Below are 72,089 nucleotides of genomic sequence, written 5' to 3' on the forward strand. Positions count from 1 at the left end.
CTCGTGTTGTAAAAAGAGGATACTGGCCACCCATAATAACATCCTCTCCCTGGCTTTCTACGGTACAAGATGAAATGGGCACAGAACTGAAGTGTTATGGATTAATGTGCCACCATCTGTCCTCCAAGTTTGTTTCGATCCGACGATCATCCTTGTTAGAGGTATTGTTGCTACCAGAGGTGATAGCTCTGTATACAAAATGTCGCAGCTCATTATACCCCAAAACTAACTAGGGTCAGGGGTCCTAAAACTGATACAGCTAAGATTTTCAGGAAATGATACACTCGTTCTATTCAGAAGAAAGACATATCTATTACAAATGATCCTACTTATGTTTGTGCTGCCATGTTAGCAACAGTTAGTCATAGCTTCTTTTTCTAAAATAGATGTGCACGTAATTATGGAAACATTTGCCACGTTAATGAAAATATTGACTTCGTGTATACCAGATCTGTGTTATTTACACAGAAAATTGTGCTCTATCTTCTGGACTATTAATTATTCTCACATTTATTAGATAACGGTAATTATTAAACAGTCAGTATAATAGTTACATGTTAAATAATGGTTCAAATGGCTCTGAGCACTATGGGACTTAACATCTGAGGTCATCAGTCCCCTAGAACTTAGAACTACTTCAACCGAACTAACCAAAGGACATCACACACATCCATGCCCGAGGCAGGATACGAACCTGCTACCGTAGCAGTCGCGCGGTTCAGGACTGAAGTGCCTAGAACCGTTCGGCCACCGCTTAAATGTTAAAAGAAAGATAAAACTGATTCTCAGAAATAATACAGTAACTTTTTTTAATCATGCTGTTTTAAACATTAAACTAAGTGTTTATTCCAGCAGTTTTAGTGCTGTACACCGAAGTCATAGCTCATGGAACTCCTACTAATATTTTGTTTGACCGTTTTGCTGGCTTACTGCAGTAACTCAGTGTGGCATGGACTCAATAAGTCGTCGGAAGTCCCCTGCAGGAATAACCAGCCATGCTGCCTCTATAGACGTCCATAATTCCGAAAGTGTAACCAGTGAGGGTTTTGTTAAAGAACTGATCTCTCGATTACGTCGCATAAATGTTTGATGGGATTCATGCTGGCTAACCTGGCAGCCAAATTATACGCTCGAATTGTAGAGAATGTTCTCCAAACCAATAGCGAACAATTATGGCCTGGTGACTTGGAGCATTGTCATTCGTAAAAATACCATCGTTGAATGGCTGCATGTGGCATCCAAGACGCCGTACATAATAGAGTTCAGTGAATGGTCGGTTCAGTTGGGCCGTTCCACGTAAACACAGCCCACACCATTATGGAGCAACCTCCAACTTGCATTGCGCCTCGTTGAAAATCTCGGTCCATAGCTTCGTCGGGTCTGCACCAGACTCGAACCCTATCATCAGCTCTTACCAGCAGTCATCGGTACTCATCTGACCACTCCACGGTTTTCCAGTGGTCCAACCTATATGGTCACGAGCCCAGAAGAGGCGCTGCAGGCGAAGTCGTGCTGTTAGCAAAGGCACTCACCTCGGCCTTTTGTTGCCATGGCCAATTAATGCCAAATTTCGCCTCATTGTCCTAACGGATAGGTTTGTCGCACGTCTCACATAGACTTCTGCATTTATTTCGAGCAATGTTGCTTGTATGTTAGCACTGACAATATGCAAATGCAATTGTTCTCGGTCGTTAGATGAAGGCCTTCGGTCACTACTTTGTCCGTGATGAGAAGTAATGCCTGGAATTTGGTATGCTCGACACACTCTTTATACTGTGGATCTCGGAATATTGAATTCCCTTACGACTTCCTAAATCTAATATTCCATACGTCTAGTTCCAACCACAATTCCGCGTTCAACGCTCGTTAATTCCTGTCGCACGGCCATAATGAAGTTGGGAAAGTTTTCACATGAATACATACAGTATTTATTGTCTGTATGTTGAGAATTTGAGTCTGATGGGAGGCGTGCTAGGGTAGTCCATACAGTTGCAGTGACCGATATGTTCAGGTGGTGCAGTTGTCTTCATCTGCATTCTAAGCAGGGGCTCCAGGTTCGAATCCTGGTCTGGCACAAATTTTCAACTTTCTCCATCGATTTAAATCAGTGCCCACTAGCAGCTAATGTAATTAATTCTTTTTTGTCTCAATTTCTCACGTTATAATAGAAGTGCTAAATATAAAATGAGGAATGAACTGCGTGTTCAAATTTCCTATTGATCATAAAAGAGTGAGACAGTGGTTCTCTTTTGTATGTCTTTTGTTTTTCATTGGTGTCAATATTTGAAAGTACAGTACTTTGTTTTAGTTCACACTGAGGTATGTTTCATGCCATAAATGTCCTAGGTGTATGAACACAGAAAAATTCCACTTATATCTGTTTTAGATCGTTATCTCTTTATTAAAATCCCAACATTTTGTCTTCAGTGCACATAAGAATACCTTATGTGTGATATATTGGACAAGCTGTATCACATTTAAAATTTTCAGTCCAGAAAGTTATATAGTATTTTGAGTGTTTCTGCTCTACATTTGTCACTTTGAAGACATATAGTGTCATTTTAAAGCAGTTTATACCCCCTAACACATAAATTTTAACCTAACAGGTACTCCTTTTCTTTAAAAAATAATAAGTTTTGTGATATTCTAGCACTTTTCTTCGTGCTACACCGTGTATACATCATAAGCACTAGTTACTTAGTTTCGATTTTCCTAGAGTTGCAGTTTTATTGGCCGGTAACGTAGAAAAATCTGTAGTAAATAAAGCGTTTTGTGAAATAGGATCTGTTTATTTGTTGTTGACACGGGAAATTTGAGTATTTTATTGCTGTGTGAGCTAGTAGTGACGTATGTCTGTCGTTAAGATCAGAGTGAAATCGAAACGCGCGAAACATTCTTGCATTGTCAAGTTTCTTCAGTTTTTATTTCAGAATATCGTCGTGGAAACACCAAACTACACAAAGTAATTTTTTTTCTGTGTAGACATCACACAACTCAGTGTTTCGTTATGTTATTTTCAACCTTTTATTTGAACGTGAAGACGATCATAGTTTTCGTCTACTGTGGGCCTCGTTTATGTTTTCTACTGGGCGTCCACGGAAAGAAAGCAGAACGTGCTTCTCATATCTATCGCGACACGTACAAGTTAGAGTAGCAACGAGAAATGAAATGAAATGAAATGATCGCATGGCATTGTTGCCCGGGAGGTCCTTTGGTCGTTGCGGACATCACATGACATCCTTTCAAGTTCGTTGTTGATACTTTCACACAGTTTTTTTATCCATTCGGGGGAGTTCGGCCGCCGTATTAGAAGTCCTTTTTAGGTGGCGCTACGTCGGCGACTTGCGAGTCAATGATGATGAAGGACACGCAATACAGAGTCGCCTGGCGGGACTCGAACCCAGGTCCTCTGCGTGGTAGGCGGCAATGCTAACGCTACCGTTACGCTACGGCAGCGGACAGAGCAACAGTGACAATATAACAGTTTGCACTTCTAAGGAGCGGCCTCACTTTGCTTGCTGCTTTACGCCTGAAGCGCCCGTACTCCAGAAGCCGGTAGCGCTTACGTAGTCTGCAACGTGTTTGACGCTTTGAGAGGTGCGAACTTCTAACAAACAGTTCTTTCCTAAAGGTACACATGTTTTCCAGTGTTTACTCAGTGATTTCATTCCAAAACCTGAAAGTTTGCGTCATGATGCAAAGTTAATCAGTTAGTTAGCAGCAGCTGTTTGAAGGAGTATTTTTGTTGTAGTGTGGTTCCCGGTGCTACACTCAAGTTTCTTGACGATCAGCTTCGAACAATGCCAAATCTAACTCAGCGTGCGGTTGCTGTATCAACTCTGTCTCTACTTTGTTTTACCTACTATTATGGTCATTCAGTTTTACGGCTTTCAGACGAGAGTGAAAGGGGACTTATCAGTTACGCCTGCAGATATTGTTTGAACGGGCTGCCTACTCCATCCTGTGCACATACAGTCTGTACACGGGAAATTACGATTAATGATTTCTTGAAATGATAACAGTCTCTCAATGAAAGATAGTTTACTAACCGAGTCACGAACCGTTTATACAGGATCTCCATAAAAGCATGATCCAGTTGTAAATTTTAATTGTGTCTACTGTTTGTATAGCGGAGTGTTTATTGAAAGTCAGAATTAAAGAGTAACCAAAAAACAGTTTTCGATAAACGCATCTGCAAGAACGGCGTTGCTGTACTTCCGCTTGCAGCGCTACATTTGCACAATGACAACTCCTGAGAGTTAATCGTTTTCTGTTCTGTACTTTATTAAGAATGAATCTATAATTTCAGTTCAGTAGGTGTTTTGTTTAAAGTTTAATTGTGATGTGGAAAAAGCATCGGCCAATGGTACTGTCCATTTGAAACCATCAGATGTGCATGTAAAGGGAAAAACATGGGACTACGTAAAGCGTGTGAAGGCGATGAGTATCTCACCTTCGTGGGCCTAAGATGTTTGTGCAGAAAGCACGTCTTGAAGTGCAGTTGCCAGAGACGATAGTGTGGAAGGTTCAGAGGTTTTGGTCCAGGTATGCTCACATATCCCTATGATATTGCGGCGAGTCATCTTGTGGGTAGTGACACGTGCCATTGCCGTACGTTGGCCGAATGGAAGGGAAAATGTGATCACCAAGCATTGCGAAGTGCTTTCTTCCCGTTACGTTGTCTTCGAAACGAAAATCCTTTATGCTACAAACCACACGACACATTTAATCCAAGAAAATTCACAGACTTACACACAATAATGTGAGGATTATCTTCCGCTAGGTACACACAGTAATACCGATTGACAGTTCAATTATGTTTTGAATTGAGTTTCAACTGAATAAATAATACTACCCATAAATCCTGTTCCACGTGTAACCTTCTCTTAAGCCCATTCAAAAAATATCCTGCAATTTTGGTCTTCGTCGATTAGCTTTTCACCGAGCCGTTGAATGAAATAACGCAACCGGATTTCCTCAGGATGTGTCGGATACTTTTATAAAGTATTCAAATAATTCTCGCTTCATCCTTGCCTTGAAACTTTTTGTATTTAACATCGGGAACTAGCTCAGCACCACCTAGAGGAATTATCACTTATAACACTGTGAGTTCGTCTTGTTCACAGCCGGCCGGAGTGGCCGTGCGGTTCTAGGCACTTGAGTCTGGAACCGCGCGACCGCTACGGTCGCAGGTGCGAATCCTGCCTGGGGAATGGATGTGTGTGATGTCCTTAGGTTAGTTAGGTTTAAGTAGTTCTAAGTTCTAGGGGACTTATGGCCACAGCAGTTGAGTCCCATAGTGCTCAGAGCCATTTGAACCATTTTGATCTTGTTCACAGTTTGTGCACTTCACCTTCAATTTCTCTCGTAGACTTCTAGTGGACCAGTCTGACAGTCACCACACTCAAATGTCTACGGTCACGTAGCGACGTTCTCACACTTTCAGTGATTCTGCCTTTCGAGACCACACGCACATTCTGCTCTTCGAAATCACACATACATTCTACTCTTGTAAACTCTAATGTAAGTCCGCCACCTTGATGTTAGCCTTCTGCCACTGACTACGCTTCGCAGTTAGATCGACGAGTGTAATGCTACTTGTTGATCGGCCCCTTTCAATTTTCAGTTACATTTTCACTATCTTCCACAAATTAGTCTCTGCAGAAGCTATTCAGAGCCGATAGTATACCAGTATCGACAACAGATAGTCATCACCTTTGTAGTAGTCTCTCTGTGAGGCAACGTGTAACTTTTCACATCTCAGATAATAGCTCCTATTTGAAATGTTACATATTCCCATTCTCTGCAAGAGTATTATAGCTAAGTGCAAGGTGAGTTTAGACGCAGATGCTGCTCCGAGATACGCTATACACATTTCTACAGAAATGTATCTATCCAATAGTTCACAACCAGTCACCAACACACTGATTTTTCGCAGTGTTTTTGAACACATCTTCATGAATCATGGGTATTCACACTAAGCCTGCTGTATCTTACCTGTTGCCCAATTATTGTAACTGTGTGTTGCTCAGTTAACTTTAACTTACATCGTTACTTAGATTGCATTTATTAGTGGGTCATTAATGAGCATATTACAAGGCACAAACAACGTCAGGTTTCCTTGGCGTTAGTGAAACCATTTCCTTAAAAGAATACACCGCTTGCAGAATGTACTGCAGCTGTGCTGAGGAAACAAAATGATCGAATATTTCCTACCGATCTTTGAACACTGAAAAAAGGTGAATTCATGTGAATTATGCCACAGTGACAAGCCACGCCCGTGCGTGATGTTCGCTGACGATGCTTGATCATGATTCATGACTCTACCGGAAGCATATTAGGCTGTCTTACTATGGCAGTCGCAGATAGCAACTGTCTTGCTTGACAGACTTGTTGCCATTAGGCTCGCTGTCAAAACCTCGAAACGACTTATCCTGCCATCCTTGATACAGGTTGTTGGCAGGTCTCATCATGGAATGGTTGCATTAAGCCAGACGGGTATTTTTATCGACCTTGTCCGACTTGTAGCTTGCAGCCAGACGTGTAACGGCTCACAGATTGTGTACAAAGACTTGCATGCTCATGCTTTTTTTTTCACATGAAAAATTATCTTGGCATTTGCAGCCCTGTGACAGATCTCAAGGTAGCCTAAGATGATGTGGTTGGAGTAGAGAGACCTTGTTTTATTTTAAAACGTGTTAATGTCATTGGAGGGGAACTTACTTACCGAGGTTCCTGATGCCGCATTACATCAGCAAATAGAGTAAAAAAAACTCTTTAAGTACTTCACAAAGCGTCTAGGCCACTATGGCAGGGTACTATTCTGAATTCAACATACTGTGCAAACATTTACTTCGAAAAATTTGCTAAGCAAGACATGGAGTGTTGCAGAGAATTTACGCACATTATTTTTATCAGAGTCGTCTAGCGGTTAGAGTGTTAGACTCCGGCCCTGGAGGACGTCGGTTCAGTGCCCATTAGGGGCGGCGATTTTTCCTTCGCACTAGTCCCTCCACGTCAACTCGGCTTGCTATAACTGAGTGGTGGGGATGTCTCCCGGCGGTAAAACGCGGTCGGTCCTATGGACGCCCCTCGATCGCTCTGCTAGCAGAGAGGAAGATGGTTCAAATGGCTCTGAGCACTAATGGACTAAACAGCTGAGGTCCTCAGTCACCTAGACCTAGAACTACTTAAACCTAACTAACCTAACACATCCATACCCGAGGCAGGATTGGAACCTGCGAAGAGTAGCAGCAGCGCGGTTCCGGACTGAAGCACCTAGAACCGCTCGGCCACAGCGGCCGGTGGAAAGGAAGACTGGCATATTCGGTCACAGGCTTGCACTGCACACTTACCTTTGTTTTACAGTACCTTATTATCAACTCATCACGAATTTCAGTATGATTTAGCCGATTCACGAAATTATCGATATTCAGTCAAGATATGAGAACGCTATTAAAAAAAACGCAGGTATACAAAGGAGTAACAATTTACAGTTTGAAACTAACTGTTTGGTTACCATCTGTAAGCAATTGTGCTGAGAGTGCTGAGCGGCCATATTGCGCCACAGATTTGTCCCGTATTTCATATTTTGTACACTCCACGTCTTGGCAATACATGGAGGCATTAAATAAACGCGCCAACGGAACTGTATGTTTTGAGCCACAATATGAGCCCGTGGCATGTTTCTGAGCGAATATATCGCCCTTTTTACCTCATGAATGAGCAGCATGAACAGTTAGGCAGTTTCGAAAGTCCTAGTCGTAAACAGTGCTTTGCTGTAAATAACATACAAAAACATCGTAGCCTAACTATATAGAATTAAGAAATGAAAATAGAAGAAACCGTCACTGGAGAGATTCGATATCATGTTAATACGATTTTACGAATGGCAAGCTAGCACCCTATCCATTCCAGTGCTCCCCGTCAATACTGCAGTATGTGACTTTACAAATGTTTACTCAGACAACTGAGGCTCGCGTTGGATGTGCACTATGAGTGAATGTCAGCGATGTGTCAACAAAAAAGGTAATGTAGAAACCTGCCAGGAAGTGGACTCAAGACGAAATTGAGCATTTAATTAGTTTATGGCAGGAAAGGCCAGCGTTATCGAATGTATAGTTACTGGTCTACAGGAACTGAGATAGGAAACAAAGCTTGCTGGCTGAGGTGGCTACAGTTTTTAACATTTCTACAGAAGAAATTTACCAGAATATCCAAAATTCAAGGTCTCGGGCCAAGCAGTTTTACTGCGTACATTAATTAACAAAGAGAAACCATGTTTCAAAGCATCAGTTTTGGAAATTGAAAAATTTGCCATGTAAATTCAAGTAATACAGCTGTATCTATAATTTTATATTGATTGATATTATTATATTGGGTGTTGACGAACATGCCTACAGAAATTTACGAGTGGTTCCTTAAGTCAAAACACATAAAAACACTCAAATAAATGTACGTCCAGAAATGCTTTATTTATCAGACATCCGCCCTGTTAGGCTTTTGAACTTTCGTGGGTATCGAGATGAAACTGGTGTAATGTTAAAATAGTTCAAATGGCACTGAGCACTATGGGACTTAACATCTGAGGACATCAGTCCCTAGACTTAGAACTACTTAAACCTAACTAACCTAAGGACATCACACATCCATGCCGGGGCAGGAATCGAATCTGCGACTGTAGCAGCAGCGCGGTTCCGGACTGAAGCGCCTAGAACCGCTCGGCCCCAGTGGCCGGCGGCGTAATGTTATTTCATCGTAGTTGTTACTTTGTCAAACATTAAAGAGAGTAAAATTAACTGATGCCGGAAACATGTCATCAGTGGTCTATCTTCAGCACTAATGGATTTACTCGTAATATTATGTAGAGTGGCTATTTTGGTTCCAGTTATAAATAGTATTTATTCCGTCTTCACCGTTGTCATTCTGGTGAAATTTTGGTATTGTTGTAGATTTTCCATCACAATTTCCACAATGAGATGCTTGCATGCTCCAGAATCATTCCGCCGCCTGATCCGTTCTCTTGTCCAACACGAACAATGTCGATTAAGTTTTTTTCTTTGCACCACAAGAGTTAAAAGTGCAGCTGCAGCCCTACCTTCTTCCATAGTAACCTCGTCCTTCACCCACAGAAGAACGACAGAAGAATCTTGTGGCTAGTGATTTCTCAAGTGTCACAACACTCTCATTGTGCTGTGTGTAACCACTTCCGACATCTGCAGTCTCAAGATTCGCAGACACTAACGGAAAGTACTCGTAACGAACTATCAGACAGTAACAGCATGAATTCACCCGTGGTGGTTCAAATGGTTCAAATGGCTCTGAGCACTATGGGACTTAAAATCAGTGGTCATCAGTCCCCTAGAACTTAGAACTAATTAAACCTAACTAACCTAAGGACATCACAAACATCCATGCTCGAGGCAGGATTCGAACCTGCGACCGTAGCGCTCACGCGGTTCCAGCCTGACGCGCCTAGAACCGCACAGCCACACCGGCCGACTCGCCCGTAGTGGGAGCAGGTATATTGTCTGAGAGCAAAAATCTCTCACCTGTATCGCACCCTTTATCGGCGGTCAGGGCATAGGAAACTCTGTGAGAGCTACGTTTCCTCAAGAAATGCTATCAAATCTAGGGCCTCGTCGTTGATTTGATCATAAAAGTCGTTCGTGTTGTGTCCATTGCAACGTGAAATGTAACAAATGGGACCGCTGGCATCACCACAGCTATTTGACGTCAGTAGGGTGTTCGTAAGCATGGCTGCAAAGTTTAGTTGGTATGTTCCTTCAACTTTTTATTATAATTATTATGAATAATAACCAGCTACACTGCTATGTAAATTGTTGATATTTTGTATCATTCACGATGAGAACATTCCAGCACATTGCCATCGTAAGGTGCTCTGTAAATACGTAAGTAAGCGATGGCCTTAATATAACGTTCTTGTAACTATGTTCTAGAAAGCTACACGCCTGGAAATTGAAATAAGAACACCGTGAATTCATTGTCCCAGTAAGGGGAAACTTTATTGACACATTCCTGGGGTCAGATACATCACATGATCACACTGACAGAACCACAGGCACATAGACACAGGCAACAGAGCATGCACAATGTCGGCACTAGTACAGTGTATATCCACCTTTCGCAGCAATGCAGGCTGCTATTCTCCCATGGAGACGATCGTAGAGATGCTGGATGTAGTCCTGTGGAACGGCTTGCCATGCTATTTCCACCTGGCGTCTCAGTTGGACCAGCGGTCGTGCTGGACGTGCAGACCGCGTGAGACGACGCTTCATCCAGTCCCAAACATGCTCAATGGGGGACAGATCCGGAGATCTTGCTGGCCAGGGTAGTTGACTTACACCTTCTAGAGCACGTTGGGTGTCACGGAAGACATGCGGACGTGCATTGTCCTGTTGGAGCAGCAAGTTCCCTTGCCGGTCTAGGAATGGTAGAACGATGGGTTCGATGACGGTTTGGATGTACCGTGCACTATTCAGTGTCCCCTCGACGATCACCAGAGGTGTACGGCCAGTGTAGGAGATCGCTCCCCACACCATGATGCCGGGTGTTGGCCCTGTGTGCCTCGGTCGTATGCAGGCCTCATTGTGGCGCTCACCTGCACGGCGCCAAACACGCATACGACCATCATTGGCACCAAGGCAGAAGCGACTCTCATCGCTGAAGACGACACGTCTCCATTCGTCCTTCCATTCACGCCTGTCGTGGCACCACTGGAGGCGGGGCTGCACGATGTTGGGGCGTGAGCGGAAGACGGCCTAACGGTGTGCGGGACCGTAGCCCAGCTTTATGGAGACGGTTGCGAATGGTCCTCGCCTATACCCCAGTGTCCCTAATTTGCTGGGAAGTGGCGGTGCGGTCCCCTACGGCACTGCGTAGGATCCTACGGTCTTGGCGTGCATACGTGCGTCGCTGCGGTCCGGTCCCAGGTCGACGGGCACGTCCACCTTCCGCCGACCACTGGCGACAACATCGATGTACTGTGGAGACCTCACGCCCCACGTCTTGAGCAATTCGGCGGTACGTCCACCCGGCCTCCCGCATGCCCACTATACGCCCTCGCTCAAAGTCCGTCAACTGCACATACGGTTCACGTCCACGCTGTCGCGGCATGCTACCAGTGTTAAAGACTGCCATGGAGCTCCGTATGCCACGGCAAACTGGCTGACACTGACGGCGGTGGTGCACAAATGCTGCGCAGCTAGCGCCATTCGACGGCCAACACCGCTGTTCCTGGTGTGTCCGCTGTGCCGTGCGTGTGATCATTGCTTGTACAGCCCTCTCGCAGTGTCCGGAGCAAGTATGGTGGGTCTGACACACCGGTGTCAATGTGTTCTTTTTTCCATTTCCAGGAGTGTATAATATATCATTAGTCGCTTTTACGGAGTATGTCCATCTCTGCCATGTTGTCTTTCTTTTTTTAGAATTATTACCTTTTCCTAGGAGAAAGTAATCACTCTAAAAGTATTCTCTTAAGAGAAAACAATAATTCTAAAATTATTATTCTAAGAGGAAGTAATAATTCCAAAAAATACAGGAAATGACAGCAACGATGTTACAGGTAACGTAAAAACAGCTAATAATGTTTTTAGATTTTAAGACCATTCATACAAGACCATTATGCCGAGCGGTTCTAGGCGCTTCAGTCTGGAACCGCGCTACCGCTGTGGTCGCAGGTACGAATCCTGCCTCGGGCATGGATGTGTGTGATGTCCTTAGGTTGGTTAGGTTTAAGTAGTTCTAAGTTCTAGGGGACTGATGACCTCAGATGTTAAGTCCCATAGTGCTCAGAGCCGTGTGAACCATTTTTTTGAACCATTATATTAACACCATCGCTTGCTTATGTATTTAAAGAGCCCCTTACGATGGCAATATGCTGAGATGGGCTCATCGTGAATGATCTAAAATATAAACAATGTCATTAAAAGAAATATTTTGCACTGCGGGCGCCAAAGAACAAAAGTTACCTTCACAATAACTTTGCTTCGACTGGGGGAGGGTGCGTCAACGCGCACAGTGCATTAATCGTGTTCTGATGGTCATGTAGGATGGTGAGTTCAAATCCACAATCACAGCGAGAGCCATTCACCTCTACATCTGTAAACTTCCAGACAGATTTTCTTCAACAAATCGCAGTTTTATGGTGAGCCTGTCTTCTGCACATATAGCACTTTTCAAGTGAGTATTCTGTTTTGTAATACGAGCAGACACTCTACTGAGAAAATAACTGAAATACAGTCTCTTACATTCCTTAGTAATTTATATAAGATTTGACGGCTCCCATTGCAACTCCCGTAACAAATTTTGCTGAATGTAAAACCCACTGCTTCGCCAGGTGTGTTCCCATTTTTTCCGCTGCTTCTCTTCGAAATGCACACACAATGTGATTGTGGTACAAGCAACTGCAGCGCATTATAACAAGTGATCGTTGTCAGCCAACTTGAACTTTGACGAAAAATATGATAGTGTAATACCCCTCTGACGAATATTTGACCATATTATTTTGTAAAAAAATGCAGTAGTGTAATAGGAGCCGGTCTGCTGCAGACTCGGGGTCACGAGTCACTGCCACATGGCAGGGATCTCGCAGATCGCAGAGAAGCACTAGTCGTAGTAAAAGAATGGGGTAGCGTTCACAACCCCGACAACATCTGCTGCCAGCCTGCCAGGGATGCAGCCGCTTCGGACGTGGATTTGTTAACTGAAGGGCTGGAAAAAATATCCTGAGGTATGGAGCATATGGAAGTGGTTATGTTCTGATACTTGGAGACCATTTGCAGCCATTCATGGATTTCATGTTCCCAAACATCGATGGCATTTTTGTAGACGACAATGCACCACGTCAACAGGACACACTTGCTCGCGATTGGTTTGTAGAACATTCTGGACCATTCCAGCGAATGATTTGGCCATCCTGATAACCCGACATGAATCCCATCGAACATTTATGGGACACGGTGGAGAGGTCAGTTCGTGCTAAAAACCTTCACCAGCAACACTTTCGCAATTATGGACGGCTATAGAGGCAGCAGAGATCAATATTTCTGCAGCGGACTTTCAACTAGCACTTAGAGTTTCTGCGCTACGCCGGACAAACGAACGACCTACACGAAATTAGGGCTGTCCAATGGGCTTTTGTCATGTCACTGTTAATCTCGTTGCTCATGGCTCTCCCATCCCCCACAATCCCTCAAATGCTAGTCACTCTCATGTCCCTCTTACTGTTCCTTCAGGGCACCATTATGACAACCATGCCTTTATTGTAAATAGGCTGTTTAGGTTTTTTTATTGGTAACGCCGCCGCCACGTAGCGCTCTGTATGAAATTCACTGGCTGTGCCGTGTGCAGTCTGTGGCTGGTTTGCATTGTTGTCTGCCATTGTAGCGTTGGGCTGTTGGCTGTTAACAGCGCGTAGCGTTGCGCAGTTGGAGGTGAGCCGCCAGCAGTGGTGGATGTGGGGAGAGAGATGGCTGAGTTTTGAAATTTGTAAGACTGGATGTCATGAAATGATATATATATTATGACTATTAAGGTTCTCTATTAAAATCTTTCATTCGCTAGCTGTGCCTATCAGTAGTTAGTGCCTTCCGTAGTTTGAATCTTTTATTTAGCTGGCAGTAGTGGCGCTCGCTGTATTGCAGTAGCTTGAGTAACGAAGATTTTTGTGAGGTAAGTGATTTGTGAAAGGTATAGGTTAATGTTAGTTAAGGCCATTCTTTTGTAGGGATTTTTGAAAGTCAGATTGCGTTGCGCTAAAAAATACTGTGTGTCAGTTTAAGCACAGTCTTGTACACTTTTTCAAAGGGGACGTTTCATTATCTTCAATATGAACACCATCATATTATAGCAACATTCACTTCATCATCTCTATTCATCTCTATAAGTTTTTAACTACATATTTTATGTATGTATTTTAAAATCGTCGGCCACTATCATTTTATATTGTAGACATGTGCTCTGCTAGTATCTTTAAAGACAAGATTATCACACTGAATATCTACGTGCCTTTTTCTTTGTGGCCAACTGCTCTAGGGACGGATCTATGCAAACACGGCTCTCGATCCGAAATAAGAGCTTTACTCGTTCTTCTATAGCCATCTTGTTCTAAATTCTCAAATTTCACAGACGTTTCTCTAAGAGTAATAGTTCCTGAAGATTGTGAATAGCACTTCTGTGAAGTTTGGACGGTTCCGACAGAAGATAATGATGGAGATAAATAAGTAAGGACTAGTCGTGAGTCGTGCTCGGATAGCTCAGTAGGCAAGTTCTAATCCCAGATTATCACACAACTTTCATCTGCCAGGAAGTTGCAAATCAGCGCACGCTCCCCTCTAAAGTGAAAATTCATTCTGGAACTACCAGATTATTTATGTTTTACATTAAACGTTCGTAAAACTAAATGTCATCAGCGATTCGTATCACTAATATCCTTCCACCCTGAATTTTAATCCTACTCCTGAACCTTTCCTTTCATTTCCATTATGTATTGACTGGACACTAGAGGCGAAAGATTACACCCTGCCTTACGCCATTTTCTATACGAGTAATTCGCTCTTGGCCTTCTCGTCTTCCCTCTTGGCTCTTGAACAACTGAATCCAAAACATTCATTAAAACATCACAGGTTTTCATGTCGACACTGCAGCTATACCAGTACGCTCTTCTATCCTACCTTGCGTGCGATTGTTAAACGCAGTGAGCAAAATGGATCGTTCGTCGTGGAAACTCCGATCATTTCATTTCTCTGGCGACGGAGAATGTCTGTGCAGGGAAAACATGGCCGTAAATTCCCTGCCGTAGAGACAGGAATGCGGCCATTTGCTGGAGACCCTGCACTGTGACATTTCAGTTGAAAAAGGACACAGCGAATTTACGGCGCCTAAGTATAAAAGTACTCTACAGTGATCGACAATGTCTCAGAAATGTAAGAATGTGCTGTGTCATGCATTACAAGGAAATCCGAAGGAGATGTGTGTTAAAATGTTGCTAATTACCCAGCAAACGTATTTTACATGCTATGTTTCTTTGCTGAAAATGTTAACAAGTTATCACAGCTTTTGTAAATCATTTGACAGTTTACGTGCAGTACACGTACATGCATTATAGTGATGCATCTATAGGTGTCGAGTCAAATAATGTTAATACCCTGGAGTAAATACCATATTTCTGGAGATTACCTTTTGAGTTATCTGAGACCCACTCGTGCAGTGTTTTGTTCGCCACGAGTACCATGCAACGTGTTTGGAGTTCTGAGTTTTCAATATGTTATTGGTCTTTGAACCTCATGTTCACAGAGCGCCTTGTCTGTTCCTGAGTCTTATAACGTTGATATGTTCGTACGAGTTCTCATGAGAACGGACGCCAAACTATTGACGCATCGCAAAATTTGCCTCATTGATGACAAGTGTGATTAAAGTTCACGGTGACAAATTACCAGTTGCAAGATTCCTCGATGACATGGTTGCACTCTATGAAAGTGATAAGGAAGTACTCAACCAGCCGAATGAGAATGACCGCTTTACTGAGCACAGAATATCTATTAAGAGTAAGCCAAATAAAGGCTTAAATGCACTGAGCAGTAGCTGTAGTGAGAGTAGCGGTAAACAAAATGGCTCTGAGCACTATGGGACTTAAAGTCTGTGGTCATCAGTCCCCTAGAACTTAGAACTACTTAAACCTAACTAATTTAAGGACATCACACAACACCCAGTCATCACGAGGCAGAGAAAATCCCTGACCCCGCCGGGAATCGAACCCGGGAACCCGGGAGTGGGAAGCGAGAACGCTACCGCACAACCACGAGCTGCGGACCGCGGTTAACATAACATCGACAGTGGGTGCAACGAAGTGAAAAAATTAAATTCTGCTTCCTGGGAAACAAAATAATGTGCCGTGGACGATGCAAAGAATATGTAATAAGCGGGGTATCGGAGGAAAAAAGAGAGCATTCCCACCAAAAACAATCGACTAGCATGAGTGTGAGGCCTTAACTTATGGAATAAATTTCAGAGGATACACGTTCGGAGCAGTAAAATGTACGGAAAAGAACCGTTGACTGAGAAAAATCAGAAAAGAAGAGAATCGAAGTGTTTAAATGTGGTGTCACGTATTTTGATTAGCTGGAAAGGTAGTCTGTTTCTGACAGTTACTGCAAAGTTTTGCATTTTGTCTAACATGATTCGTAAATACATCCGAATGGTCCCTCATCCGAAACTAATCGTAGGATTTCTTGTAGTACGTAATCGCCCTTTTAATAGAACAAGGACCGTTTTATGATCTGTAATTTTTATTTTCTGGACGTCATTTGTTTTATGTGACGGAAAAAATAATTAACGTAGAGTAATGAAATTTAGGGGATACATTCCTCTAGGTAATATATCTAAATCACTCCTTGCTTTCTCCGCCACGCATTATTTTGTATCCAATGTAGCAGAACTTCAATTCATCCACCACATTGTCGCAATTTTTGACGTTGCGTTTAGCGCCAACATCAAAGTTAATGGAAGTGCATCGTGAAATAAGCCACTGAAAATTTGAAATGCTGGTACATTAATAACCGGAGTAACCGCCAGAATGTTGAATGCTGGCATGCAAACGTGTAACATTGTGTTGTGCAGCTTCCAGAAGTCAGTTTGTGGGATGTACTTGATCGGTTAACATAGAGAGAGTTAATGCTGGTTGTGGGTGGCGCTGAAGTTATCGTCTGACGATGTTCTATATGTGCTCGATTGAAGACAGATCTGGTGATAGAGCAGGTCAACGCAACATGTCGACACTCTGTAGAGAATGTTGGGTTACAACAGCGGTGTCAGGGTGATCGGCGTCCTGTTGGAAAACACCCCCCTGGAAATCTGTTCATCAATGGCAGCACAACAGGTCCAATTACCAAATAGACGTATAAGTTTTCAGTCCAGATGGCGTGAGACAGCCTAACCACAGACCACAAATCCATGTGTAGCTCTAGTTTGTCTATCACGCAGACGGGTTGGTTGCAGGAGCACAACTGGCCTTCTAAGCTTTCATCAGAAAATACAACAGACCTCTACCGTGCTCTCCAAATAGCTGTCTCTCCACACCACTGAAGTTGCAAATTGCGGTGGTTTGAAATGTGTGGAATGCATGCCACAAGGCGTCTGGTTCGGAGCTGTCCTTGAAGTTCGTTTGCTTGTAACAGTTTGTTGTGTCACTGTGGCTCCACAGCTGCTCAGATTGGCGTTGTCGATGCAGTAGGAGGTGCATTCAAGTTCTAAGGCCTCCGATGTTTTTTCTTCGGACTGGAAAGAGATAGAAACATGCGCTTTATTTTAAAATGAGGCCGCGTTCATTGTCAATACGTCCCAGAGATGGCAGCACCGTACGGCAGATGGAATTTTACCGCAAGCGACGAGAATGATAACTATTTTAAATACTTAAAATGGCGACGTTTTCCTTACTTGAACAGCGTGCAATCATTCGTTTTCTGGATTTGCGTGGTGTGAATCGCCGAATGACTGTTGAACAGATCGCCTCCAGATTTGGCATTTCTGTGGGTTCTGTGCACACAATCCTGTATGACGACCTGAAAATGCGAAAAGTGTCATCCAGGTGGGTGCCACGAATGCTGACACACGACCACATGGCTGTCTGTGTGGCATGTTGCCAAGCAATGTTGACGCGCAACGACAGCATGAATGGGACTTTCTTTTCGTCGGTTGTGACAATGGATGAGACGTGGATGCCATTTTTCAATCCAGAAACAAACCGCCAGTCAGCTCAATGGAAGCACACAGATTCACCGCCACAAAAAAAATTCGGGGAACCGCCAGTGCTGAAAAAAGGTTGGTGTCCATGTTCTGGGACAGCGAGGGCGTAATCCTTACCCATTGCGTTCTAAAGGGCACTACAGTAACAGGTGCATCCTACGAAAATGTTTTGAAGAACAAATTCCTTCCTGCACTGCAACAAAAACGTCCGGGAAGGGCTGCGCGTGTGCTGTTTCACCAAGACAACGCACCCGCACATCGAGGTAACGTTACGCAACAGTTCCTTCATGATAACAACTTTGAAGTGATTCCTCATGCTCCCTACTCACCTGACCATGCTCCTAGTGACTTTTGACTTTTTCCAACAATGAAAGACACTCTCCGTGGCCGCACATTCACCAGCCGTGCTGCTATTGCCTCAGCGATTTTCCATTGGTCAAAACAGACTCCTGAAGAAGCCTTCGCCGCTGCCATGGAATCATGGCGTCAGCATTGTGAAAAATGTGTACGTCGGCAGGGCGATTACGTCGAGAAGTAACGCCAGCTTCATCGATTTCGGGTGAGTAGTTAATTAGAAAAAAAACCGAAGGCCTTAGAACTTGAATGCACCTCGTATGATGTGCCAGAGCCATACGCCGAGCATAATGGTCTTCCCTCCCGGTACATCCACTTGGCCGACACGAGTCCACTCTTCTTGCGACCATACATTCTTGTGACCACCGCTGCCAGCAATCATGTACAGTGGCCACATATCTGCCAAGTCTTTCCGCATTATCCCAGACAGAACATCCAGTTTGTCGTAGCCATATTACTCGACCTCTTTCAAAATCAGTGAAGTGTTGATAATGGCGTCTTATTGTCGCCTTAAAGTGATTCGTGACTAACATCAACTCACGACTGGTACACTATCACCACTCTCACGCGACTGGCGAGAAATATGAACAGACATAGTATTTCAGATCTAGAAACGTGGCTACTAACTTTTGTTTATGTCGCACGACACTTTCTTGTTGTTACGACTTTTCTTCCATCAGTCTATTTTCATTGTAATATTTGCGGCGCCTTCTTCCTCTAATTACAATTACAAGCATATGTCTGCATAAACAACATAGCCTGTTACTTCTGGCACCTTTATTTATTTATTTATTTACCAGTCAAGTTCCTTAGGACGAAATTGAGGAGCAAATCTCCAAAGTCATGGAACGTGTCAGTACATGAACTTACGACATAAAAGTGAGCAGCGGTGAAACGACAGTGACACAACGAACTGTCACAAGCAACGAACTTCAAGGACATAAAAGAAATAACACATAGAAATAAAATGTGTATGAACGCGAAAAAAGTCAATCCATAAGTTTAAGTAAACGCAAACAAAAATAAAACAAGAATAAGCTTACTTTTTCAAGGAAGATGGAGTGAACAATGAGGAAACTCTTCAGTTTGGATTTGAAAGCCCTTGAATTAATGCTAAGATTTTTGAATTCCAGTGGTTGCTTACTGAAAATGGCTGCAGCAGTATAGTGTACACCTTTCTGCACAAAAGTTAATGGAGTCCGATCCAAATGCAGGTTTGATTTCTCCCGAGTGAAAGCTGCTTGTTCTTGGGAATAGGCTAATATTGTTAACAATAGATGACAGTAAGGAATATATACATTGAGAGACCAATGTCAAAATACTCAAATTCGTGAACAGTGGTCGACAAGAAGTTCGTGGACTTATTGCCCGAACCGCCAGTTTGTGAGCCAAAACTATCCTTTTAGAATGGGAAGACTTACCCCAGAATATAATACCATACGAGATAAGCGAATGAAAATAAGCAGAGTAGACTAATTTTCGTGTCGAACGCTCACTCACTTCAGATACGGTTCGAATAGTAAAAATGGCAGCATTAAATCTTTGAACAAATCCTGAACGTGGGATTTCCAAGACAGTTTACCATCTATCTCAATACCTAGAAATTTGAACTGTTCACTTTCACTAATCATTTGCTCATTCTGTGAAATTGAAACATCAGGTTTTGTTGAACCGTGTGTTAGAAACTGTAAAGACTGAGTCTTTCTGTGACTTAGTATTAGTTTATTTTCTATAAGCCATGAACTTAGGTAATGAACTGCACTATTTCAAACCGAGCCAATGTTGTACACCATATCCTTTACTACGAAGCTAGTGCCATCAGCCAACAGAAATATTTTTAGAGGTACCAATAATACTAGAGGGTATATCATTTATATAAGTAAGGAACAGGAGTGGACCAAACACTGATCCCTGGGGCACTCCCCACTTGCTCATACACCACTCAGACCCCACATCACAGCCATTCTCAACATTGTGAATAATAACCTTTTGCTGTCTGTTGCTGAAGTATGAGGTGAGCCAATTGTGAGCTACTCCCCATATTTTGTAATGGTCCAACTTCTTGAGCAATTTCCATCTTTTGATTCGCAGCTCCTTGTATTGGCCGTGTTCTGCCGTAGTGAAAAGCGTTTTACTACGTTATTTGTGGAAAATACTTGTTATAGCTACGTTTTCATCATAACATCTCAGCATGAGGTGGAGAATGGAAGTGCTTGCCACACGAAAACATGACAAGCTACCTGTAATAATTAACACAAAAGTGGTGCAGAAAATTCATGCCCACCAAATGTAAAGAATAAATAAAAACGAAAACCCACTGATGATGGCACAGTGGTGCCTAAAGATGTTTGGGTACTGAGAAAAACGGTGTTTTGCGTAACTGGCAGACCTCAAATACCAAAAATTCTGGAGAAATATTTTGTGATCAACACAATCAAGCGCCTTGGTTAAATGAAAAAAAAAAAACATGCCTAGTGTTCGAAACCTTTTGTTTAACCCATCCAATACCTCACAGAGGAAAGAGAATATAGCGTTTTCAGTTGTTAAGCGACTTCTAAAGTCGATCTGTACATATGATAGCAAATCGTGTGATATAAAATTATCAATTATCCTTACATACACAGACTTTTCAATAACTTGAGCAAACACTTATGGCATAGAAACAGATCTAAAATTGTCTACATAATCCCTTTCTCCCTTTGTATAAAGCAGCTTTACTACTGATTACTTTAATTGTTCAGGAAACTGACCATTCTTAAAGAGAAAATTACAAATATGGCTAAATACAGGGTTAACATGTGCAGCACAGTACTTTATTATTCTGCTCGGCACTCCATCAAAACCATGAGAGTTCTTAGTCTTCAGTGATTTAATTTTTGGCTCAATCTCCCTCTTGTCTGTATCAGAGGAGTATTTCAGACATCAATCTCGGAAAGGCATTTGCAAATAAAGTTATATGGTTCCCTGTAGAAACTAAATTTTTATTTAATTCACCAGCAATGCTCAGAAAATGATTATTAAATATTGTACATATGTCTGATTTATCAGTAACAGAAATATTTTTACTACGAACTGACTTTACATCCCCGATCTTGTGCTGCTGACCAGACACTTCCTTCACAACTGACTACATGGTATTAATTTCATCCTGTGAATTTTCATAGCACATACTTTTTGCCTTCCTAATAACAATTTTAAACACCTTACAATCCTGCTTTTACTGGTCTATTGCACCTTGATGTGACTACTTCTAACTCTTTGATATAATTCCCACTTTATTCTATAGGATATCCTTATCCCACTAATAAGCCACTCAGGTTTCGTATTACTGCTAGTTCTCCATTTGGAACGTTCTAATGGAAAGCAACTCTCAAAGAGCATGAGAGATATATTAAGGAAAGCATTATGTTTATCACCGATGTTAACGGCACTATAAACATCTGGCCAATCTTGTTCCTTGACAAGGTTTAAAAAACTCTCTATTGCTGTTGGATTAACTTTCCTAGATAGTTTGTAATTACATGTGACATTTTTTGAGTACAAAAGCCTTTAGTGTACAGGAAGGCAGTGATTTTGATACATCCAGCAAATAATTGAGGACATAGGTTGCATGCGCTACTCTGAGATGAAAACGTTGGCACAGGAGAGAAATTCGTGGTAGGCCGCATTAAACCATCAGAAGATTGAGGACAGTACAGCAACATGAAAGGCAACCACAAATAAAGGCAGAATATATCTACGTAAAAAAGCACGTAAGAATTTGGTTGACGCCTTCCTAAGAGACATACTCCAGTCCTTCCAATCTGACTCTATAAACGTAGACCATATGTAGTTTAAATTGAAAGAAATAGTATCGACGGCAGTTGAGAGAAACGAGTATATACCAAAAGAACTCACAAGAATGGCACCTATCCCCCATCGTATAAAAACTGGTTATAATACCGTTGCAGAAGCAAAGAAAACAGCTTGCCAAACTGCAAGTAACGTAAAATCTCCAAAATCGCCAAAGTTTTACGGAAGTTCGAAATTTAGCGCGAAGTTCAGTCCGAAATGCTTTCAATGGTTTTCAAAACGAATTCCGTCTCGAAATATAGAGAAGATTCAATGAGGAAAAAAAATGGTTCAAGTGGCTCTGAGCACTATGGGACTTAACATCTATGGACATCAGTCCCCTAGAACTACTTAAACCTAACTAACCTAATGACATCACACAACACCCAGCCATCACGAAGCAGAGATAATCCCTGACACCGCCGGGAATCGAACCCGGAAACCTGGGCGTGGGAAGCGAGAACGCTACTGCACGACCACGAGATGCGGGCGATTCAATGAGGTTCTGACCGTATGTAAAGTAGACCAACCGAGAGGAGCAATCAGTACTTCCACAGCGCGATGACAACGGTGACGTCATGGATGACAGTGCCACTAAAGCAGAGATATTGAGTACTATTTTACGTAATTCCTCCATCATGGTTTAAATGGCTCTGAGTACTATGGGACTTAACATCTGAGGTTATCAGTGCCCTAGAACGTAGCACTACTTAAACCTAACTAACCTAAGGACATCACACACATCCATGTCCGAGGCAGGATTCGAACCTGCGACTGTAGCGGTCGCGCGGTTCCAGACTGTAGCGCCTAGAACCGCTGGAGCATCCCGGCCAGCCCTTCATCATGGTAGAAGAAAAAAATATTCCGTAATTCCAATCTAGAACAACTACCGACATGCGTAACTTAAAGTAGATATCCTCGGTGTAGCGAAGCAGCTTAAACCACCTAATAATGGCAAGGCAAGGCTCTGTCAGGGTCAATAGGGTACGCTGATAACAATAGCTCCATACTTAGCAATCATGTACAATCGCTCGCTTCTAGAAAGACCCACACCTAAATACTGGAAAGTTGCACAAGTGACACCATTAACCATGAAAGGAAATAGGACTAATCCGCTGAATTACAGACCCAGATCACTAACGTCAAGTTGTAGCAGGATTTTGGATAATATACTATGTTTGAAGCTTATGAGTAACCATGAAGTGTGAAACGCAACTAGCTCTATGTAAATTGAAGGTGGACTGGGGGTGCAGGAGAAAGAAAAGTAAAGGGAAGGGATTAATTATGTCAGCTGCATCGAAACATTAAGCAGAATCAGCGGCTACATCTCCGAAAGAACAGACATCACTCATTCATATAACGCAACTAGTTGTTTATTCTCACGAAGTAATGAGTACTGTCGACTTGGGATGTGAAACTGATTCCATATTTAGATTTGCAGTAGGCTTTTGATAATGTGCCCCAAGCAACTTCTAATCAAATTGTCGTCAGAGTGACAAAATGTTTCGTTGCTGTCCACATATATAGGGAAGAATGATCATCGTAATAAAATAAGAGGGTTCAAAGCTCGCACGGAAAGAAGTGCTCGTTTTCCAGTTTTTTTATCACCTTCGTTTTACTAACGGCCTTGTCAAAGAGGGTGGAGGGGCGGACAGAGGTTCTGGAAATTCTCTTGCCCCTGGTGTGGGAAACTGCTCCTTAATGGTGCAAGAATAAGCAATGATCAACGGCGTCGGCATACGGAAGGCAATGGAAACCGCTGCATGAAAGACACATGACGTGTATACACAGCACATGTGGCCTGTAACTGACGAAGTGCCGTGGTGATCTCTCCACTAGCAAAAGACTCCTGACTAGTGCCCAGTTCGGATCTCAGGGAGGGGACTGCCAAGAGGGAGGTGACTTAAGGTGTTAGTAGTTAGCACTACCTTAGTACGGCATAGGAAAGTTATTGTCTAACAGACATAATCAACTTCTGTAGGATACATTAAGCTACCAATAAATCAAAGGAACGTGAAATGAAATTTAATGCGTCGTATTAACTTCAGTGACGTCCGGGAGAGATTGAACATTAGTTGTAGAGTGGAGAATTACCTGAATCGAGCAGTGCTCGATGTTGGACAGTGTCAAGGCCTACAACGCTTCTTACCTGTTCTCATCATGGAGTGGAAGAAAAATGAAGGTGAAATTTAAGTGAATTCTCTGATAAGTTTCATATATCCGTTCAATTCGCGGCAACACCACCATTCTGCTCCTTTTCGCCTTAGTAATGCTAATCCTAAGTGCCCAGATAGCCTCCCACAGAAAATGCAAGAGTAGAGGAAAAACGTTTATCAAGGTTTTGATTGGGTCCTCGAGGCGCGACCGAGTTGTTAATGATTTTGCACCCACTTTTGAGACTTTCATGTATTTCCGCCATTGGCTCTTTGACGTATAGATTGAACAGCAGGGGAAAAAGACTACATGCCTGCCTCACAGCCTTTTCGACCCGTGCACTTCGTTCTTGGTCCTCCAGTCTTACTGCGCCCTGTCGGTTCTTGTACATATTGTATATTGCCTATCTTTCTCCACAGCATGCCACTATTTTTCTGCGGATTTCGAACATCTTGCACCATTTTACAGTCTCGAACTGTTTCTTCAGGTCGACAAATCATATGAACGCGTCTTGATTTTTCTTCAACATTTCTTCCACTACCAACCACAATGTCGGAACTGCCTCCCGTGTGCCTTTGCCTTTTCTAAAAGAAACTGATCATCACCTAACACATCCTCAATTTTCTTTTCCATTGTTCTGTATATTATTCTTGTCATAAATTTGATGTATGAGCTGTTAAGCAGATTACGCGATAATTCTTGCATTTGTCGACTCTTGCAAAGTTGGGAATTGTGTGAACGATGTTTTTATATTGCCGCACTAGAGCAGTCCACTCATCAACGTGAATGATCGTTTTGTTGTCGCTTCGCCCAATGATGTTGGAAATTCTGATGCAATTTCACCTATTGCTTGTGCGTAATTTGATCTCAAGTCTTCCAAACTTCTTCCAGATTCTGATTCTAATACTGGATCCCCTACGATTCCTGTTTCTTCTTCAGTCACGACGTCAGATAAGTCCTCGCCATCACAGTGGCCTGCAATGTATTCCGCCTATCCGCTCTCTTCTCTGAATTTAACAGTGAAATTTCCATTGCACTCTCAATGTTACCGCCCGTGCTTTTAATTTTGCTGAAGGTTATTTTTGACTTTTCTATATGCTTGTCAGTCCTTCCGATAGTCATTTCCTTTCCAGTTCCTTCATATTTATCATGTAGACATTTCGCTTTAGCTTCCCTGCATTTCCCGTTTACTTTATTGCTAAGTGATTTGTATTTCTGCATTCCTGAATCTCCCGGAACATCTTTGCATTTACTTCTTTCGTAGATCGCCTGAAGTATTTCTTCCGTCATATATGGTTTCTTTGCAATTACTATCCTGCGACTGTTCTTTCTAGAGATGAACATTCATCTTCAACTGAACTGCTTACTAAGCTTTCCCTTATCGTAGTACCTATATCCCCACGTAATTTCAAGCTTCTCTTCATTCCTTGTTACTTTAGTATCCGTATTGACTGAAGCCCGCTATATCTAAATTGAGCCTTAACATTTCCCTTTTCGGATTTTATAGTTTCTCTACAACGTTCAAACGTCTGACAATCCACGTCGGCTCGTAGAACACTATCCTTTCGTTGGTTATGGAAGAAATATTGTGTTACATCAAGTTGTAGTTAGACGGTCCAAAAGTAAAAATTATAAACATACCGTAAAATTCTTAATTTATAACGGTCGTCAAGTATAGCTTTCACCGATACTAGCTCACAGAAACTCTCTCTTTCAATTTCACTGCAAGGTAAACTATTTCTGACAGCAACAAACACTCCACCACCAACAGTATTTAATATAATTTTATCCCTTCTGAACGCGGTTACGTCCTTCGCAAAAATTTCAGCTGAGCTTATTTTCGGCTTTAGGTAGCCCTCTGTACCTATAACGATTTATGTTTCAGTGCTTTTTATTAGCGCTTGGAGCTCTGGTTCTTTTCTAACAGAGCAACGATAATTGACAACTATAATACCGATTGTTGCTAGGTCTATCTTCTTGTCTGAGTCCTTCACCCTTTTAGAGTTACGCTCATTCTGTAATTACTAGAGACCTTCTGACGCGAAAAACCACCCAGTTTTCTCTACACAGCCCACGATACCCGTTAGCAGCTTCCTGTGTCTGACGGACCCCTGACGTGTTGACTGGAACCCGGAAATGCACCACCTTATGGCGAAAACCGAGGAATCTGCAGCCAACACGGTCGTAGAACCGTCTGAACGTCTGTTTAGGCCTTGCACTCGACTCTGTAACGATATCGACTATGCTACAGTGGTAATTCTGCCTGCATCTTACTTGTTCATGAAAACTTTGGTGGAAAAGACGCATCAAAGTAGAAAAAAGGCCCCGATCAATTGTTATGTGGCAAAAATGTGAAGAGATTTAAAAGTGCAAAAAGAAAAAATCATTCAGTGACTTAAAGAATTCCACACTCACGAAAAAAATGTACCAGAGATCGCCAATACAGAGGCCGTTAGAAAGAATGGATGAACTAAAGGAAGTGCTTTCTAAGAAGAACCAATCCAGTATTTGTGTGGTATAGTCATAGGAAACAACCAAAATGATCTACTGGGCATTTACATCCAATTCTTCGGGGATACGAATTCGTAGCCTTAATAAATGGGCTGTTGAGTTAGTTACCACCTATTACTTCTTTCTGCATTTTACGATGGGATAGAGTGACAGTAACAAGTGTTCTTTTCTACATTTACATAGATACTCGTCGAACCACTGTAGAGTGCGCGGCGGAGTGTACCCTGTACCATTACTATTGATTTCCTTTCTTGTTCCACTCGCAAATAGAGCGAGGGAAAGACGACCGTCTATATATATGCTTTCGTATGAACCCTAGTTTCTAGTGTCTTATCTTCGTGTTCATCACGCTTAATGTATGTTGGCGGAAGTACAATCGTTCGGCAGTCAGCTTCAAATGCCAGTTCTCTAAATTTTCTTAATAGTATTTTTCGAAAAGAGCGTCGCCTTCCCTCAGGGAATATCATTTTCGTTTCCGAAGCAACTCCGGAAGGCTTACATGTTGTTCGAACTTACCGGTAAAAAATCTAGCAGCCCGCCTCCGAACTGCTTCCATGTCTTGCTTCAGTCCCACCTGGTACGGATCCCCAACAGTCGAGCGGTACTCAAGAATAGGTCGCACCACTGTCCATTATATGCGGTCTCCTTAACAAGTGAACCACTCTTTCCTAAAATTATCCCAGTAAACCCAAGTCGACCATTCGCCTTCCCCACCACAGTTTTCATCTGCTCGTTTCATCTCATATCGCTTTGCACAGTTAGGGCCAGATATTTAAACGACTTGAATGTAACAGGAAGGACACTACTAATACTGTATCCGAACATTACAGGTTTGTTCTTTCTGCTCATCCGCTTTAACTTACATTTTCCTACATTTAGAGCTAGCTGCCTTTCATCACACCAACTAGAAATGTTCTCTGTCTTGTGTCTTCCTACAGTCTCCCAACTTCGTCACCTTACCGTCTGATAGCGATTTTTCGGACCATCATCAGCAAACAACAGAAGATTACTGCCCACCTTGTGCCCAAAATCATTTATGTATATAGTGAACAACAGCGGTCCTACCGCACTTCCCCGGGGCTCTCCTAATAGTACCCTTGTCTCTTATGAACATACTCGGTTCTATTACTTAAAATACACTCCTGGAAACTGAAATAAGAACACCGTGAATTCATTGTCCCAGGAAGGGGAAACTTTATTGACACATTCCTGGGGTCCGATACATCACATGATCACACTGACAGAACCACAGGCACATAGACACAGGCAACAGAGCATGCACAATGTCGGCACTAGTACAGTGTATATCCACCTTTCGCAGCAATGCAGGCTGCTATTCTCCCATGGAGACGATCGTAGAAATGCTGGATGTAGTCCTGTGGAACGGCTTGCCATGCCATTTCCACCTGGCGCCTCAGTTGGACCAGCGGTCGTGCTGGACGTGCAGACCGCGTGAGACGACGCTTCATCCAGTCCCAAACATGCTCAATGGGGGACAGATCCGGAGATCTTGCTGGCCAGGGTAGTTGACTTACACCTTCTAGAGCACGTTGGGTGGCACGGAATACATGCGGACGTGCATTGTCCTGTTGGAGCAGCAAGTTCCCTTGCCGGTCTAGGAATGGTAGAACGATGGGTTCGATGACGGTTTGGATGTACCGTGCACTATTCAGTGTCCCCTCGACGATCACCAGAGGTGTACGGCCAGTGTAGGAGATCGCTCCCCACACCATGATGCCGGGTGTTGGCCCTGTGTGCCTCGGTCGTATGCAGGCCTCATTGTGGCGCTCACCTGCACGGCGCCAAACACGCATACGACCATCATTGGCACCAAGGCAGAAGCGACTCTCATCGCTGAAGACGACACGTCTCCATTCGTCCCTCCATTCACGCCTGTCGCGACACCACCGGAGGCGGGCTGCACGATGTTGGGGCGTGAGCGGAAGACGGTCTAACGGTGTGCGGGACCGTAGCCCAGCTTCATGGAGACGGTTGCGAATGGTCCTCGCCGATATCCCAGGAGCAACAGTGTCCCTAATTTTCTGGGAAGTGGCGGTGCGGTCCCCTACAACACTGCGTAGGATCCTACGGTCTTGGCGTGCATCCGTGCGTCGCTGCGGTCCGGTCCCAGGTCGACGGGCACTTGCACCTTCCGCCGACCACTGGCGACAACATCGATGTACTGTGGAGACCTCACGCCCCACGTGTTGAGCAATTCGGCGGTACGTCCACCCGGCCTCCCGCATGCCCACTACACGCCCTCGCTCTAAGTCCGTCAACTGCACATACGGTTCACGTCCGCGCTGTCGCGGCATGTTACCAGTGTTAAAGACTGCCATGGAGCTCCGTATGCCACGGCAAACTGGCTGACACTGACGGCGGCGGTGCACAAATGCTGCGCAGCTAGCGCCATTCGACGGCCAACACCGCGGTTCCTGGTGTGTCCGCTGTGCCGTGCGTGTGATCATTGCTTGTACAGCCCTCTCGCAGTGTCCGGAGCAAGTATGGTGGGTCTGACACACCGGTGTCAATGTGTTCTTTTTTCCATTTCCAGGAGTGTATCTTTGACCAACTCACATATCTTTGACTTTATTCCATGTGCTCGTACTTTGCCTGCAATTAAGCATTTCGTCAAATGCTTTCCAGAAATCTGGAAATATGGTATAAGCCTGTTGCCATCCATAGTTGCCATCATGTGAAAAAGGGCAAGCTAGGTTTCGCAAGAGCGATGCTTTCTAAAGCCATACTGATTCGTGTTCATAAGCTTTTCAGTCTCAAGAAAGTTTATCACTTTCGAAGAGAGAATGTGTTCAAGGATTCTGCTTCATACAGAAGTTAGGAACAATGCTCTGCAATCTTGCGTGTCCGTAGCCTGCAATTAGGCATTTTATCAAATGCTTTCCAGAAATCTGGAAATATGGTATATGCTTGTTGCCATCCATAGTTGCCATCCATAGTTGCCATCATGTGAAAAAAGGGCAAGCTGACTTTCGCACGAGCGATGCTTTCTAAAACCATACTGATTCGTGATCAATAAGCTTTTCAGTCTCAAGAAAGTTTATCACTTTCAAAGAGAGAATATGTTCAAGGATTCTGCTTCATACAGAAGTTAGGAACAATGCTCTGTAATTTTTGCGTGTCCGTTCTTTTACCGTAATTTTCCAATGGAGATACCTGCGCTTTTTTCCAGTCGCTTGAGACTTTGTGCTGGACGAGAGATGCACGATAAAATGCAGGCTAGGTAAGTACAGTACCATTTGTAAAATCGAACTGTGATTCCCACTGGACATGGTGATCTATTTTCTTTCAAATCTGACAGTTGTTTCTCTGCGCCAGGGTTGCTTATTACTATGTCGTCCATAAGAGGGTCTGTCCGATGGTCAAATGATAGTATATTTGTCCGATTCTCCTGTGTGAATGATTTTTTGAACGTGAGAATTAAAGCTTCGGGTTTCGTTTTGCTGTCTTTAAGTGCCACTCCACACTGGTCACCTAGGGACTGAATCGAAGCCTAAGACCCGCATGGAGATTTTACATAAGACGAAAATTTTCTCGAGGTCGCTGCCAGATCTTTTGCTAAGGTGTGATGAAAGTAGTTGTATGCTTCGCGTATATACATTTTCACAGACACACGAATCTCTACTAACCTTCGCATGTCGTCGTTTGTGAGTGCCCTTTTGAACAGAGAGTGCAACAGCCTCTGCTTCCTCAGCATCGCCCGAATTTCTCTGTCAGACGATGGTGGATCTCTTCTATCGTTTATGCACTCACTAGTCACATAATTCTCCAGACCTGCTTAAACTTTGCCCATAATTCCTCTACATCCATCTTACTTGAACTAAGTCAGATGCTAATATTTCGTTATCTGTTCTGTCTAGCATAAATACTTTCCTGGCCTTCTTTTCTTGACTGATTTATTAACTTCGTAATCATAGTAGCCATTATGATCGCTAATCTCCGTTTGCCGATAAGTCCAGCCTATTTGTAGCTACAAGTTCTGAGATATTTCCATTGCGTGCGGGCTGCCTAGCAAGCTGCTCAAGACAGTTTTCAGAAAACGTGTTCAAAAGTATTTCGTATGTCTGTCTAATCCCGCATTGAATCCGTAGACATTCCATCCTATACTCGATAGCTTAAAGCCGCCTCCACCTAGTATTGCGTAGTTTACGCACTATTGACCCTAGAACTGTGTAGAACTGTCAAAGCAGAATCGATTGGCGTGTAAGAAATATTTCACAATTGACTTAGTTTCACCAACATCTGTTATACTCGACCAGATGACTTTACTATCACTCTCAACTTCTACTTCAATACAGAGAATATTTTTGTCAACTGCAATGAACATTCTTCCTCCTATGACCTCTAACCTGACTTTTCTATATACGTTCCACGACTCGATAGATATCCCAGAGCGTTTCAGAGCCCATGGGCTAAACAAACATCCGAGGCATCCCATGTGACACCCCTACACCCCTGAAAGTGACTGACCGTAGCCAAAAGCGCATTCAGCTGTTCGCGAACTGCGGTCGGCTCCTCCTGCGTCGGCATACACTATGCACACATCGTAGCCATCCTAGCAAGACTAACTGAAGAAGTAAACTATAAAAGAGAAAATTCTAGACATGCAACTTGCTACCTTCTCATATGTTACCAATGGGCGCTGATAAGTTAATGAGCTATGTTGTTGGCTGTTCAGGGAAAAACAACTGCATTACAGACTCAATCAATCCACACTTACAAATATGCGAGATTAAACATTTTACGCAGAAAAACACGCAACAAATTTAGTAAGTGTACTACGAGGAAAACACAGAAAGAGATTAACATTTAACTTTCCGCTCTGTAGTTGTATTTGTGCATCAGGTGAGAGCTGTAGACTGATTTTCTATCACTGGTAAGAATAGAGCTACTGCTATCATTAACGCTGCACTTCTTAAATCAAAAATACTTTTTACGTTAAAAGTAACTTACTGGTTGTTAATTTCTTCACGCGATGGCCATGTACTCTGTTACGCTGCTACGTGACGCGCAACATCGATCTCCTTGGACATTGCCACGTGTGGACTCACAGCGAGGAGACATTGTGCAACGAGAACTGTCACAAATAAAAATTAACGTCACATCAAACTACGGCACGTGTCCGCAGTGTGTGAAGTGAAGCAATGACATATCGCAAAGTCCGCAGCTCGTGGTCGTGCGGTAGCGTTCTTGCTTCCCACGCCCGAGTTCCCGGGTTCGAATCCCGGCGGCGTCAGGAATTTTCTCTGCCTCGGGATGACTGGGTGTTGTATGATGTCCTTAGGTTAGTTAGGTTTAAGTAGTTCTAAGTTCTAGGGGAGTGATGACTATAGATGTTAAGTCCCATAGTGCTCAGAGCCATTTGAACCATTTTTTGAACATATCGCAAAGATATTAGAAAACAACTCCCGTGAAGATAAATAAGATCTTCAGCTGAATGCACTAGAATTCGATTCGAATGATAGTGTTAACTACATGAGACAACTGAAGGACGGTTGAGAGAACTAGATTACGCGAAGAAAAGGTCGTGGCCAGCCCAGGTGCCCGTTCGACTTTTATACAGGGCACGTACGCTGTGTAATGCTGTAAAATAGTTGACGTCCGCTATCTGAGTTGTAACTAACAGCTGTAGTAGTACAGCACAACAACAAGGGGCATCGTTATAAATATATGACTCCAAACGTAGCTTTTCACGTGTGTTACCACCTCCTTGAGTGTATGTGAACAGTCAACAGCCAGCCTGTGTGTACTAACACGTACCTTTAAATTGTGCCTCCATACGTTACGAGTTTCCTCAGTATGAGTCGCGTCACGCGTTTAGTGCTGTTTCGTTCTGCGTGAGACATCCGTTTGTGCTGAGCTGGAGAACTGGTTGACAGCAGGATGGCCGCCAACAACAGTTTTCCATTCCTAACGTCTTTTTACCATTCAATGATGAATTGACATAAATCCAACACCTTTCATCATTTGAATAATATCCTTGTACTTCAATCTTGTTCTTCATTTAATCCGATTTTCCATAGAATTGTCGTTAGTAGAAAATCATTCCGCAACATATGTCCCATAATATGCACTCTTCATTCTACAACAGATTTCCACGAACTTGTCTTTTCGCCAAAGCTAAATATGTCGTTTTGCATTTTATTAATCCAAGTGACTTTCGGAATACCTTTGTAACAGTACCTGTCAAACTAAATCATTTGTCACTCTACTAGATCCCACAGCACCAAAGAAAACTTTTAGAAACCATGTCACGATTTCCAGACTTATTTTTTGATGTTGATGTCTTCTTGAGTTCATTAATGCCAATTCCATCTTAGATAATTATGATTGTCACAACTGCTTTACCCCGTCCATCTGTAATAATCCTACTTCCTCTTTCTGACCAAAAGTGTTAGCAAGTCTTTCAATGTGATTTAGGTGAAGTAGCTACTCCCACTGTTAATCGGACCTGAGAATTTATTGTTGGAAAATTGCTGCTCTATTGCTAATACCTTACCGTGCCTTCCAAGAACCAGCAGTATACGACAGATATGCTATCTTACCAAAAGTGCCAGGACGCTTATAAGTGAGCATTACTGCGTGCCGTGTCCACCGTTTGCCCTTATGACGGCTTGAACTCTGGTGGATACACTTTCAGTGAGGCGTCTGAATGTCTGTGGAGGACAGCAGCCCTTTCTTCGTCTGCAGCAAAGTCGACGTTCTGATGCGTACCAAAAGCCTTCTATTGGGTGCAGTTCAGTACTCTGGGTAGGCAACTCCATTTCGGGAATGCTACGGTCTAGAACCTATTGCTCACAGTTGTTGCTTTATGACATGGTGCCATGTCAAGCAAATACGATCATCATCTTCGAGCTGTTCTTCTACTGTACACAGTATACAATACTATAAGGTGTCAGACAAATCCAACACCTTCCATGAAAACCCTGACATGATAAGCAAATCCAGTAGTATGTCACATAGCTCCGAATAAATCGTGAGATTAAATTAACCAAAGTAATACGAGTAACGAGTGAGCAAATGGAATACCACAGACTAACACAAGAATGCCTAAATGCATGTCATACCTTCCCACTGTGAGACAGATGCAGTTCCAAGGGGAGAAAGGAGAACAGAAGCCGAGAGCAGAACCGTGTTAAGCTAGAAGGCCCTACGATAAGGGACGGACTGGACACCCACGTCGCCAGCTAACCATTAGGGCCAAACCACCAAAAAGTTTTAGAGTGGGACTTTTTCGCGTCTCTGTTGCGTCAAGGACCACCCCCCAGCCCATGTTAAAAGCTACGATAACACAAAAAGGGCCACACCACCTGCAGGTTTTAGCGTGAGACTTTTTCGCGTCTCTGTTACGTTAGGACCACCCCCCAGCCCATGTTAAAAGGTAGAGCCCTCCAGAAGAACAGTATAGAACATACGATAACGCTAAAAGGACCACACCAGCTGCAAGTTTTAGCGTGAGACTTTTTCGCGTCTCTGTTACGTTGCAAACTTTAAAAACATTGCCCCAACATGAAAAGCATAACGTTTCTCATTGGATAGACAGAATTTTTGTAGGCGGAGCTTAAGGTTAACATTGAGACCCTGATTGGTCAGATGAAAACACAGCCAGATAGTTTTTTTTAAACCAACTTCGGTAAATTGTAGTAAGGAGAAGTTAGGGGGAGTTAGTTCCGAGACGGCGAGCTGGATGGCTGCTGCGCCGGCCGCCGCCATCCTGACGCTGCCTAAACACCGACAAGGTAATGAACGCACGCGATGCCGCATTTTTGAGCGTATAAGGCTTCACTCAGAACTGCAGAAGTCTCATCTGTTACACCCCCTTTTTGCGTAATACTAATGGTGATCGTTAATTAAAACTCATGGTGTTCACATTTGCCACTTGAAGTAAAGATCTGAAACGCGATGATTTTTTTGTTATATAGTTATTGAGAAGCCACATCAGCCACTGTAATTTACAAGTTAGATAAGTAATTAAAGATAATTGAGGGTCACTGTAGACCATTTTGATAGTTTTCTCTTTTGTGACACTTAATTTAAACCTAGATTATAGATGTGATATGGCATAGGTCATCCTTCGATCCATTGTAGAACTTGGAAACCTATTCAGGGAATATTCGTTCACATTTTTGTTGAATGCAGCTGGTTTTTACCATCCTGTATTAAAATATCTCCTATTATCAATAGTGCAATTTATAAACGATGTTTTGTGAGTAGAATAAAATTTCCAATGGTAAACTTAACTGCTTTTTCGACGTTATTTTACCAGCTAACTAAAAATAGGAAAGCCTTGAACCCCTTAGACTAAATTTAGTTAGTATTAAGATTCTTTTACAGGGAGTGCAGTGGAGCTGACGCTGAAATCATTACGTATTTGGTTATATCATCGCTAGTCTCACTGAACTCTTCTGAATTCTACATGTCATGTGTGGTCTGGCGTCTCCTTACCAGCAACAGGTCCCAGGTTCAAACTAGTCAATTCCCTAAAAACCACGCTCAGAGCGTCGTTGCGCGAAAGTGGTAGGGAGACACGATATAGAACGAACAGACACCACCATGAATTTTTAGAATACTGTAAGATGCATTGATATCCTTCCAATTTAGCTTTTTCTTAATAGAAGTAAGGGGATAACAACCCAACAAGAAAAACACCCTTATACCGTAAAGCCACCTACTTCGTATTTCACTGTTGGTACCACACACAATGGCGCGTAACATTCTCCAGGCATCTGCCAACCTCAACCCTTTCATCGGATTGCCACACGGCCTAGCGCATTTCATTACTCCAAGTCACTCGTTTACATTCATTTAGTGTAAAGTGGAGTCGCTTTTTACTCCACCTCATACAGCAGTCCTGGCAAAAGTGTGTGGGTTATGAGTGGCAACCCAGCGACTGTACCCTATTCATTTAACTCCATACGCACATTTATTATACTAGCTGGATTCCTAGTGACACTTTGGAACGCACGAGTGATTCCTTACGTTGATTTTTCTCAGGTATTTTACTATGCGACTCTGCAATGCTCGACGTCCGTGTACGTCATTACGTGAGTTCTTCCTAATCTTGGGCTCATTTGCTGTTGTTCCTTCGTGTTTCAACTTCACAGTCTTATTACCAAAAGTCTCCCTGGGCTTCTTTAGAAGTGCTGAAACACCCCCGCGGTTTTCTTACTCAGGTGGCATCCAATGAGCAGTCGAAGTCAAAGAGCTCTCCTGCCTAACCATTCCGCTGTTGCTGTTTCTGTACTGACAACACGCTATTCCCCGCTTCCTTTTATAGTGACAGATGCGCCTCTGTCGACATCTAGTTGTCGATTCCGCATTACAAGATGGGTGTTCGAATACTGTTGATTAGATTGTGCAGTAGAGGCAACTGGTTCAATCAGCGTATCATCTCTTATTATTTGAATTTTAGGCTGTCTTCCATTGCACAGACCCATCTTTCATGTTTCATGTGTACATCTGTTCCTATTACATTTTTCTCCAACAACTTTATTAGTTCTAGTTAAAATTTCCATCACTTTTCTGGGATTTCAGCTAAGGAACTAAGTCATTAACTTATCTCAGCTTCAATAAGCTTTTATCATGTATACCTGTCTCTAAGAAGTTACCATTTTTCCAAGTTCTTTGCCAACTTACAAATTAAAAATAAACTGTGATAGTGCACGGTCCTGTCGGAGCTTTTTCCGAGCCTATGGCTCTTCATGTGTCATTTACTGTTAACAATAACATTACCGTTCTCGTAGAGGTTCCTTATCTCTCTTCGACCCTTGTAATTGCTAGGTTGTTTCGTATCTCCACACAATTCACCAATGTACTTGATCGCAAGCTTTATGTAGAGTGAAATCATCTATGTTGTTACAAACTTTTTCAATTGTTTCTCTATAACTCATTTAAAGCTAACAATGCTTATATCTTATGTTTACTCGGATACCGAACAGTTCTTCTGAAACTGCAACTTCTGCATTATGTTCCATTCGATTGCTGTTGATCGGTGTTGTATTCGCAACAGAGCTGAACTGCTGAAAACTTTCGAATTCTGTTGTAGTCTAGCTTTTCGCGATGAACGCCACAACGTTTCTCATAGGATCCGTGGGGAGTTCTCTCTGTTCGTGCTTGATCCATCAATGAGTGAATCCTCAGTTTTTCTTTTTTATGTCTTCCGACGATAAGGAACAGCTAGAATGATGTAGACTCAAAGGGATTTGTAACTTTACAGTTTTCCAGATCCAATTCGAATTCTTTTATCAGCAGATGTCGTCAATACTGATTGAATGGTTTACATAATGGCATAAAATAAACTTACCTCTTGGTAATTGTGACTACTCCAACATCATTTACTACAAATTTTGTAACTGTGATGCTCAAACTCCTAAAATTACTTCCTCCATTACCATGCCTTTAATAAAGAGGACTACAAAATCATTTGATTTCGGAAACAGTAGATTAGGACAAATAACAGAGTCCCTTAGTTTACAGTACATTACGTGAATTACTCGTATGTATTGTAAGTGCAACCAACAAAAAATATAACACAAAACATTTTACATTCCGCTTTTTAGTTTCAAACAGTTCCGACCACGTACAGACAGTTAAATACTCATAGAAATAAGTGAAACATTTAATTCAGCAGGTTTTATCATTTTTCATCAGTTAGCACGAACAAGCACTTGTCAACACAAAGTAGGAAAAATCCCGAAAGACACCAATAACTGAGCAAAAGTTAAAGAAACGAATGTGTATGTTGTTATTGCTGAACAGCTGTAAAATTCTACCAAGTGCAGTCGGAGGCGCTGGAATCGTCTTACGTTATCTGTAGATAATAGATGAAATTATAAACTTATAGCTGTGAAAAGGGCGGCACGGGATGTTCTGAAAACTTTAAAAGGACGTTGGAATTGACGACGTCTTCGACTGACGTCGACGCCCATCTGCACATACCGGGAGTGTACAAAAATATGAAAACAAAAAACTACATTGCCATGCATAATGAGGTGTACATTGAGGTGGAAAAGTCATGAAATACCTCCTAATATCCTTCCTGAACTGCCTTTCTACGGCGTACTGCAGCACCATCTAGACGTGACATAGACTCAACAAACCATTGGAAATTCTATGCAAAAATAATGGCCCATATTACCTCTATAGCCGTCCGTAATTGTGAGAGTGTTGCCAGTGCATGATTTTGTGCACAAACTGACCTCTCATTTATGCCCCATAAAATTTTGGTGGGATTCATGCCCGGCGATGTGGGCGGCCAAATCATTCGCTCAACTTGTCGAGGATATTCTTTAAACAACTCGCGAACGATTGTGGTCCGGTGACATGACATCGTTGTCTGGTAATAAGAAATTCATGAATAGCTGTAAATTGCCTCCAAGTAGCTCAAAATAACCATTTCCGTTAAATGATCGATTCAGCTGTACCACAGGACCCAGTCAGTTCCTTATAAATATAGCCCGAAGTAGTGATATGGAGCCACCTACCGCTTTCACAGTGCTTGAAGACAACTTGCGTCCTTAGCTTCGTGGGGGCTCCAGGCTCGAAACCCACCATCAGCTCTTTCGAACTGAAATCGGGACTCATCTGAACAGGCCACGGTTTTCCAGTCGTCTAGTGTCCAACTGACTCCGTCACGAGACCAGGAGAGGCACTGCAGGCATTGCCATGCAGATAGCAAAGGCACTCGCTTCGGTTATGTGCTGCCGTAACCCCTTAACGCCAAATTTCGCCGCACTGTCCTAACATTGATTTCTGCGGTTACTTTCCGCACTGCTGCTTATCTATTAGCACTGATAACTCTATCTACACGAACGGCGCTGTTCTCGGTCGTTAAGTGAAGGCCGTCGGTCACTGCTTGTCCGCAGTGAGAGGTAATGCCTGATATGTGGTATACTCGGCACACTCTTGGCACTGTGGATCTGGAAATCATGAATTCCCTAACGATTTTCGACGGCGAACGTCCCCCTGCATGTAGCTCCTACTAGCATTCTGGGTTCGAAGTCTGTTAATTCCCGTCGTGTGGCCGTAATCAAGTCCGTAAACTTTTCACACGAATCACCTGAGTACCTCAGCTTATGCCCTACAACTCTTGTAAGTAGGCTGTTTAGTTTTTTGTGTTGGTAACGCCATGTAGCACTCTATATGAAAATCACTGACTGTGCTGTGTGCAGCCTGTGGCTGGTTTGCATTGTTGGAATTTGCTATTGTAGTGTTGGGCAGTTAGCTGTTAACAGCGCGCAGCGTAGCGCAGTTGGAGGTGAGCCGCCAGCAGTGGTGGATGTGGGGAGAGAGATGGCAGAATTTTCAGAGCGCACGATCTGGATGTGTGTGCGCCAGAAAGAGTATATTTGTAATACTGGATATCATGAACTGATATATATATATATATATATATATATATATATATATATATATATATATATATATATATATACTTTTAAACACTATTAAGGTAAATATATTGTTTGTTCTTTATCAAAATCTTTCAGTTGCTAACTATGCCTATCAGTAGTTAGAATCTTTTATTCAGCTGGCAGTATTGGCGCACGGCGCACGCTGTATTGCAGTAGTTTGAGTAACGAAGAGTTTTGTGAGGTAAGTCATTCATGAAAAGTATAGGTTATTGTTAGTCAGGGCCATTCTTTTGTAGGGATTTTTGAAAGTCAGTCTGCGTAGCGCTAAAAATATTGTGTGTCAGTTTGGTGTTGATAAGAATAGGTAAAGAGCGAAATGTCTGAGTACGTTCAGATCTGCTCAGCTGTATGAAAATCAAATAATGTAAGGGGTTTATCAGCACAATCATTCATAAATTTTTCTAAGGGGACGATTCACTCTTAATAGCCACGTAGTTGTGAAAAAAGAAATTGGTTCAAATGACTCTTAGCACTATGGTACTTAACATCTGAGGTCATCAGACTTAGAACTAAGTAAACCTAACTAACCTAAGGACATCACATAGAACCATGCCCGTTGCAGGATTCGAACCTGCCACCGTAGCAGCAGCGCGGTTCCGGGCTGAAGCGCCTAGAACCGCTTGGTCACAGCGGCAGGCGAAGAGGTTGCATATAAGGTTTCGTAATTCGTCGCGTAGTGGCAGAACAAACCGAGCCAGATGATGCAATGGTTAGCACATTGGGCATGCAGCCGGGAGGACGGCGGTTCAAAACCGCGTCCGGCCATCCACATTCAGGTTTTCCGTGATTTCCCTAAATTGCTCCAGGCAAATGCCGGGAAGATTCCTTTTAAAGGGTACGACCGATTTCCTTTCCAGTCTTCGACCCAATCCCAGCTTGTGCTCAGTCTATAATGACTTAGATGTCGACGGGACGCTAAATCCAATCTTCCTTTCCTCTTTCTACTGGCAGAACCACAACGCTAACACCGAGTCTCTGAGCATGAGCGAGTGTTAACACGTCGAGACGACAGTTTGACGGCGAGGATGCCACGTGAGGACGCTAATGACAAAGTGCAGACTGCGTTGCAGCAGAGAGGCGGTCAGGTGGCAAAGGAGGTGTTTGCGGTTGCCACTAGTTCACACTTTCCACGTTCCGGCTACAGAAAGTCCAAACATGGAGGCGCAACAGCTAGCTGGTTGTTAGCGCCTCTGGAGGTCGCTGCCACTGTGTCGTAAGAGTGCCTGCGACACAAATAACGGTAGGCAGCACTAAAAGAGGTCACGTCTAGGCAAACGACGGCAGAAGTTTACATTTGTAGCTTGATATCTCTTCTCTGTGGAGAATCAGGTGCTTACTTCTACGTCCCGGGTAATCATGTGGCTGCTTGCACTTATAACTAACGATACCACGACTTATACATGCTGCTCCTAAAGAGAAAGAAAACACAGATTTATTAAGAATAAAGATTTTTATGTAAACTTAGACTTTTTCTTTTAAAAATTTTTATGTTAACCTCTTGATGGTTAGCTGAATGATAGACTTTTTCTTTTTCACTGATATGATACCACATTTACTTCGCCACAACCAGAATATTCCAGTATGGTCTACACAGTGAGGCAGCTAAGACAGACTGCTTAATATATATTACAGCATGTATATATATGAAGTGAGGCAACGGCCTTGCCGCAATGGATACACCGGTTGCCATGAGGGAATAGAAGCGGCTTCGGTCGAGAATACCATCATAACGAACAGGAGAGCGGTGTACTGACCCCTCGCCCCTACTATCCGCATCCTCCACTGAGGATGACACGGCGGTCGGATGGTCCCGGTAGGCCACTCGTGGCCTGAAGACGGAGTGCTTATATATATGAAGTGAGGCTTTCAACAAATTATAGCAGCCACTGTGTCGAATGTTCTAACCTAAGCAATGAATTTTAACCTATATAGAGCGAACCCTGCAGGAGAGAGTCTGTGAAGTTTGGAAGGTAGGAAACGACGTACTGGCGGAATTAGGGCTGTGAGGCCGGGCTGTGAGTCGTGCTTGGGTAGCTCAGTCGGTAGAGCACTTGCCCGCGAAAGGAAAAGGTCCCGAGTTCGAGTTTCGGTCCGGCACACAGTTTTAATCTGCCAGGAAGTTTCATATCAGAGCACACTCCGCTGTAGAGTGAAAATTTCATTCTATAAAAATAAACTATTTGTGTATTTGCATAAGCCTGATTTCCAAAGCAACCCAGTTTTTAAATCGCCAACACTGAAGAAGAGGAGCTTCGAAACCTTATTGAAATGAGTATTTGTAAGGAATGTAAGCAACAAGTTTTAATGATTGTGATAGTGAGTTGTTGTTTTTTGGTACTGGACTGGTATCTATACTCTTCAGCGAAGTGTTGTTACAATTTCTGGTAGCACAGTCTAAGTGAATTGACTTTGTTGCTGGTTGTGCATAGGTGGAATTTTGCCCTCGAGAGAGGTAATGTCTCAAGTATACCGTACTTATGATGACAGATCCTAGCAAAGGATAGCGGTAAAACTGTTGAAATGTGTGTGAATTCCTATAGGACCAAACTACTGGGCTCACCGCTCCCTGTGCTTAAACACCACTTACACTAACCTATGCTAAGAACATCACACACACCCATGCCAGGACTCGAACCTCCGGCGGGAGGGGCCGCGCAGTCCCAGACAAGGCTCCTCAAACCGCGCGGCCCTCCGCACGGCAGGATAGCGGAAACTTATCTTGTAATTACAACGAAAATTTGCTCGTGAGTGCAAGATCTAATCTGAAATAGTAAGAGAGAGATCAATCATTTTGAGGAACCACTATTGAGGGTATATGAACAGCAAAACTATCACTTCTGATTTACCGGGGTTGAGTGACCTTTTCAATTAGAGACTGAGGACTGAACTTTGTTTAAACTGTTTATTTTTATGGACCAAAATGATGGTGGCATAAATGTTACGTACAGATAAGTGTGATGTTGAACACTATGAGTATTTGCTGGTACTCGTACACTTTCGGCGTATTTGCTGTACCTGATATTAAAGATAAAAGAAAACAAAGCTCCAGTTCTTTAACTATTATTGGCTTGCCGACATATAGTAATGTAAATTACCCTTGATTGACTTCTATCAAACTAAGACTAAAGATATGTGAGAAATAAAAGTTAGAATGGTTTTATTTAAATGAACACAAAGATTTTTAAGATTCCCTAGCTTATCGTAATCACATTAAATATAGCGCAACATTATATTACGACTATCTGGTCTAAAAAAGAAAGAAAAATGTACATATAAAAGAAAATTACTTGAAATTCAAAGATGTATTCAGATAATGTCATAAATATTACAAAACTAGTTGTATTTTGCAAGAGATAAGAAACAAAAACTAATTTTTTCACAAAAGGAAAATAAAAGTAAGACAATGTGGGTACTAAAATATATCGCTGACTCGTAGCTTAATCTCTGCGAGGCGGTGATAAATTTTGCCGAACAAAAGAAGAAAATTTTCGCTGGGTGGAAATATTATTGATAATAGTTTACGTAAGTAGTTCTCGCTATTGCTGCTGGTTTAATAACACTGACAGAAAACCTTTACTGTTAATATCCATTTATCTTAAATTTTGAACTGCTGAAGTCGGGATAGATTTTTTGCTAATAAACGAATATCAGGGTGTGATACATAGTTCGCACTGAGCGCTTTTAAAGCATTTAAGCAATTTTTCACCGTAAAAGACACCCTAGATAGAACTGTAAAAGAATTTATATACAAATAATTTCTTTTAATTATACATACGTTAAAAGAGATTAAGCTGTGCTTATTACCGAATACTATAATCATTTCAAAAGATTTACTAATACATTTAAGTTACCAACTGAAAACGGAGAAATCTCTGTGACAGTAGAAAAAGTCAGACACGTTGAAATTATAATTACGTGTATGTATTTCAATGATTATGTACTGGTAAACCTATGCAAAATTATCGTTGTGTGTTTATTATTATGACTGGTTATCAAGTGATCAAAATGTTGGCCTTGAGAATTGATACGTACTATAACGTGATTCTGGATAGATAATACCGCATGTCGAACTTCATCATGTCTTATCGCAGAACAGACACTAATCGTTGGCATTTCTATGTAAATCTCTTGTTTTACTTTTCCTTACAGAGATGTCATGACTGGAGAGCTTACAGCCATTTGATGTTGCTCAGATGACTAATCTAACAACTTCCAATTGTTCTGTTGATTTGGTCTGCCATTTTATTAGCAGAATGTACAGGACGCCCGTCGTATAGGTATCACATAGATTTTATGTCGAGTGGCATGTGTTCTAATAGCTGTGGGAATATATTAGTAATTGTACATACTTGCGACTGTTTAGAATTCCATCTACGAACGTAGGATCAATGAGGCGATTCGTGAGAAGACTGCACCAACCTTTAAAAGACATTTCTCTCTGTCAACGTGGACTTGCCACTGTGCATAGTGCGAAGATTGATTTACCCAGGTTTTTTTTAGACAACCGTTTATCCATAAACAAAATTTTGCGTCATAACATCGCATCAGTCGGCAGTATACGCCTTTCAGATAAACTTAATCGATGTTACAAGACACTGACATGAATTTTGTTCATCATCATCATCATCATTTAAGACTGGTTATGACTTTCAGCGTTCTGTCTGGAGCATAGCCCCTTATAAAATTCCTCCATGATCCGCTATTCAGTGCTAACATTGGTGCCTCTTCTGATGTTAAGCCTATTACTTCAAAATCATTCTTAACCGAATCCAGGTACCTTCTCCTTGGTCTGCCCCGACTCCTCCTACGCTCTACTGCTGAACCCATGAGTCTCTTGGATAATCTTGCTTCTCCCATGCGTGTAACATGACCCCACCATCCAAGCCTGTTCGCCCTGACTGCTACATCTATAAATTCCCAGTTTTTCTTTGATTTCCTCATTGTGGACACCCTCCTGCCATTGTTCCCATCTACTAGTACCTGCAATCATCCTAGCTACTTTCATATCCGTAACCTCAACCTTATTGATAAGGCACACTGAATCTACCCAGATTTCGGTCCCATACAACAAAGTTGGTCGAAAAATTGAACGGTGCACAGATATCTTACTCTTGGTACTGACTTCCTTCTTGCAGAAGAGAGTAGATCGTAGCTGAGCACTCACTGCATTAGCTTTGCTACACCTCGCTTACAGTTCTTTCACAATGTTTCCATCCTGTGACAATATGCATCCTAAGTACTTGAAACGGTCCACCTGTTCTAACTTAGTTCCTCCTATTTGGCACTCAGTCCCTTTATATCTCTTTCCCACTGACATTACTTTCGTTTTGGTGATGCTAATCTTAATACCATAGTCCTTACATGTCTGATCTAGGTCTGAAATATTACTTTGCAAACTTTCAATCGAACCTGCCATCACAACTAAGTCATCCGCATATGCAAGACAGCTTATTTTGTGTTCACCTATCTTAACCTCACCCAGACAGTCTATAGTTTTCAACATATGATCCATATATAATATGAACAACAGTGGAGACAGGTTGCAGCCTTGTCTTACCCCTGAAACTTCTCTGAACCATGAACCCAATTTACCGTCAACTCCAACTGCTGCCTGACTATCCTTGTAAAGACCTTTAATTGCTTGCAAAAGTTTGCCTCCTATTCCATAATCTCACAGAACAGACAATAACTTCCTCCTAGGAAGCCGGTCATATGCCTTTTCTAGATCTATAAAGCATAGATACAATTCCCTGTTCCATGCATAACACTTCTCCATTATTTGCCGTAAGCTAAAGATCTGGTCCTGACAACCGCTAAAAGGCCTAAACCCACACTGATTTTCATCCAATTGGTCCTCACCTAATACTCGCACTTTCCTTTCAATAATACCTGAGAAGATTTTACCCACAACGCTGATTATAGAGATACCTCTGTAGTTGTTATAATCTTTTCTGTTTCCATGTTTAAAGATTGGTGTGATTATTGCTTTTGTCCAGTCTGATGGAACCTGTCCCGACTCCCAGGCCATTTCAATTATCCTGTGTAGCCATTTAAGACCTGACATTCCACTGTATTTGATGATTTCCGACTTAATTTCATCCACCCCACCTGCTTTATTGCACTGCAATCGATTGACCATTTTCACAACTTCCTCAAATGTGATCCTATTTCCATACTCATTCCTATCCCATTGTACATCAAAATCTGAAACATTACTGATCGTATTTTCACCTACATTGAGCAACTCTTCAAAATATTCCCTCCATCTGCCCAAGGCATCCACACGATTCACAAGCAGTTTTCCTGACCTGTCCAAAATACTTGACATTTCCTTCTTACCTCCCTTTCGAAGACTGATAATTACACTCCAATGAATGAATGAAATGTGAAAAGTACGTAATGCAATATTGGCAAAATACTCATTTGGCTGATACCATTCGCGTATTCAAGTTTCCTTTTGGTGACATGTAGACTGTGTGCTACCTCTGCTAAAATGTTAATTGCGAAGAGAACTGGAAGATAATGCATATGTTTGTGCGTTTAATGTCTTTATCTTTGTAGCTGACCTTGGCAACGTACGTTTATTTCGGTGACTTGCAATTTATGCAAAAAAGTGGAATAATTACGTTGTAAAAGCACGCTAGTGTTATTATGCCTACTCACCTACGTGGGCATTCCCACACATTTCCCTCATCAGCTGCTACTTCTTCGGATGGCGTATGTCCTTCAGTTCTGATTTTTGGACTCTTTTTTATTATGTGTGCAAGGACAGATCATGAAGGCCTGACACGACTTCATTGCTAAGTAATATATTTGATACTACTAAGTAAAATTCCACACCTTATTTGGCATACAAGAAGTGGAGGGAAACAGATCAAGCCATATTGGCAGAGCGGAATTTCAACAGCGCGGGACCGCTGATGTCGCGGTATGACGCACCACGAGCCTGTTATCCGACCTCATAACTGAGCTGGGCGACCCAAGGCAATGAACTATGGACACAGCAAAAAGACAGCTATGAGTGGGATGGTCTGATTTCGCCATTTTCAACCCCCAGTAATCTTATGAGCTACGATGAAGAAACAAGTATGGGGACATAACAAGCATGGATCACTCTCTTACTGATGTTGGTCATTTTTCAGTGTAACTATGTTAGTCTGCAGCCAACCAGCCAAGGGGAGGGACTTACGTCAGTCCATCATCTGTTTCTCTAGGTTGAAAGTTTACCGTCTGATCTCCTTGCCTAGGGACGCCAGATGAAAGTTGATGTCGTCAGGCCCTGAATGAAAAATTGCACAACGGATAACTGAGGAGGAGAGCTTGAGAGCGCTACCTAGAGAGCGTGCCAATTCTGTACGATACTAGGAAAGGGGCTGGAGGGCTCACACGCTTATGTGTGGGTCCCTGCATTCTATATCTTCTATTTTTAAATGAATTCCTTTAACTGGACTCCTATGTGATTTTTAAGGTATGTTAAAGATTGATGACAATTGATTACGTATTTATTTTAAATATTATCATTCGATTTTACAGCGATTGCAGCAATTGTTCCAGTTTGCAGATATTGCAATTTTACAACTTATAGCTCGGGTATATTATATACTAATCTGCACGCACATTTCTACGGGCAAGACGGAATTGCGTTGGCCAAATATATACCACCAAAGTCTCCCAATATTTTACATGGGACATCCACTATGTGAGGAGGATAACGGACAAACTGGGGACCAGATACATTAACTAACGAGATCATTCATTTCCTTACACAATCCGAAGCTGAAAATAAAAGAATTAGTACAAATACTCAAATACCTCTCCTCCATGCGTGAACATCGCACTGAGGGCACGTCTGCTCACTTACCCGTCTTCTGTCACCCCTCACCAATATGGCGGGCACCCGGAGGTCTTCCTGGGCCCCGGTGGAGGAGGTGGTCGAACCACTTGGCCGTCACCAACCTCTCCACCCGAAATCTTGTGACACTGGAAAGTCTTTGACTTTTACCTGGCTGTGCTGTCTCTCTGATCTCCTACCCAGGTGTAAGGTTGGCACTACTATACTACAGAACTACTTCCCAACAAAGATTTGGCCACGCTTTAATGAAAGGTGTGAGGAGGATTAGGAAAGTACATGTGCAGACTCACATTCACATACAAGAAATGCATAATACACGAGACATATTAATACGTATTTAGAAGCCTGACACATCTCTTTCCACCCGTCCTCATGGGTTCTGTTGCACCTTAGGCCGGCCGCGTCGTGTAATAAAATTGGCTGCGGAGCCGTCTCTGTTTCTACACTCCTGGAAATGGAAAAAAGAACACATTGACACCGGTGTGTCAGACCCACCATACTTGCTCCGGACACTGCGAGAGGGCTGTACAAGCAATGATCACACGCACGGCACAGCGGACACACCAGGAACCGCGGTGTTGGCCGTCGAATGGCGCTAGCTGCGCAGCATTTGTGCACCGCCGCCGTCAGTGTCAGCCAGTTTGCCGTGGCATACGGAGTTCCATCGCAGTCTTTAACACTGGTAGCATGCCGCGACAGCGTGGACGTGAACCGTATGTGCAGTTGACGGACTTTGAGCGAGGGCGTATAGTGGGCATGCGGGAGGCCGGGTGGACGTACCGCCGAATTGCTCAACACGTGGGGCGTGAGGTCTCCACAGTACATCGATGTTGTCGCCAGTGGTCGGCGGAAGGTGCACGTGCCCGTCGACCTGGGACCGGACCGCAGCGACGCACGATTGCACGCCAAGACCGTAGGATCCTACGCAGTGCCTTAGGGGACCGCACCGCCACTTCCCAGCAAATTAGGGACACTGTTGCTCCTGGGGTATCGGCGAGGACCATTCGCAACCGTCTCCATGAAGCTGGGCTACAGTCCCGCACACCGTTAGGCCGCCTTCCGCTCACGCCCCAACATCGTGCAGCCCGCCTCCAGTGGTGTCGCGACAGGCGTGAATGGAGGGACGAATGGAGAAGCATCGTCTTCAGCGATGAGAGTCGCTTCTGCCTTGGTGCCAATGATGGTCGTATGCGTGTTTGGCGCCGTGCAGGTGAGCGCCACAATCAGGACTGCATACGACCGAGGCACAGAGGGCCAACACCCGGCATCATGGTGTGGGAGCGATCTCCTACACCTTCCGTACACCTCTGGTGATCGTCGAGGGGACACTGAATAGTGCACGGTACATCCAAACCGTCATCGAACCCATCGTTCTACCATTCCTAGACCGGCAAGGGAACTTGCTGTTCCAACAGGACAATGCACGTCCGCATGTATCCCGTGCCACCCAATGTGCTCTAGAAGGTGTAAGTCAACTACCCTGGCCAGCAAGATCTCCGGATCTGTCCCCCATTGAGCATGTTTGGGACTGGATGAAGCGTCGTTTCACGCGGTCTGCACGTCCAGCACGACCGCTGGTCCAACTGAGGCGCCAGGTGGAAATGGCATGGCAAGCCGTTCCACAGGACTACATCCAGCATCTCTACGATCGTCTCCATGGGAGAATAGCAGCCTGCATTGCTGCGCAAGGTGGATATACACTGTACTAGTGCCGACAATGTGCATGCTCTGTTGCCTGTGTCTATGTGCCTGTGGTTCTGTCAGTGTGATCATGTGATGTATCTGACCCCAGGAATGTGTCAATAAAGTTTCCCCTTCCTGGGACAATGAATTCACGGTGTTTTTATTTCAATTTCCAGGAGTGTATTTCCCGGTACGAGCGAGCAGCAAAATCTGTTGCTTATAGTGCGGAAACTACTGTATCGTTTCAAGGGGCCTAGCCGCTTTTATGGGACATTAAGTCTCATCCTGGCGACTTAAGAGTAGTGCCACCATAGATGCCAGATGGAGAGAACTAGGTGTCTTTGATCAGCAGGGCCTCTGGTTTTCTTCGGGGGAGCAGCTTTTCCTTCAGCGCGGCGGTGTGGCTGTCCACCTACGGGCAGGCTGCAGTACTGTTGGCCGTTTTGCCGCCCAGAGACGGCAGTGTGACTCAGCACTCTGCGCCCAAGGGTGCCGGCTGCCGTCAGTAGCATAGCCTTGTGCCGCCGCCGCCCCCCCCCCCCCCCCCCCGGTCATTAAGTCCCTTTCGCACGATGGACTTTCTTGTCTCAGTTGACTACTTGAGGCAAGTGAGTCTACTGCAGCGTCTCTCAAGTTTCATGCTTCTGCTGAGGCTCGTCTACTTCGAGTGGTCATGAACAAATAAAAAGCTGCTTTCTTTTTTCATTTTTACTCCTTTTTACGATGTGTTTCACATGTCTAACATTCGTATTTAACCCATTACTGACCATTGTCCCATTTTTGGGACGCGTATATTTTACTTATTTCTACGTAAGCAATGAAGCTTTTAGCCTTTATTGTTGCACGTGTAGTTTCAACTAACTGCTATAATGCCTGTAAATGTAAAATAAATAACTTTTTTCTAAGTACTTCACGTCAGTAAAATTATAAACTTGCCGATTTTTTGTTCTCGCACTTGGCAGCACTGTATGACTGCTGGTAGTTCCTAGACGACAATGAACTGTGATTTAGTTGTCTGGGCGTGTTTGTTATGAACATATGGATGTCCATGTAAGATCAAGTATACTTCAGATTTTTTTCAAGTATGTGCAATATTGATATATTTTATGCGTCCCAATAATGGGACAATGGCATGTTACACTATCATTTATTGTCGATGTGCCCTATTCTTGCATACACGTATTATACAGAGAAGAATTGCATTTTACGTTCTTTACATCTTCTTTTTTTCATGTTCTATTCGAATTTTAAGATTCCAACAGGATAAAAACATGCCGCGTGGACTTACACTTGAAGAAATTCTACAGAACTAGCGAACCATCAAGAGAGTGACGATGAAAATGCTGACGTAGAATTGGCGATTATTCCACCCGATGCACATGTCATAACAGATGAAGAAGACATTGAGAAAAATGTAATGAACAATTAGTCTGTTGTACAAGATGTAGCCGGCACTTTAGAGAGAAGCTCTCACTTTTGGATGTCCGACAGAAAATAGTGATGTTTTACCTATCAAAGAAAACAGGGTCAGTACCAGATCGCAGAGGACCACAAGGAAGCAAATTGATGAGAGGACGGGTGAGCACAGATGTACGACTAGATCCAGGAAATCATTTCATTGTGTCAAGTAAAACACAGAAGAGTGTAAAACACAGAAGAGATGTGCTTACTGCAAGAAAGGTGCAATATTGGTGTACACGACAAGTGTTTTGCTTCATTCTTTGTTTATTGTTTGTGTTGTTTCTTACAATATTATGCATGGAGAATAAGGTTGTGAATTTGGATAGCGCATTTGGCCAATGTCCTAAAAATGGGACGGTCTGTAGTTTTTGTTCTAATAAACTGAAAATTTTCAAAACAACTTCTTATTCAATTAATCAGTCAATGTAACGTATTTATGTATAAAAGTTTGCAAAAAATGATCCAATAGAGCTTTGGCCAGTAATGGGTTAAGGTAATGATATTTCCGTGGGAGGGATAAATGTATAGTGAAATTGCTGCGTTCTGATTCCTTTTATTACAATAGCACATTCAATAATGTATAGTAAAGTTACTGACATACTGTCATTTTAGTAGTGGAATCTTCTATAGCTGTCTCAGTCTTTGTGTTGAAGCGCGGAAGATGGGTTCAAATGGCTCTGAGCACTATGGGACATAACATCTGTGGTCATCAGTCCCCTAGAACTTAGAACTACTTAAACTTAACTAACCTAAGGACATCACACACATCCATGCCCGAGGCAGTATTCGAACCTGCGACCGTAACAGTCGCGCGGTTCCGGACTGAGCGCCTAGAACCGCTAGACCACCGCGGCCGGCGAAGCGCAGAAGAACTTTGCAATTTTGGCACTGGATAAAAACTGTTTCTTGCAAATGTTGCATCGTCGTCTAGTTTTATTCCACTGAGAAAATCGACCAATTTTATCCTTTTGGCACTCTAACATTGGCGTTACTGTAGTAGCGGGTATATTTAACTTTTAGGCATGTCTTCAGTGCTTGGACTTCCGCTCTTGAATTTACCTTGTCCAGCAGGTACTAATGCACTTTCATATCAGCGCACACTCCGCTACAGAGTGAAAATCTCGTTCTGGAAATTAATGCACTTGCAAGATTAGCTTGAAACTCCCTGAGAGGAACATGCTTTTCATGCACATCCAGCCACCTGTTGACAACGACTATTTAGTGTGTGACAAAAGATATAGCGATACTACAGTCTTGACTTTATGGGATGTTTGTGTAGCGATGTCAATACGTGATGATCTACTACTCGCAGATTGCAACTGTACATTTGAATAATGGATAGTCTTGGAAGAAGAATATGCTCTTTCTTAGTCTTTTTGCCATGTCCTTTGTCTCCCTGCCTGTCAGCCAAGATATCAGTTTAACGCATTTGTTATCATACCATTTGCACTGATGAACTTGCCTGTTGTGCCATTGTACCACGTCCTTGCACATTCATTATTATGCTTTTCGTCAAGAAAAGTACATTGCTTAAGTCTTCCAGGTTTTCTCTTCAATAGCTCAGAGCAACATGGAACGATGAGAAGAAAATGTCTGCTTGAGTCCTAAAAGGTTACTATTTTCCAGCGCTTCAGTTAGCTTTATCGCGTCATAGTAACTAAGATCTTTTCCATGTACTTATTCTCTTGTCCTAAAAGCTGCACCTTGGTGAGCGTCAAAATGATACAAATACCCTGAGGAACTGTATCTATTTTGCAGTTTGAAGCCACGTATTATTGTTTTCAATATACTGCCGAAGGTTATTGCGTCCTTTAAAAGGGACCATTATCTCGTCAACGCACTGATCCTGATAAGGAAATTTTCACAGACAAACGTGTGAGAACATAGTAAGCCAAGATCGAATTTTCAATACTTTTTTCTTTTTTTCAGTTCAGTAACACGAAGACTGCCTTGAAAATGCAACACAGATAACAGTTTCAGAAAGCGGCTTCGAGCCATTATATCGGAAACAAGATTGTACGTCTTATATTTTTCCCTGTATCATCGCACATTCGGCATTTGAGCCAAGTCCATTTGCAAACATTCGTGAAAGCTCCTCTAGCTCAGTCATAGTAATGTTAATAGTTGTACTCAAATTCTGAGCGCTATAAATAGTAACTTGTTGAAGACATTCCGTGTGTCATATGAGATCTGAAGAACAGTAATGGGATGACCACATCTTCACGTTCGTCTGATGGAAGATGTGCAAACGGATGAATTTCTAGAGTAATGTCACCATCGGTCCTTGAGAACACTGTATCTTGTAGAACATACTCAGGATTTACTGAATAAAAAACTACTGACTATTGCAACACTTCTGCAACAGAACAAGTTTCTCTGCCATCATGGAAGTTGCTGACTATTTGTCGTATTTCTTATTTATCGAGTTCAGATAAATCACATTTGCACCTTCAAGAAAGTCATCAAGTGTTAACTGAATGTAAAAGCAAATACCTGAACGTCAAAGAGACGAACATTCATAAACATAACCCTAAAAGTCCACTGTTTACATATGTACTATGAGTTCATCTCAAACTTTCTTATCTATTTCAATACATAGAACCAAAAGAATTCAAATAATTGGTCTGTTAGTACTGACTTACAGAGAAAATTTTTAATATGTGCTGATAACAGCATACTACCCGCATGAATAAAGTACTTCACATACCTTGTGCGACATGATGGCAACCAGTTTCTACACTGATGCGCCAAAAAGTTACTAACATGGCTAAAGTCAACAAAATTTCCATTTATTCCTCACAGAATGCGCTGCATGGGCTGTACAAATGTGTAACACTAGACAGTGGAAGAACTTGCACTAACTAAACACCAGCAAAATCCACATAAACCTTACGTTACATATATGTAACAAAGAGGGGGGGGGGATCTTAGAAGAATAAGACACAGCTTTTGAACTCATAATGATACTGAACAGAAATTGTCATTTGTATCTGGTATGGCATCAGCAATGTGTTTCGTACAAATGAATGTCTTTAGTATGTCCTTGTTGTTCTTCCAACAATGCAACACACTTGAAATATAATTGATATACAGTGAGAAAAATAGTGCACCAAGGACTGAACCATGAGGTACTCCCAAGGGCACAGGTTTTCACGATAGCTTCTCCAACCAAATCGTAGATATCTTTTTTTAACGTAACTGCAGAAGCACTATATCACACGCTCTGAAAACTCCACCTTTTTCATTTTCGTAAGTAATACACTACTGGCCTTAAAATTGCTACACCAAGAAGAAATGCAGATGATAAACGCGTATTCATTGGACAAATATATTATACCAGAACCGACATATGATTACATTTTCAAGCAATTTGGGTACATAGATCCTGAGAAATCAGTACCCAGAACCACCACCTCTGGCCGTAATAACGGCCTTGATACAACTGGGCATTGAGTCAAACAGAGCTTGGATGGCGTGTACAGGTACAGCTGCTCATGGAGCTTCAACACGATACCACAGTTCATCGACAGTAGAGACTGGCGTATTGTGACAAGCCAGTTGCTCGGCCACCATTGACCAGACGTTTTCAGTTGGTGAGAGATCTGGAGAATGTGCTGACCAGGGCAGCAGTCGAACATTTTCTGTATCCAGGAAGGCCCGTACAGGACCTGCAACATGCGGTCGTGCATTATCCTGCTGAAATGTAGGGTTTCGCAGAGTTCGAATGAAGGGTAGAGCCACGGGTCGTAACACATTTGAAATGTAACGTCCACTGTTGAAAGTGCCGTCAAAGCGAACAAGAGGTGACCGAGACGTGTAATCAATGGTACCCCACACCTTCACGCAGGGTGATACGCCGGTATGGCGATGACGAATACACGCTTCCAATGTGCGTTCACCACGATGTCGCCAAACACGGATGCGACCATCCAGATGCTGTAAACAGAACCTGGATTCATAAGAAAAAATGACGTTTTGTCATTCGTGCACCCCGGTTCGTCGTTCAGTACACCATCCCAGGCGCTCCTGTTTCTGATGCAGCGTCAAGGGTAATCGCAGCCATGGTCTCCGAGCTGACAGTCCATGCTGCTGCAAACGTCGTCGAACTGTTCGTGCGGATGGTTGTTGTCTTGCAAACGTCCCCATCTGTTGACTTAGGGATCGAGACGTGGCTGCACGATCCGTTACATCCATGCGGAAAGATGCCTCTCATCTCGACTGCTACTGATACGAGGCCTTTGGGATCCAGCACTGCGTTCCGTATTACCCTCCTGAACCCACCATTCCATATTCTGCTAACAGTCATTGGATCTCGACCAACGCTAGCAGCAATGTCGCGATACGATACACCGCAATCGCGATAGGCTACAATCCGACCTTTATAAAAGTCGGAAACGTGATGGTACGCATTGCTCCTCCTTACACGAGGCATCACAACAACGTTTTACCAGGCAACGCCGGTCAACTGCTGTTTGTGTATGAGAAATCGGTTAGAAACTTTCCTGATGTCAGCACGTTTTAGGTGTTGCCACCGGCGCCAACCTTGTGTGAAAGGTCTGTAATGATAATCATCTGTCATTTGGATATCACAGCATCCTCTTCCTGTCGGTTAAATTTCGCGTCTGTAGCATGTCATCTACGTGGTGTAGCAATTTTAATGGCCAGTAGTGTATATCGAAATCAGAGTTATCAAAAGCCTTGCTGAAACAAAGGAATATAAAAATGGTCAAAGGGCCTGCTGCACGTATTTCACAAATGTGTTTGATTTGCTTTGGTGTTTTCGGAAGCCTACGGCTATTACTGAATATTAAGAGGTTTGGTTTGCTTTTACTGGCATGCAGTATGTAGGTACTTTCATCTTACTTGACTTATCTCACGTGATTTTATATGTGGCAGCGTTGTAGAATTTTTGTATAAATATATTCCTTGTTATCTTTTCGTCATCGGTGGATTGCAGCCCATGCAGCGTAACAGGTTACGTTTTACCTGTTTAGAAATCCTCATTCCAGTCGCTGCTCTGGCTATTTAATACGCATAAACCTGTTTTCTTTGGCAGGTGTCGCTTTTCATGAGATACATATTCCGAACGCGAACCGGTGGATGTTTACTCTGCAACGAATCGAAGGAGCGCTCATGTTGGTGGTCTCTTTTTGCACCAAAGCTGGAGATTCCTCGTGATAGGTGATACCCTCCTTTCGTCAGGACTCACCTTGGGCGGCAGCTGCCTCCCCCCCCCCCTCCCCCCTCCCACCGAGTCTGCTGTAAGACACACTGCGAGACGTGCCAGGCTTAACCCGAGGCGTCGGGATGCCCCTGCGCGTTAACTGGGAAGTCCCGCGGAACACTAGACGGCGCCATAACTTGTGCTTTTCCGGTCGAGACAAAAGAGCCATAAAAGCTGTAAAATCAAAACCTGATGTACGCGCACGTCCAAGTGCTTCAGTCGTTTTATTAACGTGCCACAGTAATGTTGTCATTCATTAGCGCAATAAACCGACAGATGCTGATTCATTATTTCCCATCCCAGTTTTCACCCGTCCTCGTGCGAAGTTTTTATTCCGCTGTAGAGATGAATGAGCTATTTTTATTTCCATAAAAGTACGAAACAAAAAATCAAGTTATTTCTCTTTTTTTATGTTAGTTATAATGACCATTCTTCGCAAAATCGAGACAGTTGTTACTATGACAGTTACGAGGGAATAAGGAACAATGATGTTACTGACAAACTGGTAGTAACAAAAGAAACAAAAAAGTCGCCAATAAAATTACTTCACCGACATGGTCAACAAAGTTCTTGACACGTTTCTCACATCTCCGTACCAGTTTCAATATGCCCTGTTCGTAGACGTCCGTTTGATTGCAGCATAGCCGTCTGCGGGCTACTGATTTCACTTGTGCATCTGTCGCAAAACGTTGACAGGCCAGGAATTTCTTAATGGGGCCAAACAGATGAAAGTCCGGCGGTCTAATGTCCGGACCGTATGATGCACGCTGGAGCACCTCCCACCAGAATTTTGCCATTTTCCTACGAACAGGGGCAGCAGTATGGGGGTGAGCATTGTCATGAAGAAGTTCGACACCGTCAGCGTTAATTCTGTGGCGTTTGTCACGAAGGGCACGAAGCAACGTAGCCACAGTTTTAATGTAGGCTGCAGCATCCACAGTGGCACCGAGTTCAGCGAAGTCCATCAGTTACACACCATTCACATCCCAGAACACTGTCACTAGCAATTTCCTACCAGATTGAGTGACTTTAATTTTTTTCAACTGGGAAACCATAATGTTTCCACTCTATACAGGCCTGCTTCATTTCGAGCGTTTGGTGGTACGCAAACGACTCGTCACTAGTGATTCCTTTCAGAGAGCCATGCACTTCTGGCGTGTAACACGTTAAGTGATCCAATCTTGTTGTCATGTTCTTAGGCACTAAATTTACGAAATTTCAACGTGTCATGTTCAATACCTATACATTCCATAGGAAATGTTGAAATGCTACGATAAGGTCCGCAGTTGCACACATCGGTCATTCAAAAATTGCTTCCTCAATGGCTCCGACATTCTGCGAGGCTGCAGCTGTCACCGGTCGCTCTGAGCGTGGCAAATAAAAAAAATGGTTCAAATGGCTCTGAGCACTATGGGACTTAACTTCTCAGGTCATCAATCCCCTAGAACTTACAACTACTTAAACCTAACTAACCTAAGGACACCACACACATCCATGTCCTAGGGAGGATTCGAACCTGCGACCGTAGCAGTCGCACGGTTCCAGACTGTAGCGCCTAGAACCGCTCAGCCACCGCGGCCGGCCGTGACAAATGATCAAGGTTCACACGGCCCTCTTCGAACAGTGCATATCACCTGGAGACACTGCTACAGTCCATACAGTTGTCCCCATACACGCCACGCATGTCCCTGTGAATGCCACTCGATGTTTGCCCTTTGGCTCACAAATATCGAAAAACGTCTCGTGGCTCTTCACAAGTTGATGACAGTAAACCGCGCACCATGTTTGTTTCGAAGCACAGGCTTCTGTAGTTAGGCTATACATGAAACAAAACACCCCCTGTAGCGCAAACTTCAAACTATGTCTTCGTGAAACTTCAACATTCCACCTGCAATATCAGGGGAAAAAAACTTATTGCTCATTACTGTTTGATACCCCCCCCCCCTTAAATTTCGTAGCTGTAGATCCACCATCTGGGCTTTGGATGTTATGTAGGAACTTTAACTACGATGTTGACACACCTGAAACACACCTGTGGGCGTTACAGTGCATTCTTAAGTGGTATTTGCGAAAGTATACTACACAACCTACAAAATTACAGAAGAAAATATGTAGATTTTTTTTCCATATGACACCACAGTGAACTAATTCCCACATGTTGTTTCGAACGATATATCAACAAACACAGTTTTCCAAGATGACATTGCAAGTTTCAGAGAACGTGATAATACTCATGGATATTTCAGTAGTGCAAAGACAATAAATAACTTACATGCTACACAACCCTTCAACATGTCAATTCACAGGTCATGCGGCTCTCTCAGCTAGATGTTGACAACTGCTTATCTGCTCTCTATGGTTCAAATGGCTCTGAGCACTATGGGACTTAACATCTGAAGTCATCAGTCCCCTAGAACTTAGAACTACTTAACCTAACTATCCTAAGGACATCACAGACATCCATGCCCCAGGCAGGATTGGAACCTGCGACCTAACGGTCGCGCGGTTCCAGACTGCAGCGCCTAGAACTGCTCGGTCACCCCGACCTGCTATATGCTCTCTATAGCAGAAACACTGTCCTAACCATCTTGGTTGATTTATTAACTTATGTAACCATAGTTGCTATAATGACGTCGTTATCATAATTCACTTCTCCATACTGACGCTGTGTTCGCTCTGTTTGTAGCCACAAGGTCCAAGATATTTCCGCAGCCTCTGGCCTACCGAACTAGCTGCTCAAGACGGTTTTCGGAAAACGTGAAAACGTATTCAAAAGTTCATCGATAGACTGTGTCCCCCGCACCTCCCCCCTTCCATTAGTCGCGAATTCGGTAGGCTGAAGTAGCCTCCAACTATTATTTCATGATATGGGTATTTGCATGCTACCTATCATACACATGTTTTGTGTGGCTCTAGAGCAGTCACTGCGGAATGCGGCGATCGATAAAAACATCCAACAATTTATTTGGTTTCATATGTACCTGTTATAGGCGACCAGTTAAATTCAATGCCATCAGTTCATAAATCAACAGAGACAATATTTTTGTCAGCTGCAGTGAACAACCTCCTCCATTCCCTATCCTGTGCAATCCTAAGGCATCGACTGCAGACTGACCATCGCAGCGCCGCGAAACGACCCCAAGCAGGTGCTGACTCGTGCGCCAATGGAAAGAGTAGACAGCGCCAAACCTCCAGGAAGACGAGAGTTCAGTGGCCCCTGTCAAAGCTGATTTAACCAGCCGCCCATAGCTGGTCGGCCCAGTTCTGTCGCAGACTTCGAGAGCATCAGTACTGAGTAACAGGAGGAGAAAACTTAGCTTGCGTTCTGCCAGTGGTAATACAGAGTAAATGTAACTGCATGTAGGAGCCGCAAGAAGCACAGGAAGCAATTCAAGCAACTTCATAACAAGACGGTTTGTTTATTTCCTTTTCAGAAATAAATAGCTCTATTACTTTGAAAGTGTTATATACAATTCATTTTTAAATCCTGTCACCGTCCATCACAACTTCTCTTCTTCCTTGTTTATTTCGGTGCTGATTCCCACACTAGCCCAGTCCCGTTCCTCTTCCGATGGCGTCTAATCCGCCTTCCCGATCTACGTTTCATGCCTCGTTAAATATCGCAGAGTTTCTACTTCGGATTGTAGCCAGCTGTTAGTGTCATTAATAATTCTGAATTAGGAAATGTGCAACAACATCACCAAATACACTACTGGCCATTAAAATTGCTAAACCAAGAAGAAATGCAGATGATAAATGGGTATTCATTGGACAGATATCTTATACTAGAACTGACATGTGATTACATCTTCATGCAATTTGAGTGCATAGATCCTGTGCAATCAGTACCCAGAACAACCACCTCTAGCCGTAATAACAGCCTTGATACACCTGGGCATTGAGTCAAACAGAGCTTGGATGGCGTGTACAGGTACAGCTGCCAATGCAGCTTCAACACGATACCACAGTTCATCAAGAGTAGTGACTGGCGTATTGTGGCGAGCCAGTTGCTCGGCCACCAAGAACCAGACGTGTTCAGTTGGTGAGAGATCTGGAGAATGTGCTGGCCAGTCCTACATGCGGTCGTGCATTATCCTGCTGAAATGTAGTGTTTCGCAGGGATCGAATGAAGGCTAGAGCCACGGGTCGTAACACATGTGAAATGTAACGGCCACTGTTCAAAGTGCCGTCAGTGCGAACAAGAGGTGACCGAGACGTGTAACCAACGGCACCCCATACCATCACGCCGGGTGATAGATCAGGATGGCGTTGACGAATACGCACTTCCATTCTGAGTTCACCGCGATGTCGCCAAGCACGGATGCGACCATTATGATGCTGTAAACAGAACCTGGATTCATCAAAAAAATGACGTTTTGCCATTCGTGCACCCAGGTTCGTCGATGAGTACACTATCGCAGGCACTCCTGTCTGTGATGACGAGGGTAACCGCATCCATGGTCTCCGAGCTGATAGTCCATGCTGCTGCAAACGTCGTCGAACTGTTCGTGCAGATGGTTGTTGTCTTCCAAACGTCCCCATCTGTTGACTCAGGTATCGAGTCGTGGCTGCACGATCCGTTACAGCCATGCGAATAAGATGCCTGTCATCTCCGCTGCTAGTGATACGAGGAGGTTGGGATCCAGCACGGCGTTCCTTATTACCCTCCTGAACCCACCGATTCCATATTCTGTTAACAATCATTGGATCTCGACGAACGCGAGCAACAATGTCGCGATACGATAAACCGCAATCGCGATAGCCTACAATCCGACCTTTGCCAAAGTCAGAAACGTGATGGTCCGTATTTCTCCTCCTTACACGAGGCATCACAACAACGTTTCACCAGGCAACGCCGGTCAACTTCTGTTTGTGTATGAGAAATCGGTTGGAAACTTTCCTGATGTCAGCGCGTTGTAGGTGCCGCCACCGGCGCCAGCCTTGTTTGAATCCTCTGAAAAGCTAATTATTTGCATATCACAGCATCTTCTTCCTGTCGGTTAAATTTCGCGTCTGTAGCACGTCATCTTCGTGGTATATAAATTTTAATGGCTGTAGTGTAACTTCCATGGTACTAAAGGGAGTTATCGAGTGCAGAAAGTATAAGGGACGACAGAGACTGGATCGCATACAGACTTAATGACCTAGTGTAATTGCTAATCTGAGATGAAAACATAACACATCAGAGGAATTCGTAGCGGCCCACAACATACAAGACTGATGATTCCAAAAAATAAAAAGTAGGAAAATAGATGTATGTATTTCCTCTGCAAGTCTTCGTTAAAATGTTCCCGTATTCTTAGATTTTTGTGGGTGAGTTATCGTAATTCTCTGCAATATTATCTGACAGACCTTACACACATTTAATTACGTACCTGAAACTGAATTTTCAGTCTGCATTGATTTTTAAACATAATGTAGTTAAACCTGCAGGCAAATTACATACTCTTATTAACATTAGAATGGGAAACTTATACTTGGTGTACGTGGGTAAACGTTATGGGTGAATAATATTTCAACATTACGGCATAATAAAAAACGACAGATCAAACAAAATACAATTACTGTAGGAATGTTAAATTTTAATAAGGCAATAATTATCTGAAACATGCAGTTCAACGAAAAGTTCCAGTTTTTGTTAATTCCGTGTCGATGTCCGCATCTGGAATACTGTGAAACTTCGCATAACCTCTGGAATTAACACAAAGACTACTTTCTCCAGAAAGTCTATAGTACTAAATAAAACAGAGGAGAGGATGTATTTTCACTCCTTTACGTTATCCCTACAAGACTATTGTGTACATTGCCTACAACTTTCTCCAAATCTACAAAGGTTATAAAAGTAGCTTGCCTTTGTTCATCTATCTGTTAAAATGCGTCGTAAGGCTAGTTTTGCCTTACGTGTACCTACGTTTCCCCACAGCATAAACTGATCTTGCATGAAGTCGACTTCCACTAGTTTTTCCATTGTTCTGTAAGTAATTCGTGTCAGTATTTTCCGATCACGACTTACCATACTCACGGTTCTGTAATATTCACGCTCCTTAGTCCCTAGATTCTCTGAAACTAGAATTTTAAAATTCTTCTTGTAGTATAATGTACTAAAATAAACCTCGAAGATGTGGCACATTTGTAATAATGATGCCAATATGGATGCGAATGTGCGACGTCATGTCGTTTGCGAAAATCGAGTGAATACAGTAACGTGAAGAACAGGTCTGTTTATACGTCTGGGAAGTACCACGTCGTGTTTGTTCCTAGCTGCACACGCCATCTGCAGATCACGCGCTCTGGGAAGTCATTAACCGCTCGCCGGAACTCGGTTACGACAAGCGAGTTGCCAGCATCGAAGCTCCACTTGCTGTCTGTCGTTGTCTGACATACCTGGAGGCAGTAAACTCTGTGAAGGGCGCTTTTAGTATAATTTACGTCTGCAGTTGATATGACAAATCAGGAAGTCAAACCTAGGTGCAGTATTGAGCAGCGTCAGAGATTCAGACCCTCGGCGTAATTGCATTACTTCTTGATATCCACAGCGAAAATTTTTGTTAGCTTAGTAATTTAAGAGTGTTACGTTTCTGAGGCAGGTGGTCATACGGAAATGTACACTGCTTATAAAATCGTGGACTGAGTCAATAAAGAACTCAAAATGACATAGGTATTGGCTGTGTGTGTATGCGAAACAGTACCCATATAACACGATATTTTGGTCAGCACAAGTTATTAATCTCCGTCTGGCTTCAAGTCAACACCTTTCTCTATTTTCTTGAGTTTTTCGGAGAACGGCTATAGGATATCTTGAATGAAATTGAATCTTGCATCCTTCAGGAGTCATTTACATGAAGAAGATATAGTTCTCGAGGTGACATATTTGCTTTAAATCATAAAAAAAATCGATCCTGCAGTAAATATAAAACAGGTACAACTCGGTTATGTGTTCACGCCAATATTCTTTTGTGATCTGTAACTGCAACGAACCGATCATTTGATACTTTTTTTTTTTGAGGGAAATTAATCTCCACAACAAATTACTTGAAGCAGCCTGTTCTTAGCTAGTACGAATTTTCCTCGAACATTTGAGGAGGAATACTATCCAACATTTGGCTTAAAGCTGCAGAAGTGACCCTGTTTGAACATAAAAATTGTGGAATTCAGGTCCAACTATAATACAAAAAACTGTTTTTTTATGAATCGGCATACATGCTTCATCAACTCCGTGCTATCATCAGCGAGTACTTTTATTCATTTCTGTAACATTTAATACGTTAGAATAACCATTACCTACGTTTCAAAACATCTGATTTCAATTGCTTGAAAATCCCGAAATATAGTCATGAAAAATATTTGGGCAAGACAATTTCGTTTACGTGTACACTGTTTTGTTAGCTTGCCGTTGTGAAAAGTGTTCTACATAATCCAGTATTATAGAAAACTCAAAGTAATTACATGAACTGAAAAAAATCTGTCTTTACAGCTAATTTCCTTTCAATAATTATTACTTAAAACATGTTTACAGTGTTACCTGTGATGATGCCTGTGGAAAGTACGAGGGAGTACAAAAAAAAGAAAACGAACTTTTTTTTAAAAGCTATATTTTTAAATTAGTTTCAAAAAAACCTCATTCCCTTCAAAATACTCTGCATTACAGTTCAAAATGGTTCAAATGGCTCTGAGCACTATGGGACTCAACTTCTGAGGTCATCAGTCCCCTAGAACTTACAACTACTTAAACCTAACTAACCTAAGGACATCACACACACACAAGCCCGAGGCAGGATTCGAACCTGCGACCGTAGCTGCCGCTCAGTTCCAGACTGTAGCGCCTAGAGCCGCTCGGCCAGCTCGGCCGGCTGCATTACAGTTAACACATTTGTCCCACCAGAGTTTCCACTGTTCGAAACATTTTTTGTAATCACCCATAGAAATTTTCTTACAGCTCCTTGTTTTTCTCTTTGACTTCTTCGGTGTTGTCAAATCGGTGTTCTTTGATGCTGTAATGTTCAAATGTCTAAATGTGTGTAAATTCCAAAGGGACCAAACTGCTGAGGACATAGATCCTTAGACTTACACACTACTTAAACTAACGTAAACTAATTTGTGCTAAGAACAACACGCATAGCCATGCCCGAAGGAGGACGAACCTTCGGCGGGAGGGACCGCGCAATCCGTGACATGGCGCCTCTAACCGCGTGGCCATTCCGCGCCGATCATTTGATGCCCCCTGTCATGTATTGAAATAAGAAAAAATTGCACGGAGCCAGGTCAGAGGAGAAAGGTGTGTGTGTGGCAGTGGAACCATGCTGCATTTCGCCAAAAACTAACAGAAATGGCTGTGTGTGCAGGTGTGTTGTTGTGCTGGAAGAACCAGTCTTCTGTCTAGCACTAATCGCTCTTTTTTGAGGAACACTGTTGCGCAATCTTTTTAAAACTTCCAAATACGATTGACGGTCTGACCTGGAATGAGCTATGAATGAACTATGCCCTTATCATCGGAAAGCAAATCAGCATTTTTTTGATTTGACTTGATGACCTCTTCTTGGATGGGTGACGATGACCCCTTCCATTAGTTTGACTGCTGCTTTGTTTTTGAGACGTAACCATAGCACCATGACTCATCACCAGTAATGACCTCTGACAGAAAATCTGGATCAGTTTCAAGTTGTTGTTTCAAAGAACGACATGTCTCCCCAGTTCGACTCTCCACCCGAGGAACAAACTCGGTAGCAATTCTTTTCATTCCCGAATCTTCCGTTAAAATTCACCACTCCAAGATAACCCACTATTCTTAGACTGTGATCAGTTGTCTGCTGACGGTCTGTGAGCACAAACTCTCGAAGTTTTTCAATATTTTCGTCGAGTCGGGCAGTTGGTGGACGTCCAGAACGAGGTTCGTCATCAATCGAAATGTCGCCATATTTTAATCGAGCAAACCATTTGTATATTTCAGTTTGTGCTATAGCGTCATCTTGGTAAGCTGTATTCAGCATTAAAACAGTTACAGCAGCATTTTTACAGAGTAGAAAACAAAATTTCACAGCTGTGCGTTGTTCACTTAAACTTGTCATCATAAAAAACGGAAGAAGAACAAAACAGCTCTAGCAGAGCAGTCAATGCAGATCCAGTGGAGCTTATCGCTAGTTACGAAACATGAACGTTACTCGTTTAAAGCATACGCTAAAGTGTCCAGAGCGGGCAAAGCGGCCATTGCACATTTTTTGCCCTGAATAGTGCAGCTACCTTCCAATAAGTGGTCAAACTACGTCCACAGTACACCGTCATCGTTGTCAATGAGTTTCACTGTTTGATTTTATTTTTTAGCAAAAACGTTCACTTCATATCATTACTACCTTGTCTAGGTATCGAATTTAAAGTTTTCCACCATTTATGTTACAACGTGGATGATAAAGTTTTGGGGCACCCAGTAAATGTAGCAGCAGAAGCCTCTACAATGAGTTAAAATTAAACTACTCCGCCCCTCCTTCCGGTTACACGTGACAACAAGAGGTTCATCTAATGGTGATACACTTTAAGCAGCGACTCGTGCAGAGCATGCTAATGGATGACGGTACCATGTCACGTCAGTGATCTGTAATTGCGTCATACAAGGAATACAGGAACAACAACCTTATGCAACGTTTCCGGAAGGCAACTGCGCATCTAGCGTACAACGAAAGGACTCACAAAATGTGCCCCTGGTTGTGGTGAGACATTACTCTTTGTGACCAAAGTTTCAGTATTTTTAGGCAAAGCAAAATCATCGTAGTGGATTGGCGCCTAAACAGATGGAAGTCGGATGGTGCGAGGTCCGGGCTACAAGGTGGATGAGTAAGAACAATCAAATGATGATCTGTGAGCTCTTCTCTGATGCGCAGACTTTAATCTTTTATCATCCAAATTCATCCTAAGTGGAAAAAATATACTTCTATGGACGCAAATTTCTGTGAAAATAGATCATTGAGTCCACAGAAAAATAGCTGAGGTCATCATAAAGAACTGTCGACACAGTGAAATCATCAATAAGCACTCATAATCTATAATGTGAAAAGCACACTTAAGAGAATGCAGAAGAGCTGTTCTACAGGTCACTAGCTGATAATCTCGCTTTACAATAGGCAACAGTTGTACACACTTAGGCGAAAAAAGAGGACGCGACACGAAGAAATCATCAGCATGCGACGGAAGTCGGTAGACGTGATTTATATGTACAGATAAATAAAATGATTACAATTTCAGAAAAATTCGATGATTGGTTCAAGGGGAAGAGCTTCACAAATTGAGCAAGTCAATAACACGTTGGTCCACATTTGGTCGTTATGCTTGGCGTTGACTGACAGAGTTGTCGGATGTCCTCCTGAGGGATACCGTGCCAAATTATCTTCAAATGAAACTAATCCGCCCCTCCTCCCGGTTACAAGTGACAACAAGAGGTTCATCTAATGGTGATACACTTTAAGTAGCGACACGTGCAGATCACGACAGTGATCTGTAATTGCGTCATACAAGGTATACAGGAACAACAACCTTATGCAACGTTTCCGTTAGGCAACTGCGCTGCTAGCGTACAACGAAAGAACTCACAAAATGTGCCCCTGGTTTTGATGAGACATTACTCTTTGTGACCAAAGTTTCAGTATTTTTAGGCAAAGCAAAATCTGCGTAGTGGACTTATTTTTATTATAAAATACTAAACAAGCCGCTCAGTACGGCAGCAATAGTTACCAGTTAATTAAGAATTACTCCTTGTGCCTTTCAAGAATATTGAACAGAAGTTCGTTTGTTGAGTGAAGCGATAGTAAACTCAATGTCGTATAAGATCAGTGTTGTTACGCAGTATAAAGATGAGCCGGTTTACTCTTCCGGGAGGACAGATCGGAAGAGCTGTTAGTTACACAAGAGCCGTCGCTCTAATCACGTGAGGCACGGTAAATAAAATAAAGAGTTAAAGATGGTATTAAATGAAGTTAAAGGGATCAAGTGACAACTAAAGCGTGGCTGTTAGAAATTAAATGCTACGACGTTACTGGACTCTAAATCAGCTAACAAAAAGATGAAAACGTTTAGAAGTACATTCGGAGACAGCTGAGCACTAAAGAAGAAATTATGACGTCCTTGGGAATAGAACACACTGCTAGTAGGTGCAAAGCTATGGCGGATTTCTAAAGGAAAGAGCAAATAAAAATATATGTGAAGTCATCAGCGTATCCCCAGATATCTCCTCAATGAAAATAATTTAATCTGCTACAGCTTAGACTCGTCAAGAGGAACAGTTACAACTGTGGCGGAGTGGAAAACCTTTTTAGTGTAATAGGTCCCTAGAATCAGTTCTGCCGTCAAGAAGAACGAATTGCACCCAAACTTGAACACTTGGTTTCAATCCAGAAAACGTTTTCTTCGACAAGGATATATTTGACTACCAACGTATAATGCTAAGAAAAATAATTACCGTTCAAGAATAAGTGGCTTAACGCTGAAGTCGTGATAGCAGATATCGTGTTCATTCGATAAGTACAGAACACAGGGACTCAGCAGACGTGGTAGGCACAGGATCATTTGAGTCTAGCGTATGGTTACGCTATCACTGAAATTGATATATCCATTGTTGTTACTAGGTGCACGAAAATAAGAAAAGGGCTCATCACAGTTCTACAGTCATTTGATTGGGGGCAGCGTCCTGAAGAGAGGTTATAAAATGAAAATCAACAATAAAAAAACAAAGGAACATAGGCGAATTACATAAGATGATGGCAACGGAATTAGGAAATGAGGCACTACAAATAGTAGATCAGTTTTGTTATTTGGGTAACAAACTAAGCGACAATGGCCAAAGGAGAGTCCACATAAAATGTGAACTGGTAATGGCAAGAAAAGAGTTCCTAAAAACGAGAATTGTATTAAAGACGGGCATAAACTGTTAAGAACTCTTTCCTAATGCTATTTCTGTAAGGAACAGCCATGTACAGAAGAGAGATATCGACGACAGACAGTTCAGGCAAGGAGACAGATTTTGAAATATGGTGCTACAGAACAGTTCTACAGTTTGAGTGAGTAAATTGCTTAATTAATGAAGATGTATTGAATCCAACTGGGGCAGAGAGAAATTTATGGCACAGATTTACTAAGGGAAGGGATTAGATGATGGGACATAACATGAGGTATCAAGCAATTGTCAGTCTGGGAATGAAGAAGTGTGAGGGGTAAAAACTGTAGAGAGAGACAGGTTTGGCTACTGCAAGCGGTTTCGAATGGATGTGGGTAGAAGAAGTTGTGCAGAGATCAAAGAGGCTTGCACAGAACAGACTAGCGTAGAGTTGCATGAATGTCTTAGGAATCACGTCCGCAAAAACATTTCTACATAGTATTTCCTCTCATGGTGAAGACTCAGCTTTATGAGAAGCATTTATGTTTGCGCGACACAATACTAAAGAAAATTTTGCAAACCATGTAAAGAATGATATAAAAATAAAAATTATATATAAAGTACATGGGGTCTAACCCCTAAATAACAGCCACTTCGATTGGCAAAGCGACAACACCCATAAGAAGTTGTACAAGATGCAACTGGAGGAAAGTTCAGTATTTCAGTAAATGATAGATAAGACTTTTTAAGCAAAAAAAATTGTGCCCAGCTCTGCTCCCAATTTTTTCTGAAATATTTATTAATTTATCGAGTTACAAAAAAATGGCATACTACTCTTAAATACGCAACTTAATTGAGGACAAAATATAAAGATCAAAAATGTTAGAAAACTGCAGATCAGAAATTAGTAAGTGCTCTGATTGTAGCTTCTGCTAAGTCCTCCATGATGCATGAGATTCTGCACTGAGATCCAACTCCAGATATTGTCCTTGTGACACCAAAACGGATTCTGTTCGGAGACTTCCAACAAGTTAATTTTCTGAGCGGCCAAGAGGGTGCCTTCCGTCACCTTTCGAGGCGCTGGTGACCAGTGAGCCACGTCTGCAGTCTCCTTCGATGTGGTGGCACCACTAGTTCCTTCCGTGTCTTCAGGAAACTCTTCCTTGACAGACTGAGGCTGTGTCTGTTCTTTGTGTACATTCAGTACTCCCTATTAGTCTTGTCTTGTGCTCACATTTGTGCAGTACTCTAGCATGCCTCATATGAGTGTCTTGTAAGCACTCTACTTTATTGTATTTTCCTAGTACCCTGCAGATGAATTGAAGTGTGGCAACTGCCTCACCAATGAATGAGCCCTGAGCTGTTCTACAGGTCACTAGCTGATAATCTCGCTTTACAATAGGCAACAGTTGTACACACTTAGGCGAAAAAAGAGGACGCGACACGAAGAAATCATCAGCATGCGACGGAAGTCGGTAGACGTGATTTATATGTACAGATAAATAAAATGATTACAATTTCAGAAAAATTCGATGATTGGTTCAAGGGGAAGAGCTTCACAAATTGAGCAAGTCAATAACACGTTGGTCCACATTTGGTCGTTATGCTTGGCGTTGACTGACAGAGTTGTCGGATGGCCTATTCGATAAGTTACACAAATCTGAAATCTGTAAATTCAACTAAATACTTAGGGATTACAATTACAAGTAACCTAGATTGGAACAATCACATGGATAATATTGTGGGTAGAGAAAACCAAAGACTGTGATTCATTGGCAGAATATTGTGGGTAGAGCAAACCAAAGACTGTGATTCATTGGCAGAACACTTAGAAGGTGCAACAGGTCTACTAAAGAGACTGCTTACACCACACTTGTCCGCCCTATTCTGAAGTATTGCTTTACGGTGTGGGATCCGCATCAGGTGGGACTGATGGATGACATCGAAAAAGTACAAAGAAGGGCAGCTCATTTTGTATTATTGCGAAATGACACGTGAATTGGAGTGGCAATCATCAAAACAAACGCGTTTTTCGTTGCGACAGCATCTTCTCATGAAATTTCAATCACCAGTTTTCACCTCCGATTGCAAAAACATTCTGTTGGCACCCACCTACATAGGGAGAAATGATCATCACGATAAGATAAGAGGCATCAGGGCTTGCACAGAAAAATTTAAGTAAATTTAAGTGCTCGTTTCTCCCGCTTGCTGTTCGAGAGTGGAGCGGTAGAGAGACAGCTTGCAGGTGGTTCATTGAGCCCTCTGCCAAGCACTTTATTGTGAATAGCAGAGTAATTTCATAGATGAAGATGTAGGTAGATGTATTTTACATCTAATATCCAATAGCGAAAATAATACAACTTAGTTACTGTATTTGCAATGACAGTTGCTAAAAGTAGCTCTGAATGTATAAATATTACAGATACAAAAGATTTATGATTGTGTCGCTCATCAATAAAATGTCTATTTAAAGGACGTCTAGCTCTGTCTGTAAATGTTATTCAACTGTTAAATGCACAAAAAAGTGTCTGTACAAGAATGTTCGAACTTAAGTACACCTGTCACTAGGGCTCTGGAGAGGGGACGCTTGCATCTCGTTGGCAGTGGGTTAATCGTTTGTGGCAGCACCCTCATGCCATAGTGCCAACTATAAGAATCCCTGTGGCGTAACTGGCAACACATGTATTTGAACGTGCTTCTGACTAGATAGCAGCCGATACAGCGCTGTTGAGAGGCCAGACAAACGTGTGGTTCCTGAAGAGGGGCAGTAGCCTTTTCAGTAGTTGCAGGGCAACAGTCTGGATGATTCACTGACCTGGCCTTATAACATTAACCAAAACGGCCTTGCTGTGCTGGTACTGTGAACGGCTGAAAGCAAGGGGAAACTACAGCCGTAATTTTTCCCGAAGGCATGCAGCTTTACTGCATGATTAAATGATGATGGCGTCCTCTTGGGTAAAATATTCCGGAGATAAAATAGTTGCCCATTCGGATCTCCGAGCGGGGACTACTCAGCAAGACGTCGTTATCAGGAAAAAGAAGACTGGTATTCTGCGGATCGGAGCGTGGAATGTCAGATCCCTTAATCGGGCAGGTAGGTTAGAAAACTTAAAAAGGGAAATGGATAGGTTAAAGTTAGATATACTGGGAATTAGTGAAGTTCGGTGGCAGGAGGAACAAGACTTATGGTCAGGTGAATACAGGGTTATAAATACGAAATCAAATAGGGGTAATGCAAGAGTAGCTTTAATAGTGAATAGGAAAATAGGAGTGCGGGTAAGCTACTACAAACGGCATAGTGAACGCATTATTGTGGCCAAGATAGACACGCAGCCCACATCTACTACAGTAGTGCAAGTTTATATGCCAACTAGCTCGGCAGATGATGAAGAAATTGATGCAATGTATGATGAGATAAAAGAAATTACTCAGGTAGTGAAGGGAGACGAAAATTTAATAGTCATGGGTGACTGGAATTCGAGAGTAGGAAAAGGGAGAGAAGGAAACAGAGTAGGTGAATATGGATTGGGGGATAGAAATTAAAGAGGAAACCGTCTGGTAGAGTTTTGCACAGAGCATAACTTAATCATAGCTAACACTTGGTTCAAGAATCATAAAAGAAGGCTATACACATGGAAGAATCCTGGAGATACTGACAGGTTTCAGATAGATTACATAATGGTAGGACAGAGATTTAGGAACCAGGTTTTAAATTGTAAGACATTTCCAGGGGCAGATGTGGACTCTGATCACAATCTATTGGTTATGAGCTGTAGATTAAAACTGAAGAAATTGCAAAAAGGTGGGAATTTAAGGAGATGGGATCTGGACAAACTGATGAAACCAGAGGTTGTACAGAGTTTCAGGGAGAGCATAAGGGAACTATTGTCACAAATGGAGGAAAGAAATACAGTAGAAGGAGAATGGGTAGCTCTGAGGGATGAAATAGTGAAGGCAGCAGAGGATCAAGTAGGTAAAAAGACGAGGGCTAGTAGAAATCCGTGGGTAGCAGAAGAAATATTGAATTTAATTGATGTAAGGCGAAAATATAAAAATGCAGTAAATGAAGCAGGCAAAAAGGAATACAAACGTCTCAAAAATGAGATCGACAGGAAGTGCAAAATGGCTAAGCAGGGATGGATAGAGGACAAATGTAAGGATGTAGAGGCTTATCCCACTAGGGGTAAGATAGATACTGCCTACAGGAAAATTAAAGAGACCTTTGGAGGAAAGAGAGCCACTTGTATGAATATCAAGAGCTCAGATGGAAACCCAGGTCTAAGAAAAGAAGGGAAAGCAGGAAGGTTAAAAAATGGTTCAAATGGCTCTGAGCTCTATGGGACTCATCTGCTGTGGTCATCAGTCCCCTAGAACTTAGAACTACATAACTAACCTAAGGACATCACACACATCCATGCCCGACGCAGGATTCGAACATGCGACCGTAGCAGTCGCACGGTTCCGGACTGCGCGCCTATAACCGCGAGACCACCACGGCCGGCAAACAGAAAAGGTGGGAGGAGTATATAGAGGGTCTATACAAGGGCGATATACTCGAGGACAATATTCTGGAAATGGTAGAGAATGCAGATGAAGACGAAATAGGAGATACGATACTGCGTGAAGAGTTTGACAGAGCACTGAAAGACCTGAGTCGAAATAAGGCCCCGGGAGTAGACAACTTTCCATTAGAACTACTGACAGCCTTGGGAGAGCCAGTCCTGACAAAACTCTACCATCTGGTGAGCAAGATGTAAGAGACAGGCGAAATGCCCTTAGACTTCAAGAAGAATATAATAATTTCAATCCCAAAGAAAGCTGGTGTTGACAGATGTGAAAATTACCCAACAATCAGTTTAATAAGCCGCAGGTGCAAAATACTAACGCTAATTCTTTACAGACGATGGAAAAACTAGTAGAAGCCGACCTCGGGAAAGATCAGTTTGGATTCAGTAGAAAATTTGGAAC

The sequence above is a fragment of the Schistocerca gregaria genome, chromosome 8 (assembly GCF_023897955.1).
Source record: "Schistocerca gregaria isolate iqSchGreg1 chromosome 8, iqSchGreg1.2, whole genome shotgun sequence".
Taxonomy (NCBI): domain Eukaryota; kingdom Metazoa; phylum Arthropoda; class Insecta; order Orthoptera; family Acrididae; genus Schistocerca; species Schistocerca gregaria.